Consider the following 72,089-nt stretch of genomic DNA (forward strand, 5'->3'; position numbering starts at 1 on the left):
ACTGCATGTCATGAACTTACTTTTCTTCATTTTTGTAATCACTTTTTGAAATGAACAATTAAAAACAAGATTTATTTTATCCTCAATTCAACATTGCCTTTACTTTTGATTCTCAACCGTGCAAGAAGATATATATATATATATTTTTCTACAGTCTGCATATAGCCACGATGGCCATCCACATTGGACGCGTGTGCCCACGCGAGAATCTTAGGCCGCAAGCGAGGAGGAACAAAAGTCTCGCCGACCGACTCATAATCTGACCATTGCGGGGCGCTGTCTTCCTGGGAAGCAGCGTGTAGATAGCAACAACCGCATATGGACTCTTGAGCCGGACGTGTCTCAAAATTGGCGCGAGACACCTCCATGGGCTCTGGGGGTAGAACCTCTGGCTCGGGCAGCTCCAGAGGCTGAAAAAGTTGGGAGCCGGAGTACCTCTCTGTTTGGAGTGAGCACGCTCCATACCGCGCTCCAAAAAACGGAGGTCAATACGGGAGGAGATGGATATTAACTCCTCCAGAGTGGTAGGGGTCACTCTAGTAGAGAGAGCATCCTTGACGTGCTCCGCTAAACCTGTCCAAAATACAAGGATCAGTGCCTTGTCGGACCACTCCAGTTCGGACGCCAGTGCCCGAAAACGGACGCCGTACTGGCTAACCGAAAGAGATCCCTGGGACAAGGCAAGCAACTGTAGAGAGGTATCGTGGGTGACCCGTGGACCGAGGAAAACTTGCCTAATGGCTGTTAGCAAGTGGGCAGTGGTTCGAATTTCAGGGTCACCACGCTCCCATAACAGCGTAGCCCATTCCAGCGCCTTGCCCGACAGTAGGGAAATAATAAAGGCCACCTTGGCCCGTTCTGTAGGGAATTGCGCAGCCAGCAGCTCCAGATGGATTGAGCACTGGCTGATGAAACCCCTGCAGGAGGCGCCACCCACCGAATATTTATTGGGCAACGGGAGGCGGGTAACTGTCGGTGCAAGGGAGGACACGGACATACGTCCTACCGCGTCTGTGAGTGCCTGTACAGCAGCATCAATGGCTTGCGCAGCTGCATGAGCCCTCTCAAGGGTAGTCAAGCGACCCTCGAGCTGTCGCAAACACTGCAGAAGTTGCTGCTGTTCTGCCATCACTAGTCACACCCTGGCGCTAGTATAATGTTAGGAGTGGCGGAAGGCACTAAATAAAAAATATAAAGTGCCTTCGCCACACGGGGTCCACTGTGCTGTAGATGGAGAAACCGCAGCTAGATGAGGACAGAGCACAATGGCGGTAGTGTGCACGGGATTTGACGTCACCCAGGTGCACAGGGAAAGCTCTGTTAAATCACAGAGCTATAACACAAAGCATAAACACAATAACTCTGAGCCTGTTAGAGTCACAGGTACTCAGAGTAACTAACACGGTATTGCAGTCACAGGAGTAGCCCCAAATGGCAGGACTACGTCCGTCTTGACTTACCATAGTTAGTAGTGTATAGAGCGTTGCAACCGCAAACGCAACAAATAAGCTGCTACTGCAGCGCGGCGTGGATAATGCCGCAAAGTGACACCGCTGGAAAACGCAGGTGCGATGACAGACGCTAGCAAGTGTGCCTGGAGCAATGGCGCGCTGGCGCTGGTACTGACTCTAACTCAATCCCTAACACATTCGTAGTATCAAAGGAATGGGGTTTCAAATGAGTCATTCCCCGGTTAATGCATCCATCAACATACACACTGCAGCAAGTATGACTATACTAGCGCATGGCAGAACAGCCATGCGCGCTTTTTATAGCAAACGGGACTTCCAAAGGCTTCCAGATCTCTGAGCTGAGCCAATGGAATCTGGAGCAGGACCTGGTGAGGAGGATTCCCGGCTCCTTCCCTGCTGTCAGGACTGTGCGGTGTCAGTGCCGCCTCCCTCCTCGTCTTTCTGTGCTGCCTTCAGGGCTTCCCTCCTGCACACGGCAGCTCCTGGCCGGAGACATGACAGAAACAATGACATCAAGAAAGTGAAAAAATTGACTTGAAGTGTAGGATATTCGAAGAAGCCAAAAAAATCGAAGAAGTGTTTTTCACTTCGAAACGTGTTGGGATTAAATGGAAATAAAAGATTGATCTTTCAATATAACTGGATTGTCTATTATGTCAAGAAGCGCATGAAAGTCCAGAAAACTAAGTTCCATTAGAAGATGAAAACACAAACGCAGGCAGAAAGATAGACTGAGCAAATGATGGGGCCCACACTGACTAGACAGGACAGGAAAGACACTGTCTGCAATAACGCAAAAAAACCTGCAAAAGTCCAACATGTCTGATGCACAAAAAACACTGAAATCGCAAGACTTCACCCCCACTATATCAGCACTCTGTTATATTCTGAAAGCAAAACAAAGATCCTTTTGGATAAAGTATTTATCTCAGGCTTACTGTGCGCTGCTTGACCAGGATAAAATTACTACCACATGAGAAGTTTAACCATTTATTTTCCCAACGCGTTTCAAAGTGTGAACCACTTCTTCCTCAGGGGATGACATGTAGTGAACAGATACAGCCTTATCTGGTTAAATACATACAGTGTTTGAATTTAGGCGCCAAAAACACATGTGATGGAAGGACAGATGTCAAAGTTCAAGGGTTAATAGTGCGCTAAGGTGCATTTACAATTATTCTTATTGATTCTCATTTTAACCCTTTTGTATTCCTGTTACAGATAGTGTATTAGAAGGAAAGAAAAAAAGAAAAGAAAAAGAAAAAACTTCCAATGTACCGAAAAAAAGATTACACGGAAGGTGAAACGAACCCACTGACAAAAAGTGTCATAGACAAGAGTCATTACCACTAGGCTGGAGAAGATTTCGTTTGGAAGAGGAAGATATATCTCTGGGAAAGAATAATTTATTAAAAATATATATTTAATTGAAACTATTTAAAATGTAAAAAATATATATATATTATAAAAAATCACATTTATTGAAAAATCGATTTTATATAATAAATAATAAAAAAAATTATTAAAATATGTGTGAATAAAAATTATTATGCGAGGTTGAGTCTGTAAAAACAACAAAATGATTTGTGGTACACCGCAGAGAGAAAGGACTCACGAAAACACCAAACCACTTCATAAGAACGAGATCGCACCCAGAAACTGAGGCTACATTTAGTATTAGCAATTTTTTAGAGGAAATAAAATGAAGGATATAATGAGAATCCCTACATTATTAAGGATTACCTTATACTGATAAATCATTATTTCAATGAGAACGCTCTACTAAAAAGAAGGAGAAATATAAAAAACATTCAGTCAGAGTATACCCCAAAAAATTGTTAAAGAGAAAATATACCATTAAAAAATACAATTATAAAAAAACTTCCGTGATTTTGTTGAGTCCGTTAGGTTTCAGTGTATTCAATCTATAGATCCAGAAAACCTCTTTGCGATTTAGTTGTCCAATTCTATCAGGGTAATCACTGGGTATATGTTCAATAGGGGTAATTTTGAATCCATTATAGTTTTTTTCATGTTTTAAAGCAAAGTGTCTAGAAAGACATTACTATAATGGATTCACTATCTTCACAGACGGCGACACAGGTCCCATTACTAATCTAATCAGAATTCTGAGATTCCACTATAGATCTCTCACACAGATAAATGCCCTTGACAAAGGCCGATGTGGTCGAAACGTTGGTTTTCTGTGTGACTGATACCTAGTGAATAAATTGCATTATTTGAAAACTCATTTTGCCTCAGGTTTACTATAAGACTATTTATTTATCTTTCCTGTAGGCTTGGTTGTTTTTCCCCCTTTATATTATATAATATTTGAAAATTTCGTCATGCCGTTTGGTCTTACCAACGCCCCCGCCATATTTCAGAATTTCATCAATGTGGTATTCTCAGATCTCATTGGTCGTTTTGTCGATATCTATTTAGATGATATTTTGATATACTCCACCGACAAGCATTCTCATTTGGAACATGTACGAACTGTTCTCCAAAGACTGCGAGAAAATCATCTGTATGCCAAATTGGAGAAATGTGTATTCTGTGTTCAAGAATTGTCTTTTTTGGGGGTTAATTGTGTCCGGGGAGGGTTTTCGCATGGACCCAGGAAGGTGCAGGCCATTGCGGATTGGGTGAAACCCCGAGATCTTAAGGGTCTTCAGTGCTTCTTGGGGTTCGCCAATTATTATCGCAAATTTATCCGGGGGTTTTCGCAAGTGGTCAAACCTCTCACGGATCTAACATGCAAAGGTGCGGATGTGAGAAATTGGTCCTCACTCGCAAAAGAGGCCTTTGCGACGCTGAAAAAATGTTTTATGTCTGCTCCTGTCTTGGTACAGCCATATCTTTCCCAACCTTTTGTGGTGGAGGTGGATGCCTCCGTGGTGGGGGTGGGGGCAGTGTTATCCCAAGGGTCTGCCACTCTAACCAACCTCAGGCCATGTGCTTTCTTTTCCAGGAAGTTCTCTGCTGCTGAAAGAAATTATGATGTAGGCAATAGAGAGCTTCTTGCGGTTAAGTTGGCGTTTGAGGAATGGAGGCACTTTTTGGAGGGGGCCAGTCACCCGGTCACTGTGATCACTGATTACAAAAATTTGTCTTACATCGAGTCTGCTAAAAGATTAACGCCCAGACAGGCCCGTTGGTCACTTTTTTTTTCTCGTTTCCAGTTTACGATTAGATTCCGTCCAGGGTCAAAGAATGTCAAGGCTGACGCCTTATCTCGTAGTTTTCACCCTGTGTCTGTCCCTGAGCCACCGTCATCCATTCTGCAACCTGGGGTGGTATTAGCTGGGATCTCGTCTGAATTGGAACGGGAAATTGAAGGGGCCCAGTCGCTGGCTCCTGCGGCCAAGCCAGGGGGCAAGTTGTTTGTCCCAGAGCAACTTTGCCTTAAACTCTTGCAAAAGTTCCACGAATCCAAGTTGTGAGCTCACCCTGGTATATCAGCCACGTGACTGGCGGTGGCTAGGATCTTCTGGTGGCCTACTCTGGGTTCTGATATTAAGAAATTCATTTCTGGTTGTGGGGTCTGCGCTCGTTCTAAAAGCTCCCATAGCCTCTAACACTCTAACAAGCATCTCTATTCTTCCGACAGGTATGTCCATCCACCCAGCTCTCCTGCTCTCCGGCTGTCTGTCTATGAAGGGCACACAGTGCATCACCCAGCTTTGCACATAGACTTGCCTCTGCACCTAGCATTCACATGGTATGTCCATCCACCCAGCTCTCCTGCTGTCTGTCTATGAAGGGCACACAGTGCATCACCCAGCTTTGCACATAGACTTGCCTCTGCACCTAGCATTCACATGGTATGTCCATCCACCCAGCTCTCCTGCTGTCTGTCTATGAAGGGCACACAGTGCATCACCCAGCTTTGCACATAGACTTGCCTCTGCACCTAGCATTCACATGGTATGTCCATCCACCCAGCTCTCCTGCTGTCTGTCTATGAAGGGCACACAGTGCATCACCCAGCTTTGCACATAGACTTGCCTCTGCACCTAGCATTCACATGGTATGCCTCTCAGCTAACCCCAGCTTACCCCAGTGTTATTTATGACCTTGTTTACTCTGGCTTGATCATATACATCTGGTCCACTCTTAATTGTCTGGCCAAGATGAGCAGAGACCACTCCTCTCTGCTTCACACCTGACTGCACTTAGTTGTACATATATTGCAGAGCACAAGTCTGCATAAAGACTTCAGTCTGCAGTGTGATTTCCTATAAGTGTGTTCTAGAAGTGTGAAGATTAATTTAAGAATTAAAACCAGAATGGAACTGAAGGTAACTGTACAGTCACTGTAAACAATGTTTCTGTTTGTTTTCATTTTCACCCCAATAATCCTTCACTTTCTGCTAATTCCCCTAATCCCTACTCCTAGTAAGGAACTGTTCATCTCTTCTTCAATCCTCCCCATCCACCTCACCTCCGCCTCAAAACTGTTCCTTAACATACAATCCTCTGTCTCCAAACACAGACAGCCCCCTCATGCCCTCTCCTGCTCCCACCTGCTAACACTTTCTCTGCTCCTTCTCACTGCTGGTGATATCTCTCCAAATCCTGGTCCTCCTCACCACATTCCCACAGTCATTTCTACCTCCCATCCACGCTCTATCACAACCTTCCGTAACCTCTCCAACCTTATACCCATTCACCCAGCCCCCGCTTCCCCAGTCCCACTAACAGGAGCTCTATGGAACGGTCGCTCTGTCTGCAACAAGCTTTCCTACATCCATGATCTTTTTGTCACTACCAAACCTTCCTTCCTCGCCATCACCGAAACCTGGCTCACCCCTTCTGACACAGCCTCTCCTGCTGCACTTTCGTATGGCGGCTTCCACCTTTCTCACACCCCCCGCCCCAGCAGCAAACATGGCGGAGGAGTTGGTTTTCTCCTGTCAGATACCTGCTCCTTCACCCCAATCCCACTGCCACCCTCTGTTACCCTCTCTTCCTTTGAGGTGCACTCTGTGCGCATCTACTGCCCCTCCAACCTCCAACTGGCTGTCATCTACCGCCCCCCAGGGCCAGCCACCACCTTCTTTGACCACTTCACCACCTGGTTACTTAATTTCCTTTCCGCGGACATCCCTACTATCATCATGGGCGACTTCAACATCCCCATTGACACTTCCCTCTCAGCTGCCACTAAACTTCTATCTCTCACTTCCTCCTTCGGCCTCACTCAATGGTCTTCTACATCCACCCATAAAGATGGCCACACACTGGACCTCATCTTCACCCGCCTCTGCTCCCTATCTAACTCACCTCTTCCTCTCTCTGACCACAACCTGCTCACATTCTCTTCCCTCTTCACTCCATGTCTACAATCCCCACCCCACAAACTTTCACACCCTCGCAGGAATCTTAAACACCTTGACCTACACTCATTCTCTGAATCCCTCCTCCCTCTCACAGATATAAGTTCCTTACACAATGCAGATGACACTGCTGCTCTATATAACACCACAATAGCTGTAGCTTTGGAATCCGCTGCCCCACTTACACATACCAAAACTCGCAAAATCAACAGACAGCCCTGGCACACCAGCCTGACCAAAGAGCTGAGGCGAGCTTCCAGGGCTGCTGAGCGCAGATGGAAAAGATCCCACTCCAACGAGCACTTCATCGCATTCAAACAGTCCCTCACTACTTTCAAGACCACACTCGCCACAGCTAAACAAACCTACTTCTCATCTCTCATATCCTCCCTGTCTCACAACCCTAAACAGTTATTCAACACCTTCAATTCTCTCCTCCGCCCCCCAGCACCTCCTCCCTCCCCACTCATCTCAGGTGAAGACTTTGCCTCAGTTTTCAAGCAGAAAATTGATAACATCAGGGACAGTTTTGGTCAACAACCCCCAGAGCCCTTCCTCCTGACTTCCCAGCCCTCCACCTTTAAAACCAACTTCTCCACCATTACAGAAGATCGACTCTCCACTCTACTCTCAAGATCACATCTCACCACCTGTGCACTCGACCCAATCCCATCCCACTTCATACCAAACCTCACTACAGTCTTCATCCCAACCCTAACCCATCTCTTCAACCTATCACTAACAACTGGTGTTTTCCCCTCAAGCTTTAAACATGCCTCCATCACACCTATCCTCAAAAAGCCCTCCCTTGACCCATCCTCTGTATCTAGCTATCGCCCTATACCACTTCTCCCCTACGCCTCCAAGCTACTGGAACAACACGTCTACCTTGAACTGTCCTCCCATCTCTCTTCTTGCTCCCTCTTCGACCGCTTACAATCTGGCTTCCGGTCACACTCCACTGAAACTGCCCTTACTAAGGTCACCAATGACCTCTTAACCGCCAAGAGCAAGCGACACTACTCTGTCCTCCTCCTCCTGGACCTGTCGGCTGCCTTTGACACAGTGGACCATTCCCTATTATTACAGACCCTCTCATCCCTCGGCATCACAGACTTGGCCCTATCCTGGATCTCATCATACCTAACAGACCGGACATTCAGCGTCTCCCACTCACACACCACCTCCTCACCTCGCCCCCTATCTGTCGGAGTCCCACAAGGTTCAGTCCTTGGGCCCCTGCTGTTCTCTATTTACACCTTTGGCCTGGGACAGCTCATAGAATCTCATGGCTTTCAGTATCATCTTTACGCTGATGACACACAGATCTACATCTCTGGACCAGATATCACCTCCCTACTAAACAGAATCCCTCAATGTCTGTCCACTATTTCATCCTTCTTCTCCGCTAGATTTCTGAAACTCAACATGGACAAAACAGAATTCATCATCTTTCCCCCATCTCACGTGACCCCCCTACGAACCTATCAATTACAGTAAATGACTGCCCACTCTCCCCAGTCCCACAAGCTCGCTGCCTCGGAGTAATCCTTGACGCTGATCTCTCCTTCAAACCACATATCCAAGCCCTTTCCACTTCCTGCTGACTTCAACTCAAAAATATTTCACGAATCCGTTCATTCCTCACCCAAGAATCTGCAAAAACCCTAGTCCATGCCCTCATCATCTCTCGCCTTGACTACTGCAACCTCATGCTCTGTGGCCTCCCCTCAAACACTCTCGCACCCCTCCAATCTATTCTAAACTCTACTGCCCGACTAATCCACCTGTCCCCCCGCTATTCCCCAGCTTCTCCCCTCTGTCAATCCCTTCACTGGCTCCCAATTGCCCAGAGACTCCATTACAAAACCCTAACCATGACATACAAAGCCATCCACAACCTGTCTCCTCCATACATCTGTGACCTCGTCTCCCGGTACTTTCCCGCACGCAACCTCCGATCCTCACAAGATCTCCTTCTCTACTCCCCTCTTATTTCCTCTTCCCACAATCGCATACAAGATTTCTCTCGCGCATCACCCCTACTCTGGAACTCTCTACCACAACATATCAGACTCTCACCTACCATCGAAACCTTCAAAAAGAGCCTGAAGACCCACCTCTTCCGACAAGCCTACAACCTGCAGTAACCACCGATCGACCAAACCGCTGCACGACCAGCTCTACCCTCGCCTACTGTATTATCACCCATCCCTTGAAGATTGTGAGCCCTCGCGGGCAGGGTCCTCTCTCCTCCTGTACCAGTTATGACTTGTATTGTTTAAGATTATTGTACTTGTTTTTATGTATACTCCTCCTTACATGTAAAGCGCCATGGAATAAATGGCGCTATAACAATAAATAATAATAGTAATAATAATAATAATAGCCGGTCGGCGGGGGAGCTGATGCCCTTGGAAGTTCCCGAAAGACCGTGGACCCATCTGTCCATGGATTTTATTACCAATCTTCCCTCTTCCAGGGGTAATACGGTGGTATGGGTAGTGGTGGACAGATTTTAAAAGCAGGCTCATTTTGTACCCCTGTCCGCATTACTTTCTGCTGAGATCTTATCCAGATTGTTTGTGCAGCATGTGGTCCGCTTGCATGGGGTACCCCTGAATGTGGTGTCTGATCGTGGTGTGCAGTTTGTGGCTAAGTTTTGGCGTGCTTTCTGCAAAAAATTAGGGATATCTCTGTCCTTTTCTTCTCCATACCATCCTGAGAGTAATGGTCAGACGGAACGCACTAATCAGTCTTTGGAACAGATCCTCGGATGTCTGACTTCTGCTAGACAGAATGACTGGTGTGAAATACTGACGTTGGCTGAATTTGCCTTCAATAGTCGGGTGAGTCAATCCACTGGTATGTCCCCTTTCTTGATCAACTATGGGTTCAGTCCTCATTTTGGTGAGTTTTCTCGTCTGGATTCGGGGTGCCCCGGGTCTGAGGACTCTGTTCAGCGGTTAAAAGATACATGGGCAGAAGTCCAGCGGCGTATATCTAGGTCTCAAGGCAGGTATAAGTTTTTCGCAGACAGGAAACGAACACCTGGTCCCATGTTTAAGGTGGGAGAGAAAGTTTGGCTCTCCACGCGAAACATTAAGTTAAAGATTCCATCAGCCAAGTTGGGCCCCAAATTCATTGGCCCGTACAAGATTGTGGAAAAGATAAACTCGGTAGCGTACAGGCTGTGCCTTCCACCCTCTTTCAAGATCCCTAACGTCTTCCATAGATCTCTACTGAAGCCGTTTGAAGCAGTCAGGGGAGAATCCGAGTCCGCTGCTCCCCCGGGTTTGGTTGAGGGACATGTGGAATATGAGATTGGTCACATTGTAGATTCTAGGTTGGTACGGCGGTCAGTACAGTACCTAGTTCATTGGAAGGGGTATGGGCCGGAGGACAGGTCCTGGGTGCCGGCCCGGTTGATGCATGCGGATCGTCTGGCTCGGGCTTTCCATGCTAGGTACCCGGGCAAGCCTGGGGGTCCAGAGGCCCCCCGTTGAGAGGGGGGTACTGTCATGATACCAGTGCTGGGTGACCGGCACTTCTGGGGTTAATGTTCTGATCGCAGTGCAGACTCTCACCTGCACACCTGGGACCTATTAGGGTGGCCTCTCATTGGTTCTGGGGAGGCTTCTTATAGCCTCAGGAAGCTCCCATCCCCCGTCAGTTATACTTTCGCCCTTGGCATTGTGTGGTGACCCCTGAGTGTGTTAGTGCTGTGTTCTGGTTGCTTGATAATCTGTGTACGACTCGGTCTGTTCTCTGGATATCGCTTTGGATTCTGCCTGGTACCTTCTATGTCTGTTTGGTTTTTGATCTCTGCTTGGCCCTAACTGTCCGTTCTGTCTCATCCCTGGTACTGTATTGATATCTTGTGTATGACCTTTGGCTTTGTCTGACCTTCCGTCTGTTTATCTCTCCTGTACCTCGCTTGCCTGTATTGTGCCTGACTTCTGCTTTGCCCGACTCTGAGTTTTTTTCCTCCTCTGAAAGCAGGATGCTAAGCCCCGCCCCCTTGCAGTCAAATGACCGTAGGTCCTGTGCCTGCTTTCTAAACTTCTACATTCAGGTCCCGTGCATCGTTATTGTCTGGCTGTTCTTGTCCCCAGGAGTCCCTATGGTGCGGGTGAGTCCCTGCTTAGCACAGGCTGTATGCCGGCGATGTCAGGACCCTGACAGCTGGAAGGACAAGCAGTTATGCTTTTCCTGTGGTAAAACGGGACATTGGAAAAGGGAGTGTCTTGAATGCCCGTCTTCGACCCGGTTGGCGAGAAACAACTAGGTCTGGGTAGTCAGCGGGGAGACTACTCAGACCCTCTGGTACCCTTTTCCTCATTTTCTAAAGTGTTACTTCATGTGGAACTGTTTGTGGACGGTTGTTCTTTTCCCTCTACAGCCTTTGTGGATTCCAGATCATCGATTAATCTCATTGACTCCCAATTGGTCACACGCTGCAAGATAGGGACAGTTAGGCTCAAGGTTCCGATCAAGGTGGTGGCCATTGACTCCTCTCCCCTCACTAAGGAGGGAATTCTCTTTATGTCTGACTCGTTTTTGCTCAAAGTGGGCGCTACTCATGTGGAAAAACTAAGTTGTTTGGTTCTGGACAAACTACCTGCAGGGTTGGTGTTGGGCATGCCCTGGTTACAATGCCATAAACCAGTTATTAACTGGAAAACGGGGGAGATTGTGCAATGGGGGTTTAATGATACGATGTTGTGATAAATCCGCATTGCTGGTTGAACCTGTTAAATCTGTGTCTGTATCATCTGTCGAGCTGGAAGGTATTCCGGAATGCCTGAAGGACTTCGAAGATGTATTCTCCGAAAGCGAGGCCGAGACGTTACCGCCACATAGACCCTTTGACTGCGCTATCGAGCTGGTCCCGGGGGCTAAATTACCTAAAGCTCGTCTGTTTAATTTATCCGGCCCTGATCGCTTGGTCATGAAGGAGTACATTGCTGAAAGTCTGCGCAAGGGACACATACGTCCTTCAGTCTCACCTGTGGCGGTAGGTTTCTTTTTTGTAAAGAAAAAAGATGGCGGGTTACGTCCCTGTCTCGATTTTCGGGAGCTTAATCAGATTACTGTACGGAATACATACCCCCTTCCGTTGATTCCCGATTTGTGTAACCAACTACCAGGGGAAAAGTGGTTTTCTAAACTGGATCTTCGGGGGGCATATAATTTGATAAGGGTCCAAGAGGGGGATGAATGGAAAACTGCGTTCCTCACGTCCGAGGGACTGTTTGAAAATTTAGTCATGCCATTTGGTCTTACCAATGCCCCCGCCATATTTCAAAATTTCATCAACGTAGTATTCTCGGATCTCATTGGTCGTTTTGTCGTTATCTACTTAGAAGATATTTTGATATACTCCTCCGACAGGCATTCTCATCTGGAACAAGTACGAACTATTCTCCAAAGACTGAGAGAAAATCATCTGTATGCCAAATTGGAGAAATGTGTATTCTGTGTTCAAGAATTATCTTTTTTGGGATTAATTGTATCCTATGAGGGTTTTCGCATGGACCCCAAGAAGGTGCAGGCCATTGCAGATTGGGTGCAACCCCGAGACCTTAAGGGTCTTCAGCGCTTCTTGGGGTTCGCCAATTACTGCAAATTTATCTGGGGGTTTTCGCAGGTGGTCAAACCTCTCACGGATCTAACATGCAAAGGTGCGGATGTGAGAAACTGGTCCTCGCTCGCAAAAGAGGCCTTTGCGACTCTGAAAAAATGTTTTATGTCTGCTCCTGTGTTGGTACAGCCAGATCCGTCCAAACCATTTGTGGTGGAGGTGAATGCCTCCGAGGTGGGGGTGGGGGCAGTGTTGTCCCAAGGGCCTGCCACTCTTACCAACCTCAGGCCATGTGCTTTCTTTTCCAGGAAGTTCTCTGCTGCTGAAAGAAATTATGATTTAGGCAATAGAGAGCTTCTTGCGGTCAAGTTGGCGTTTGAGGAGTGGAGGCACTTTTTGGAGGGGGCCAGTCACCCGGTGACTGTGATCATTGATCACAAAAATTTTTCCAGTTTACTATTACATTCCGTCAAGGGTCAAAGAATTTCAAGCCTGACGCCTTATCTCGTAGTTTTCACCCTGTGCCGGCCCCTGAGCCACCGTCCTCCATTCTGCACCCTGGGGTGGTGTTAGCAGGGATCTCGTCTGAATTGGAACGGGAAATTGAGGGGGCCCAGTCGCTGGCTCCTGCGGCCAAGCCAGGGGGCAAGTTGTTTGTCCCAGAGCAACTTCGCCTTAAACTCTTGCAAGAGTTCCACGAATCCAAGTTGTGTGCTCACCCTGATATATCAGCCATGCATCTGGCGGTGGCTAGGATCTTCTGGTGGCCTACCCTTGGTTCTGATATAAAGAAATTAATTGCTGGTTGTGGGGTCTGCGCTCATTCTAAGAGCTCTCACTTTTTGGAGGGGGCCAGTCACCCGGTGACTGTGATCATTGATCACAAAAATTTTTCCAGTTTACTATTACATTCCGTCAAGGGTCAAAGAATGTCAAGCCTGACGCCTTATCTCGTAGTTTTCACCCTGTGAAAACCAGGGGGCAAGTTGTTTGTCCCAGAGCAACTTCGCCTTAAACTCTTGCAAGAGTTCCACGAATCCAAGTTGTGTGCTCACCCTGATATATCAGCCATGCAACTGGCGGTGGCTAGGATCTTCTGGTGGCCTACCCTTGGTTCTGATATAAAGAAATTAATTGCTGGTTGTGGGGTCTGCGCTCATTCTAAGAGCTCTCATAGCCAGCCGGCGAGGGAGCTGATGCCCTTGGCAGTTCCCGAAAGACCATGGACCCACCTGTCCATGGATTTTATTACCAATCTCCCCTCTTCCAGTGGTAATACTGTGGTATGGGTAGTGGAGGACAGATTTTCAAAGCAGGCTCATTTTGTACCCCTGTCCGCATTACCTTCTGCTGAGACCTTATCGAGATTGTTTGTTTGTGCAGCATGTGGTCCGCTTGCACGGGGTACCCCTGAATGTGGTGTCTGATCGTGGTGTGCAGTTTGTGGCTAAGTTTTGGCGTACTAAAAAATTAGGGATATCTCTGTCCTTTTCGTCTGCATACCATCCCGAGAGTAATGGTCAGACGGAACGCACTAATCAGTCTCTGGAACAGATCCTCAGATGTCTGACTTCTGCTAGACAGAATGACTGGTGTGATATACTGACGTTGGCTGAATTTGCCTTCAATAGTCGGGTGAGTCAATCCACTGGTATGTCCCCTTTCTTGGTCAACTATGGGTTCAGTCCTCATTTTGGTGAGTTTTCCCATCTGGATTCGGGGTGCCCCGGGGCTGAGGACTCTGTTCAGCGGTTAAAAGATACATGGGCAGAAGTCCAGCGGCGTATATCTAGGTCTCAAGGCAGGTATAAGTTTTTCGTAGACAGGAAACGAACACCTGGTCCCATGTTTCAGGTTGGAGAGAAAGTTTGGCTCTCCATGCAAAACATTAAGTTAAAGATTCCGTCAGCCAAGTTGGGCCCCAAACTTATTGGCCCGTACAAGATTGTGGAAAAAATAAACCCAGTGGCGTACAGGCTGCGCCTTCCACCCTCTTTCAAGATCCCTAACGTCTTGCATAGATCTCTACTGAAGTCTTTTGAAGCAGTCCGGGAAGAATCCACGTCCGCTGCTCCTCTGGTTTCGGTTGAGGGACATGTGGAATATGAGATTGGTCACATCGTAGATTCCAGGTTGGTACGGCGGTCAGTACAGTACCTAGTGCATTGAAAGGGGTATGGGCCGGAGGACAGGTCCTGGGTGCCGGCCCGGTTGATGCATGCGGATCGCCTGTTTCGGGCTTTCCATGCTAGGTACCCGGGCAAGCCTGGGGGTCCAGAGGCCCCCCGTTGAGAGAGGCGTACTGTCATGATACCAGTGCTGGTGGACCGGCACTTCTGGAGTTAATGTTTTTATCTCAGTGCAGACTCTACCTGCACACCTGGGACCTATTATGGTGGCCTCTCATTGATTCTGGGAAAGCTTCTTATAGCCGCAGGAAGCTCCCATCCCCCGTCAGTTACACTCTTGCCCTCGGCATAGTGTCGTGACCCCTGAGTGTGCTTGTGCTGTGTTCTGGTTGCTTGATAATCTGTGTACGACTCGGTCTGTTCTCTGGATATTGCTTTGGATTCTGCTTGGTACCTTCTATGTCTGTTTGGTTTTGACTTCTGCTTGGCCCTGACTATCCGTTCTGTCTAATCCCTGGTACGTTACTGCTATCTCTGTGCATGACCTCCGTTTTGCCTGACTCTTAGTAATTCTGTATAGTGTCTTGCCATCTCACTAAGCAGGATGCTAAGCCCCGCCCCCTTGCAGTCACATGACCGTAGGTCCTGTGTCTGCTTGCTAAACTTCAGCGTCCACAGGTCCTGTGTATCTGTACTTTCCGGCTGTACCTGACCCCGGTACCCCTACAGTGCGGGTGAGTCCCTGCTCAGCAGAGGCCGCACGCCGGCGCTGACAGGATCCTGACAGCTGCACCTGTGTAGGCGCCATCTTTATTTGGATCCACTGCACCCTGATAGTGCATTTATTTTGAGGCCTATGCAGGTATTTGTGGCGCACCCAGGAGTATGGTCGCCACAGTGGCATTACCTTCCTCCTAGGGAGTGTGATGTCATGCCTGGAAGCAATGAAGGGTCTCTCTAGCAGTTAATCCATACACACAACACAGTTCCCACTCCAGGCCAGCAGAGGGAGCTCTGAACCAAAACTGGGGGAAGAGCTGCTCTCTGGGGGCCAGGAAGGGGAAATTTAGTCAGTTCTGTGAGGAGGGCGAAGTGTGTGGACATGAGGAGAAGAGCGGGGAGATTGAGAAGAGAGTTGAGGCTCATTCCCAGCTAGAGTGCATGAACTGGAGCCTGGTCTCCAAAGTTGAATGGATACTGATGGTCCTGCAACAGAAGCCAGAGGAATAGGAAGCTGTAAATGCTCTTTTCCCATCTAAGACTCGGAGGCACCACAGCGACGTGTGAGCCAAATTAGATAGAAGGCTACAGCTGTCTGCCATACGAGGGAGTTCTAAAGAGAATAAGCAAGTGGAACTATAGTGTAATACAATGCAAGTACCTAAAAATAAGCGCTAGAGAGGAGACCACACAACCCGTCTGACAGAGATTCCTAAGTTGCTTCCAGGCTAATCAGCTCCTGTGCCATCTGTAATCTGGACCCTGGACTGCACTTACAAAGTAAAGGTAAAGAAACTACATTCTGCTGTGTCCTTGCCTTCTTTCTGCAACTTCTTCAGCACTGCTACATCTCTGTGCCAGACACAGCACCCTCTTCCTCAACACCTATTCTCTTCATCTACTCTGCCCTGGGACTGCAGCCCTGCCTGTGGAGGGCTATAATATCACTGCTGCACCCCACCATCTGTCCCAGAGGATCTGTCTGCAGCGTCGGCTTAACACTTCCCTTGCCGAACACCACAGGTGGCGTCACGAATCACTCATAAACTTTATTCCATCACTCAACCCCTTTTACATGGGCGCCCAGGGCCACAGACTGGGTCACCGCTGCTGTGACACCTCCCTCTGAGAGACCGGCCCGGTACCGAGTACCCCACAGCCCTGGGAGGGCGACCCTTAATCATCTCTGCCTTTTTCCTGGTGTCTTTGCTATAGATTTTTGGAGGATTTTCATGTCCTCTTTTTGTGTTTTTTGCTGTCAGATAAGCATCTCTGCCTTTTTTCTGTGATTTTTAAAACCTCAAACAGGTCAAGTCAATGGATCATTAACAAGTTTTAACTTTTTAAAGAACTCTAAAGTATTCGACACACTCAAAATGCTCACAAAATAATGGCTGCTGGAATCAGATGGTGAGTATTTTCAGACACAACTTACCTACTTTTAAACAGGATTTAGAATTGTACCACTTTCTTAAAAAATAATTTTATATCCTAATTAGTGATGAGTAGGGATGAGCGAGTACTGAAGTATTAGGACTCGCTATACTCGTACCGAGTATACCTTAATACTCGGGTATTCGGTACGAAGAGTGAGTCCAATGATAGTCAATGGAAAATGCGAGTAATTGTCTGCTGGACCTTACAAAGCGGTCTGGGGGCTGAGGAAAAGGCTAAAAAAAGTATGCTGTAAACAAATATATATAACATGGTGGCACCTGGTCAGGGGCTGCACGATTGTTTTTACACCACTGCTTCACTAGAATGTACAAACACTATTTGAAGTCCTGTGGTTTTTTGCCGGAAGAGCGGGACTCGTACACCACTTATGCAGTGCCAGTGATATATCAGAAGTGCCGTAAGAGCGAGTGATGATGGAGGCGATCTTCTGACAGCTAAGTGTGTAAGTGGTGTAAGGAGAGCAATCTGCCCTAGGGGCTGTGTTATGGTTAACGCAGGAAGAAGCCACCCATCATCATCATCATCATCACAAGGGATTCACAATTATAAAGCTTGGACTACTGTCCTTGTTGTGCCACTGCCCAATGTGTAGGCATAGATATAGTGTCTTCAAAACATTAGCCATAGGGGCTGTATCATGGTTGATAAAGGAAGCAAGGCAGGTCTGATTGGTCAAGTATGATAAAGCCAGGACTACTAGCATAGAGGTGGCCGTGCCAAGTGTCCAGGCATAGCCATAGTGTCTCCAAAAATTAGCCCAAGGGGCTGTATCATAGATGATGAAGGAAGCAAGACAGGTCTGAAGGGCCAGACAATTATGATGAAGCTAGGACTGCTAGCATAGAGATGGCAGTGCCCAGTGTCCAGGCATAGCCATAGTGTCTCCAAAAATTAGCCCAAGGGGCGTGATACCATGGTTGATGAAGGAAGCAAGGCAGGTCTGAAGGGCCAAACAATTATGATGAAGCCAGGACTACTAGCATAGAGGTGCCCGTGCCCAGGCATAGCCATAGTGTCTCCAAAAATTAGCCCAAGGGGCTGTATCATAGATGATGAAGGAAGCAAGACAGGTCTGAAAGGCCAAACAATTATGATGAAGCTAGGACTACTAGCATAGAGGTGGCAGTGCCCAGTGTCCAGGCATAGCCATAGTGTCTCCAAAAATTAGCCCAAGGGGCATGATATCATGGTTGATTAAGGAAGAAGGGTCTCACTCTCATCACAAGTGCCTCCGATGGGAAATATTAATTAACGTAACATTGTTTTTAGCTTATTGACCATGAGGTACATGTGTCAGAAGCAGGTTTTGAAAAAATGTGTAAGAAGAAGAAAAGGGGTTTGTATGGGAAGGGATGGATGTGATCACCAATTTAAAAAAAAAAAAACGTGTTGGGTGACTTTAGGTTGGGATACTGTCATCTGGAGGGCTTAACTACTGTTGCGAAATCCAGTCCTTGTTAAATTTTATCAGTCAGCCTGTCTGCATTCTCTGTTGTCAACCGTGTGCGTGTATCTGTGATGATTGCCCCAGCGGCACTAAAAACACGCTCTGACATCACACTAGCAGCAGGGCAGGCCAGCACCTCCAAGGCATAGAAGGAGAGGTCTGGCCAACTATGCAGCTTGGATACCCAGTAATTAAACGGTACAGAAGCGTCAGGAAGGACGCAGGTATGGTCACTTAGATAGTCATTGACCATCTTGTTCAACTTCTCCCTCCTTGACATTGCTACCTAACATTCATCCCCTTAATTAGGATAAAATAAAAAAAAATGTTTTTTCTCGGTTGGGGTTAGGATTGGGCTAGAGCTAGTGTTAAGGTTGGGGCTAAGGTTAGGGTTGTGGTGTTGGGGTTAGAGAGCTGTGTTAGGGTTGGAGTTAGAATAGGAGGGGTTTCCACTGTTTAGGTACATCAGGGGGTCTCAAAACGCGACATGGCACCCACCATTGATTCCAGATAATTTTGCATTCAAAAAGTCTAACAGTGCTCTCTCCCTTCTGAGCCCTGCCATGTGCCTAAACAGTGGCTTTCCCCCCAAATATGGAGTAATGGAGTACTCGGGAGAAATTGCACAACAAATTTTGTGGTCTATTTTCAACTGATACCCTTGTGGAAATATAAACGTTTTGTCCCAAAGTAAATTTTTGGTGAAAAAAGTAAAATGTTCATTTTTCCCTCCACATTGCTTTAGTTCTCCTGAAGCACCTGAATGGGTTAATAAACTTCTTGAATGTCGTTCTGCGCCCCTTGAGGGGTGCAGCTTTTCGAAGAGTGTCACTTTTGGGTATTTTGTTATATTGACTCCCCAAACTCACTTGAAATGTGAGGTGATGGCTAAAAAAAAATGGTTTTGTAAATTTTGTAGGAAAAATGAGAAATCGCTGTTCAACTTTTAACCCTTCTAACTTCCTACCCTTAAAAAAAAGTATCCAAAATTGTGCTGATGTAAAGCAGACATGTGGGAAATGTTATTTCTTAACTTTTTTGTGCGATATGACTCTCCGATTTAAGGGCACAAAAAATAAAAGTTTGAAAATTGCAAAAATTTTCAAAATTTTTTGCCAAATTTTTGTGTTTTCATACATAAATGCAAGTCACATTGAACAAATTTTACCACTAACGTGAAGTACAAAATGTCAAAAGCGATCAGTGGGATCAGCAGAAGCGTTCCAGAGCTATAACTTCATAAAGTGACAGTGGTCAGAATTGTAAAAATTAGCTCTGTCACTAAGGGGTTAAGGATTTCTGCAACACATTTACAAATAAGGGGATTTTCCATCTGCATCTGCTTTTTGCATCAGTTTTGATGTTCGATTAACCCAATTTCTTGAGGAATCTTCCTTTTCTAACAAAAAGGTTTATGTACTGGAAAACTTCATAGAGCATATGAAAAGTGATCAAAGGTTTTGTGCTAGAATTATGGTTCATGTCCGTTTTGCAAGAAATGTATACGGTATTTTTATTTTAGCTCTTTTTTCTTTATCAAAAAATAGAGAGAGAGAGATTTCATTTGGTAGCGCACTAACAGCCAGATTTATAAAGATGTGTGATTCACATTTAACGGGTTTTTAAGCTATCTTTCAACCCTAAAAAGAAGCCAACATAAAATGTCAGCAAGAGAAAAAGCCGTAACCTGTAGCATCCTAGACCAAGGATTCATGAAAGTCACAAAAGGACCACACAAAAAAGCTGTAAAATGTTTAGCCTTTATGTGTGAAACCGTACTAAGGGTATGTGGTGCAAAACGTGGCTTTTGGCAAAAAAGTGCGTGTTTTTGCTACGTTTTTTATGCATTTTTCTCATGCATTGAAAAGGGTGAAAATTGCTGCAGAACGGTTAAAAGGATTGACGTGTAGATTTTAAATTGCTTCAAATCAGCAAGGAAAATATCAGCAATGTTTCCACACTGAATGTTTCATTCCAAAAATTCAAAGTTTTAGAGCGGAATTTGGAGCGTTTCAACTCCGTTTATGCTCCAAAAACTCCTTGAAAAAAAAATCAGTGTGAGTAAATATGATGAATAGATCAAAGAAAAGAGGTAACAAATCTCCATTATATTATCACAGCAGGACCGTACATAAATCTCCAGCAGCTGGCAGCGCATTTACGCTGCACATTTACCTTCTGGAGAGGCACTGCCATTTTAGCCCTGCCAGGTGCTTGTTGTAAACTGGATTTTACACTTCATGCAAAATGTCATATTCCTTGCTCCTCTTGGCCCCAGAATATAAATATTCACTACACCTAGATTTGTTAAATAGGTATCAAGGTCTGTTCCATTTATTTATGGAATTGATATACTGTACACGATAAGCTATGTGTATAGAGACGTTTTTGAAGCAAATCCAAACAGTATTTTATGTGGAAACAGCCGCAGGGAATGCTGTCTTCTTTCCATCAAGCGTCATTTTGCAGCCTTTTGATTTGCCATCAGAATCATTATCCTGATTATTAGCCTTTTTTTGCCGTTTTCCTAAACCTTTTAGGCCATGTTGCTACTGTGAGGGCTGGCAGAACGCATCAAATAATAGAAAGATGGTAATAAGGTGCGTTCGCAGCCCGGGGTTCACCGTGCAGAAATGTTAACTGCTGCTCGGTAAGGGCAGACACTATGTGGCGGTATCGCTCTGGACACACGTGGGTTAAACGCCACTCAGTATGTACGAGCGACAGGCTGTTGCTTCACAGAGCCACGGTACCACATAACACAGGTGCCGGTCCCTGTTGACTGTCACAGCTGAATCAACGCTAGAGTACGGTCACAAGACTCTGCCCCAAGGACGCAGGGTTAGAGCCTCTCTAGACCCACGGCTTGGCTACTGCGAACGCCACTAATAGTCGCTGGCTACTGTGGAGTGCAAAGTGCACAGTGGCGTACAGGCAAGCGCTGAAGCTAGGTCCTGACTCTGCCTCCTACCTGCACTATCAGTCTAGGCACTAACTGGCAAGCCTGAACAACACATGCGTACCAAGGGTAGGGGTTTCATAATGAGTCAGTCACCAGAGACATTCATACGTGCATACAACACTCACTCCATTGTCTACACTAGCGCATGGCCATGCAATCCTTTTATAACTGCAGCCTTCCAGGACCTTCCTGATGGCCCAATCCAAGCTACTTGAGGACCTGAGCATGTGACTTCCAACCACCAATGAGCGGTCGTCTTATGGGCATGCTCAGATGGAGAAAAGCAGGACTTAGTCCCAGGGGCGTCTGCTTGCCGCTGACTAATGCTGAATGCTATAGCTGAACCTGGGATAACAGCAGCAACCAGACACATAGCATTAGCCTGAGCAAGATGCTGGGCCTGACATCCCTGCGGAGCAGGAACCGCTGTGGAAGAATGGGAGACCGCAGAGGACATGGCGGCTTGAGGTTTCCCCTGTGCAGTGGTGGGAACTTGATGTCTAACAGCTACATATAAAAACACTGCTTTTTTTTCTAGTTATCTGTTCCAAAATCTTCTGCTATAAGTATTGCATCTTTCCTCTTTTCCTGTGTTTTTGGTGCGGGTAGGGCAGTTTCATTTTTACTGCGTTTTCTTAGTAAACAATCACTGGAATTCTGCACCTACAAACACTATGGCTCTTTTTACAAGAGCTGTTCCAGGCTCCCAATAGAACCCTACACGGGAAAAAACAACAGTTCAGCAATGTCTTTAGTGCCCAGTGAGCGCGAGCTGTCACAAAATCCCACTAGTTTAGCATGGACTCAAATGCTGATTTTCTGCACAAAAATAAATCGGTGGATAAAACGCCATTATTTGTTACATGTGAACATGGCATTAAAGCGATTGCCCAGGTCAGCAGCCATGCCACAGCGACATCCAGTCTCATTTCCTGGGCGGGGAGGGGCGAGCCTGTGTAGACGCTGATTGGTGGATTCCTCTAGCACTACTGCGCATATGTGAAAGTTTCTGAGCCGTAACCCGGAAGTGAATCGCAGGGTTGTTTTAGTTTGACACGTAGTAACGGGAGTGTGCTGCGGCAATAGCGGCCCGGGAGGTGAGTGTGTCTGGCTACCGGGCGACTGTGCGTGCGGTTTATAGCCTCTTCTGTCGCTATGAGCTCAGCACTCAGCTGTGGTGTAGACGAATGTCGCCGTAAGGATAGTGTTAGAATGGCTTTCTCCTGAGGTACCTCACGGGGTTTCCTGTGCAATGGATAGACTGCTGTGTGCAGTCTTATTTAGTCTGAAATGGATTCCGGTGGGTTGTATACGGCTGGCAGCCACTGCACTGTCTGTGGGGACCACCACCCGGAATTCCATCTCCCCTGGGTGGCCCCTCGCACCCCTTCTCCCCTGGGTGGCCTCTCGTGCCCCCTTCTCCCCTGGGTGGCCTCTCGTGCCCCCTTCTCCCCTGGGTGGCCTCTCGTGCCCCCTTCTCCCCTGGGTGGCCCCTGGCGCCCCCTTCTCCCCTGGGTGGCCCCTGGCGCCCCCTTCTCCCCTGGGTGGCCCCTGGCGCCCCCTTCTCCCCTGGGTGGCTCCTGGCGGCCCCTTCTCCCCAGGGTATAGGAACAAAAACCGTTGGCACAACCCTGACGGTTAAAGGTGGTGCCCAAGTAGGATCCCAATCCGTGAATCTGATATATGTAAGAACTTGGCACACACCAGGAGCTCTGATGCAGAAAGGTGATTTTTAAGAGATAACAGTACATACATACACAGACGTTTCGGTCTAGGACCTTCATCAATGTACGATATATTGCACTGTGAGATTCTTAGTGACTGGGCTTTGTGAAATGGATCAGTCCTATGAGGAGGCACATGTAGCCGTCCCACGTGGTAGTATGCAGAGTGTGGACGCGGTATCCGCTGCGAATCCAAGGCGCTGTGTGTGAATCACCTTTCTGCATCAGAGCTCCAGGTGTGTGCCAAGTTCTTACATATACCTTCTCCCCTGGGTGGCCCCTGGCGCCCCTTCTCCCCTGGGTGGCCCCTTGCGCCCCTTCTCCCCAGGGTATAGGAACAAAAACCGTTGGCACAACCCTGAAGGTTAAAGGTGGTGCCCAAGTAGGATCCCAATCCGTGAATCTGATATATGTAAGAACTTGGCACACACCAGGAGCTCTGATGCAGAAAGGTGATTTTTAATAGATAACAGTACATACATACACAGACGTTTCGGTCTAGGACCTTCATCAATGTACGATATATTGGTGCTAATCCATTGTGTTTTCAACGGTGGTATCAGAAATTCTAGTGGAACGTGCTGTGCTCCCTTGCTATTTACTTGCACAAGACACAAGTTGTCACTTATTTTTGACTCTGTTGTGGATTCCATCTGTGCTGTCCTGGACATTTAAAGGGATTGTCCACTACTTGTCTATGTGAGTATGTGTGAAAACATCTTCTCGCCGAACCACATGCACCAGTGACCCATTTCCGTCACATCTACTCCAGTCCCTTTCCCCTGCTGTCACCCCTCACCTAACTAAATTATTTAACCTCTCTCTCTCTTCTGGTATTTTCCCTTCTCATTTAAGCATGCCATCATACATCCACTACTTAAAAACCATCCCTCGACCAAAACTGTGCCGCTAATTATAGACCTGTCTCTAATCTTCCCTTCATCTCTAAACTCCTGGAACGCCTGGTCCGCTCTCTCTCAGAAAACTCTCTTCTCGACCCTCTCCAATCCGGTTTCCGCTCTTTACATTCTACTGAAACTGCCCTCACTAAAGTCTCTAATGACCTACTAACAGCTAAATCAAAGGGTCATTACTCCATGCTAATTCTCTTGGATCTCTCTGCAGCATTCGACACTGTGGATCATCAGCTCCTCCTCACTATGCTCCGTTCCATTGGCCTCAAGGACACCCTTCTCTCCTGGTTCTCCTCCTATCTCTCCGACCGCTCCTTTACTGTATCTTTTGCTGGCTCCTCCTCCTCTCATCTTCCCCTTACTGTTGGGGTTCCTCAAGGATCAGTCCTAGGCCCCCTCCTCTTCTCTTTGTATACTGCCCCTATTGGTCAAACAATCAGTAGATTTGGTTTCCAGTACCATCTCTATGCTGACGACACCCAATTATACGCTTCTTCTCCTGACATCACGCCAGCCTTTCTAGAAAACACCGGCAATTGTCTAAACGCTGTGTCTAACATCATGTCCTCACTATATCTGAAACTGAACCTGTCAAAGACTGAACTCCTTGTGTTTCCTCCCGCTACTAATGTACCTATACCCGACATTACGATTTCCGTGTGTGGTTCTACTATTACTTCCCAGCAACATGCCCGCTGTCTTGGGATCATACTTGACTCTGAGCTTTCCTTTGTCCCCCACATCCGATCACTGGCTCGCTCTTGTTATCTGCACCTCAAAAACATTTCTAGAATTCGACCTTCTCTTACTTTTGACTCCGCAAAAACTCTTACTGTTTCTCTTATTCATTCTCGTCTCTACTATTGTAACTCCCTTCTAATCGGTCTCCCTCTTACCAATCTCTCCCCCCTCCAATCTGTCTTGAACACAGCTGCCAGGATCATATTCCTCACCAATCGTTACACCGATGCCTCTACCTTGTGCCAGTCATTACACTGGCTACCCATCCACTCCAGAATCCAGTACAAACTTATTACCCTCACCCACAAAGCTCTTCATGGCTCAGCACCACGCTACATCTCCTCCCTTGTTTCAGTATACCACCCTACCCGCGCCCTCCACTCTGCTGATGACCTGAGGTTAGCATCCTCAATAATCAGAACCTCCCACTCCCGTCTTCAAGACTATACACGTGCTGCGCCAATTCTTTGGAATGCACTTCCCAGGTCAATACGATTAGTCCCCAATCCCCACAATTTTAAGCGTGCCCTGAAAACGCATTTATTCAGACTGGCCTATCGCCTCAACATATTAACCTAATCTATCCCTGTGTGGCACAGCCATAAGTTTTTTACCATAACCAGGTTCCCCGCATCATGTTCCCACATGCTTTATGCATCCATTAGCCCTCTGCATTCGTACTGTTACACACTTAACATTTTGGCTGGTTCATACAATCAGGGCAACTGTTACCACCCACCTTTCGTGTCTCCCCTTTTTTTCCTCATAGATTGTAAGCATGCGAGCAGGGCCCTCATTCCTCTTGGTATCTGTTATGATCTATGTGATTATTGTTATGCTGTAATGTCTATTGTATGTACAAGTCTCTGAAATGTAAAGTGCTGCGGAATATGTCAGCGCTATAGAAATAACATTTATTATTATTATAAAACTGTCACCACACCTACTGGAGACCCGGGCGTGTGAAAGAGGCCTTATCCATTCAGTCAAGGACAACTCTTGGTCATTCTAAGGGTACATGCACACGCTGCGGATTGCAGTGCGGATTTGGCCGCGCAGATTTTTTAAAATCCGCAGGTAAATCTGCAGGTCAAAAGAACTGCGGATTGGCCTGCGGTTCTGCCCTGCGGTTTTTCAGCTCCACAATGGAGGAGATGGCAAACCGCAGCGGAATCCGCAGTGTGTGCACACACCCTTACAATCATCCATCCCACACTGCTGCTTTCAGTTTACCATCATTACCAATGTTGCCTTTTATGGTGTCGATCCAGTAAGTTCTTGGCCTATGCATAGCCAATACCATTTAATTTCCATAAGTTGTATCCTGTAATATTATGCTGCTCAGAAATTCTTTTTCTTATGTTTCAGAGCTGCTGCCATGTCAAACTTTGATAACTTCAATCAAGACTTCTACCAAACAAGCTATAGTATTGATGATCAAGCTCAGGGCTACAATTACAATGCACAAGGTGGAGCACAGTATGACAAGTGAGATAAGTGTTTCTATCATATTTCCTGTCAATAGAAAAATCATTGACTTTCTATCGATATTTTTGTAGTCTGACTCAATACCTCCACGCGTCACATGTCGTTTTTGCAGAAAGACCCTACTCTTCTGCTGCTTCTCCTTCAGCAGCTGTACAACTGTTTTTGAAAACTGCAGCATGTCAATTCTTCCAGCGGTTTTTCATCATAGAAATCAATGAGTGTAAAAAACGTCACATGCATGTTTGCTGCCTTTTTTGCTGAATAAATCTAACTTACCGTAATTAAACATGTACTGTAGACAAGTGACAGTTTCTCTACTGCCAAGAGAAAAGATTTGGCTGCAGATAAAAAAAAAAAAAAAAAAAAAAAAAAAAACAACGCGAACATAGACTCCTTAGTCTATGTTCGCGCTTTTTTTTTTTAATATGTCATATGTTTCCACGCAGCGTATTGCCAGCGCTTTGGACGCTGCAGAAACCCCGCTCCACCCAAAGTGCCGCCCCCCTTTCTACATGCGGCAATATCGCTTGTGTTCATTGAACACATGCATTATATACATAGAATGAGTTATTTATCTTGCGTAGACTGAGCATCTCCGCAAGATAAATAGACATACTGCGGTCTAAAAAGACACGCCGCATGTCTGTAACTTCGGGTGTGTCACCTGCGTCCCTGCACACATTGTGGAGATGGGATTTCATAAAATCCCCTCCACTACGCTGTAACATCTGGACGCTGCAGATCGGATGCTGCGGCTGTACGCAGCGTTCAATCCGCAGCAAATCCAGATGAATTACGCTCTTATCTTTTTTTACATTTCTGCCCCAAGACTTCGATGTGAATTAGGCGTGACTCACGTGAGTTTATGTAAAAGAAAAAACATTTTTGGTTTTGTGAATTTGTAAGCTGGCCTTAATGTGATGTGTAATCCGGTTTCACTTCTGTTGTGAAATATGTGCTGTCAATAGGTAGAACAGAAATGTAGACTTTTACTGAACAGCTTTTCAGATAAATTGACAATGCTGTGTTTTTATGGGGGAAAACCTGATGACTTTTTAATGATATTGTCCTATGAATTTAAAAACATACTAACGTGATTGACGTCTACAATTCACTTGTATTTTTCAGACAATACCAATATGACTATAACCAACAAAGTGGCTTTATGCCTCCAAACATGATGGCTCAACAGCAGCCTTACACAGGGCAGATCTACCAACCAATGCACACATACACTCCGACTTCTCCAGATTCTGTGTATGGAAGCAGTTTCGATGATGAGCCACCTTTGTTAGAAGGTAAGTCATGAATCAAAAGAATGAGTGATGGCTGAGTTCCCCAAGTTAGGTCTCCTACCAAACACAAGAACAGTGGTCCAGTGTTCCTATCTGAATGAAGCGGCTATTAAGCATTTGCACTGCTGCTCCATTTAAAGACTATTGTACTTGCCTTTGAGAGCCAAGCTCTGTAGATGGCTGTCTTCATCATTTCTGTAGACTTTAGCCCCTTACCGACATATGACATCTTTCTCAGCAGATGATGGCTGTGCCATTCAACTATTATCTGCTTCTAATAGATGCGAATGGAGCAGTGCTCCTCCTGCGGTTGTTAATTTGTTAAAAGCCACCGTCAATCTGACAGTAACATTTATAGCACATGTCCCCAGAGGGTGCACTGCCCTGCTCTGATGGCTATGGGTCTGCTTAACACCCACTTGCCTGTCATGATGATACTCTATGAAACTCAGCCCTTAGCTTGCATTCATAGTAGACTGATTATTTTTTTTTTTTTCCTATATACAGCAATACTTTAGTATTGCAATATATAGTATGAGATCTGATCGTAGGTCCATGTCCACAAGGGGAACTAAACATAAAGTGAAAAGTCTTTAAAAACATGAAAACCTTTAAAGGTTCAAGGCGCCCGCTCTCTCCATCATTAAAAATAAGAAAACAAAATGAAAATATACATGGTATCCCAACATCTGTAAAAGTCTGAATAAAAAAAGTTTTTTCAATTGGTAAATGTATTCAGAAATAATCAAAATGCCAAAATTGCAGTTTTTGCCTCCAATACAACACCGAAAAAAAGTAATAAGAAGCAATCAAAATACCACAACCCATAATTGTGTCAATAAAAATATATATATATATATTTTTAAAATTTCCACTTTTTTTTTTTTTTTTTTGCATTGCATAAATAAAAGTTAGTTGGCATCACAATTGTGCTGCCTTGGAGGATAATATTGCAACGTCATTTTATTTTTACCGTATATTGAATACGGTAAAAAAGAAAAAAAACACACCAATTGCAAAATTGTCCTTTTTTTAAAAAAAAATTTTTATTTTCCCGCTTCACAATTTTGCCATTCTTGAAATTTTGTCCCTGCTTTCTAGTACATCATTTGTTAAAAATGTATGGTATCTTTCAAAAGTACAACTCATACTGCAATAAAACATGGCCTCGTACGTCTGTCGAAGAAAAAAACCAAAACATGGCTCTTGGAAGAAGGGGAGAATAAAACGAAAGCACAGCAAAAAAAAAATAGAAAGTTGCCCTGTCCGGAAGGGGTTAGATTGAGTGTTTATAGTTCAGCATCAACCATCTTACCATTTTAATTGGAATTTGAGACCCCTTGTTCTCTTGAACTATTTTGGTCACTGCTTAGCTGGATATTCACAAGAATGTTACAGATAATACGAAAATCTGAAATGTAGTGTGCTAAGGGAAAAACAATAGTTAAGCACATTAGTCCATATATCCAGTTATCATATATGCATGCCTTCTCTGCAGAGCTTGGAATCAATTTTGACCACATTTGGCAGAAGACGTTAACCGTGCTACATCCTCTGAAGGTAGCCGATGGCAGCATCATGAACGAAACGGATCTGACTGGACCAATGGTTTTTTGTCTTGCCTTTGGTGCCACTTTGTTGCTGGTATTTATCATTTTTTGTTAATTTCTTGTTTAAATCTGATTGTTAGGTGTTTGTTACAGCACCTGAAATAAGTGTTCACTCCCATGACAAGTTTCATTCCTCCATCTTGATATTACTCATTTAAGGAAATGTCCAATACTAAATTATAATTAAGCAAATTAAATGTATGAAATAAATGGAACTTTTGCTTGCTGTTCGCTGCTATTTGTTACAGTGGTGACAACAGGACACATGACTGCGGTAGCCAATCACTGGGCTCAGTTGATGTAGTCAACAAACTGCTGAGCTCGGTGATTGGTTGCAGCACTGTCAACATGACGTCAGTGTTGCATCCTATGCACAATCACCAGAGCAGCCCCAGGGAAGGTAAGTATTAAACAGTTTGGGTTTTTTTCTTCTTTACAATGAACTGAGCCACCTGGCAAGTTTCTGAAATGCTGCATCAGCATTAGTCTGTGACTAAACATATAAAGTGTATTTTTGTAGAGATCCGATGTGTCAGTCATGAGAAATCTATCAGAGAAGTCCTATGCAAATCACCGGATCTCTGCAAAAAGTATTATATATGTTGGAGGAGAGGCACCTATACAGTTACCCCACTGCTTCTGTAACAAAGAAAACATCCGGCAAATTTTCTAGAAATAGAAATTCATTTTCCCACACATTGATTCAAAACACACAGTGAGAGCAAGTAAAAGTGTACATAAAGAAAGCGTGTCCATTGTACATCTTTATTTTGTAATTCTTTTATTGTAATTTAATTTTTTTTCTTTTTTTTTTATCTTTGCTGCCAGGCTGGGAAAATTCAGTTTGGCTATGTCTATGGGATCAGTGCAATCGGCTGTCTAGGCATGTTCTGCCTTCTTAACTTGATGAGTATGACCGGAGTTTCATTTGGCTGCGTTTCCAGTGTATTGGGCTATTGTCTTCTTCCAATGATTATCCTGTCTGGATTTGCGGTGGTTTTTTCTTTGCAGTAAGTCTGTTTTTTCTTTTATCTAAATAATTCAACAGGAGCATAACCCATTACCCCATGGGTAGGACAGGTTCTCTTGTAGTTTTGAATTGCAACCCTTGTCAGTTGTTAATTCCCATTAATACATACACAATTTCCCCCTTCCCTGTGGTTTCGAAACATACATTTTCCTCTTAAAGGAGTTGTCCAGGCAAAATAAAACTTTACCCAGGATATGTTAAGAAGAAGAAGAAAAAAAAACAAAAAAACCCAGTAATACTCTCCTACTGGGACCCATCTGGATTCAGCACAGGCCGCTGCATCTTATTATGCACTGCTGTAGTCACCTGATTGCTGCTGGTGGAGCAGTGATGTCTCCTCTTCCTGTAACAGCCCATGAATCCTGGATCCATGTGGGTGGAGGTAGGTGAGTATCAAAATAGACAACTATCACAAACTTTATCCTACATGTTAAAAGGTCCTTGTTCCTCAGCGCCACCTTGTTATGGCACAAAAAAAAGTTTTTTTTGTCATAATTTGGTCTTTCTACCCCCCTAAGGAAGTGACTAAGGCCTGTTTCACACTTCCGTTTGTTGCCATCAGTCAAAATCCGCCGTTTTGCAAAAAAAAAAACGGATCCGCCATTTTTTTGACGGATCCGTTTTTTTTCCCATTGACTTGCATTAGCGGCGGATTTTGACGGATGGTCATCCGTTAGATCCGTTTTTTGACGGATCAGCCATAATTTTGGCGTCCGCTGTCTTGAGTTGATGGACAATGAAACTTTTTTGTTTGCGTCAAAACAGCGAATAGCAACGGATCCGCCGCCATTCGTTATAATGGGAGCTTATGGGCGGCTGATCCGTTGCCAACCGTTAATTGACGCAATCCGGCAACGTATCCGCGTTTTTCCACTGAGCATGGCCGGAAGAATTTCCTTGGCCGAAATTTAACCCCAAATGCTGTTCTGGCGGCGGAAAATTCTCTCTCGCACGCTCTCTCTCGACTCGTTTTCCTTTCAATTTCAGTCACTACATGCTAAAGCGGATCCGACAAAAAAAACGGATCCGGTGGCATCCGTTTGTGTCACAACTAGTGTTGAGCGATACCTTCCGATATCGTGAAATTTTGGATCGGATTGGATCGGACCGATACCCAAAAAGTATCGGATATCGCACATTCCGATACAGGAGACTAATTTAGCAAGTCAATGGGACAGAAATATCGTAATTAAAATAAAGGTAGGTTAATTCTACATGAAGGAAAACAACTAAGAATAATGTAGAATGTATTGGAGCTGGAGGTGACATTAGAGGCATAGAAGTTTAGCCCAATCAAATGGAAGATCAGGAATTTTTATTTTATTTTTTTTTATGACGTTCGGAGTTACAAAGATATTGACTATGTTAACCTTTGTTATATTTTGTCAGATATGTATGTTTCAGTACTTCCATGCGCTTCACCTTCTGTTTTACTTCTCCCACACTTTTTCCTTCATGATCCTCAGCAGCATCTTTTTCATCAACTTCTTCACCTTATTCATCTTCTTCACCTTCTTCCTTTTTTTTTTTTTTTTTTTTTTTTACATTCTTCATATTCTTCTTAATCAATCATCTTCTTCCTATTCTTCTTCATCATATTCTTATTTGTGACAGGCATTCCTGTAGTTATCTATAAAAGTTTGAAGATTACACCTTCCGTTCTGCCTGTCACAAAAGATTTACAACAGGATTTGTCCACGTTCAGTTTGACATGCAGCAGCAGGCATTTTCGAGGGGCACCACGAGGAGGAACGGACTCGCCCCCATACACTGCTTAGCTTTTCTGCTTATAATTTAGATAATATCTTTTGCTCTGATTTTTAGTCTTGTGCTTAACCCCTTAAGCCCCAAGGGTGGTTTGCACGTTCATGACCAGGCCAATTTTTACAATTCTGACCACTGTCCCTTTATGAGGTAATAGCTCTGAAACGCTTCCATGGATCCCGGTGATTCTGACATTGTTTTCTCGTTACATATTGTACTTCATGTTAGTGGTAAAATTTCATTCAAATAATTTGCGTTTATTTGTGAAAAAAAAACGGAAATTTGGCGAAAATTTTGCAATTTTCCAACTTTTAATTTTTATGCCCTTAAATCACAGAGATGCAGCACACAAAAAAAACCTTGATAAGTAACATTTCCCACATGTTTACTTTACATCAGCACAATTTTGGAACCAAAATTTTTTTTTTGTTAGGAAGTTATAAGGGTTAAAAATAGAAATCGCTGGTCAAATTTTTGCAACACCATTTTATTTTTACGGACCACATCACATTTGAAGCTACTTTGGGGGGTCTATATGATAGAAAATACCCAAAAGTGACACCATTCTAAAAACTGCACCCCTTAAGGTGCTCAAAACCACATTCAAGAAGTTTATTTACCCTTTAGGTGCGTCACAGGAATTTTTTGAATATTTAAAAAAAAAAATGAACATTTAACTTTTTCACAAAAAAAATACTTCAAGTTGAATTTTTTGGGTGACAGGACCCTAAAAGTTATTGTACAATTTGTCCTGAGTACGCTGATACCCCATGTGTGGGGGTAAACCACTATTTAGGCGCATGGCAGAGCTCGGAAGGGAAGCAGTGCCATTTGACTTTTTTGGCTGGAATTGAGATCGGACACCATGTCGCGATTGGAAAACCCCTGATGTACTAAAACAATGGAAAGCCCCCACAAATGACACCATTTTGGAAACTAGACCCCCCAAGGAACTTATCTAGATGTGTGGTGAGAACTTTGAACCCCCCCAGTGCTTCACAGAAGTTTATAATGCGTGGGCGTGAAAATAAAAAATCATATTTTTTCCACAAACATGATCTTAGTCACCAATCTTTTTACCAAGGGTACCAGGAGAAATTGGACCCCAAAAGTTGTTGTCCAATTTCTCCTGAGTATGCTGATACCTCACATGTGGGAGAAAACTACTGTATGGGTACACGTCAGGGCACGGAAGGGAAGTAGTGACGTTTTGGAATGCAGACTTTGATGGAATGGTCTGCGGGTGTCATGTTGCTTTTGGAGAGCCCCTGATGTACCTAAACTATTGAAACTCCCCACAAGTGACCCCATTTTGGACACTAGACCCCCCACGGAACTTATCTAAATGTGTGGTGAGCACTTTGAACCCCCAAGTAATTTACAGAAGTTTATAACGCACAGGCGTTAAAATAAAGAAATCATAATTTTTTTTCCACAAAAATATTTTTGCCCCCAATTTTTTATTTTCCTAAGGGTAACAGGAGAAATTGGACCCCAAAAGTTGTTTTGCAATTTGTCCTGAGTAGGCTGATACCCTTTATGTGGGGGTAAAACACTGTTTGGGCGCATGGCAGAGCTTGGAAGGGAAGGAGCACCATTTGACTTTTTCAACGCAGAATTGGCTGGAATTGAGGTCAGACGCCATGTTGCATTTGGAGAGCACCTGATGTGCCCAAACAGTGGAAACCCCCAATTATAACTCCAACCCTAACCCCAACACACCCCTAACCCTAATCTCAGCCCTAACCCTAATGGGAAAATGGAAATAAATACATTTTCTTTTAATTTTATTTTTCCCTAACTAATGGGTTGATAACGGGGGGCTTGATTTAACCCCTTCCTGACATCCGACGTACTATCCCGTCCACGGTACCCGGGCCCGTATGACCGTGGACGGGATAGTACGTCTACCGCGATCAGCGGCGCCCACGTGGTGAGCGCCGCTGATCGCGGCCGGGTGTCAGCTGATTATCACAGCTGACCCCCGACACGTTAACCCCTTGCACACCGCGATCAAACATCGCGGTGTACCGGGGGTTAAAGGGAAGTACCGGGGGTTAAAGGGAAGCATCGGCAGGGAGGGGGCTGGGACTATTTAATAAAGTTAAAAAAAAAAATAAAAAAAAGTGTTAAAATAATTAAAAAAAAATCGCCAAATAAATTAGAGAAAAAAAAAAAAATATTCCCCCAATAAATCCATTTTTTGGAAATAAAAAAAACAAAACAATAAAAGTACACATATTGGGTATCGCCGCGTCCGTAATGACCCGCCCTATAAAACTGTCCCATTAGCTAACCCCTTTAGCGAACCTCTTAAAAAATAAAAATAAAAAACGAAGCAAAAAATAATGATTTATTATCATACCGCCAAACAAAAAGTGTAGTAACGCGCGATCAAAAAGACGCATATAAATATCCATGGTACCGCTGAAAACGTCATCTTGTCCCGCAAAAAACGAGCCGCCACACAGCATCATCAGCGAAAAAATAAAGTTATAGCTCGCAGAATAAAGCGATGCAAAAATAATTATTTTTTATAGAAAATAGTTTTCATTGCATAAAACCGACAAAAACATTAAAAAATGACATAAATGAGGTATCGCTGTAACCGTACTGACCCGAAGAATAAAACCGCTTTATCAATTTTACCGCACGCGGAACGGTGTAAACGCACCCCCCAAAAGAAATTTATGAAACGCTGGTTTTTGTTCATTCTGCGTCCCAAAAATAGGAATAAAAAGCGATCAAAAAATGTCACGTGCCCGAAAATGGTACCAATAAAAACGTCAACTCGTCCCGCAAAAAATAAGACCTCACATGACTCGGTGGGTCAAAATACGGAAAAATTATAGCTCTCAATATGTGGTGATGCAAAAACTATTTTTACAATAAAAAGCGTCTTTTAGCGTGCGACAGCTGCCAAATATAAAAACAGCCATAAATAGTAAATCAAACCCCCCGTCATCACCCCCTTAGATAGGGAAAAATAATAAAATTAAAAAAAAAAGTATTTATCTCCATTTTCCCGTTAGGGTTAGGGCTAGGGTTAGGGCTCAGATTAGGGTTAGGGGTGTGTTGGGGTTGGAGTTATAATTGGGGGGTTTCCACTGTTTGGGCACATCAGGGGCTCTCCAAATGCAACATGGCGTCTGATCTCAATTCCAGCCAATTCTGAGTTGAAAAAGTCAAATGGTGCTCCTTCCCTTCCAAGCTCTGCCATGCGCCCAAACAGTGTTTTACCCCACATGTAGGGTATCAACCTACTCAGGACAAATTGCAAAACAATTTTTGGGGTCCAATTTCTCCTGTTACCCTTAGGAAAATAAAAAATTGGGGGCAAAAATATCATTTTTGTGGAAAAAAATGATTTTTTTATTTTCACGTCCGAGTGTTATAAACTTCTGTGAAGCACTTGGGGGTTCAAAGTGCTCACCTCACATCTAGATAAGTTCCTTAGTGGGTCTAGTTTTCAAAATGGGGTCATTTGTGGGGGGTTTCCACTGTTTAGGTACATTAGGGGCTCTCCAAAGGCAACATGACACCCGCAGACCATTCCATCAAAGTCTGCATTCCAAAACGTCACTACTTCCCTTCCGAGCCCCGACGTGTGCCCATACAGTAGTTTTCTCCCACATATGGGGTATCAGCATACTCAGGACAAATTGGACAACAACTTTTGGCGTCCAATTTCTCCTGGTACCCTTGGGAAAATAAAAAAATGGTGACTAAAAGATCATGTTTGTGGAAAAAATACAAATTTTTTATTTTCACGCCCGGGCATTATAAACTTCTGTGAAGCACTGGGGGGGTCAAAGTGCTCACCACACATCTAGATAAGTTCCTTAGGGTGTCTAGTTTCCAAAATGGTGTCATTTGAGGGGGGTTTCCACTGTTTTGGTACATCAGGAGTTTTCCAAACGCGACATGGTGTCCGATCTCAATTCCAGCCAAAAACGTCAAATGGCGCTGCTTCCCTTCCGAGCTCTCCCATGCGCCCAAATAGTGGTTTACCCCCACATGTGGGGTATCAGCGTACTTAGGACAAATTGCACAATAACTTTTACGGTCCTGTTACCCTTGGAAAAATAAGAATTGAGGGTGAAAAGATGTTACCCTTGGAAAAATAAGAATTGAGGGTGAAAAGATCATTTTTGTGGAAAAAATATGATTTTTTAATTGTACCGCTGTACGTTATAAACTTCTGTAAAGCCCTTGTGGGTTCAAAGTTCTCACCACGTATCTAGATAAGTTCCTTGGGGGGTCTAGTTTCCAAAATGGGGTCACTTGTAGGGGGTTTCCACTGTTTAGGTACATCAGGGACTCTCCAAACGTGACATGGCGTCCAATCTGAATTCCAGCCAATTTTGCATTGAAAAAGTCAAACGGCGCTCCTTCCATTCTGAGCTCTGCCATGCACCGAAACAGTGGTTCCCCCCCACATATCAGGTATCTGCGTACTCAGGACAAATTGCACAATAACTTTTAGCAGTCCAATTTCTCCTGTTACCCTTGGTAAAATAAAAAAAAATTGAACCTGAAGTATTTTTTTTTATGAAAGTTAAATGTTCATTTTTTTTTTTTTTTAAATACTCAAAAAAATTCCTGTGACGCACCTAAAGGGTTAATAAACTTCTTGAATGTGGTTTTGAGCACTTTAAGGGGTGCAGTTTTTAGAATGGTGTCACTTTTGGGTATTTTCTATCATATAGACCCCTCAAAGTGGCTTCAAATGTGATGTGGTCCTAAAAATAAAATGGTGTTGTAAAAATGAGAAATCGCTGGTCAACTTTTAACCCTTATAACTTCCTAACAAAAAAAAATTTTGGTTCCAAAATTGTGCTGATGTAAAGTAAACATGTGGGAAATGTTTGTTATCAAGTTTTTTGTCCGTATCTCTGTGATTTAAGGGCATAAAAATTCAAAGTTGGAAAATTGCGAAATTTTCAAAATTTTCGCCAAATTTCCGTTTTTCTCACAAATAAACGCAAGTTATATGAATGAAATTTTACCACTAACATGAAGTACAATATGTCACGAGAAAACAATGTCAGAATCACCGGCATCCATGGAAGCGTTCCAGAGTTATGACCTCATAAAGGTACAGTGGTCAGAATTGTAAAAATTGGCCCGGTCATGAACGTGCAAACCACCCTTGGGGGTGAAGGGGTTAATATTTATAGCGGGTTTTTATTTTTGGCAGCTGTCACCCTAAAAGACGCTTTTTATTGTAAAAATACTTTTTGCATCACCACATTTTGAAAGCTATAATTTTTCTATATTTTGACCCACTGCGTTATGTGCGGTCTTATTTTCTGTGGGACGAGTTGACGTTTTTATTGGTACCATTTACGGACACGTGACTTTTATCGCTTTTTATTCCGATTTTTGTGACGCAGAATGAACAAAAACCATCATTTCATGAATTTCTTTTGGGGGGGGTGCGTTTACACCGTTGCGCGTGCGGTAAAATTGATAAAGCGCTTTTATTCTTCGGGTCAGTACGGTTACAGCGATACCTCATTTATGTCTTTATTTTATGTTTTGATGGTTTTATGCAATGAAAACTATTTTATATAAAAAATAATTATTTTTGCATCGCTTTATTCTGCGAGCTAAAACTTTTATATTTTTCTCTGATGCTGTATGGCGGCTCGTTTTTTGCGGGACAAAATGATGTTTTCAGCGGTACCGTGGATATTCATATGCGTCTTTTTGATCTCGCGTTATTGCACTTTTTGTTCAGCGGTATGATAAATCATTATTTTTTGCTTCGTTTTTTATTTTTTAAGGGGTTCGCTAAACGGCTTAACTAATGGGACAGTTTTATAGGGCAGGTCGTTACGGACGCGGCGATACGAAATGTGTACTTTTATTGGTTTTTTTTTTTGTGTTTTTTTTTTCTTTTCCTTTTTATTTCTAAAAAATGATTTTATTGGGGAAATTTTTTTCTAATTTATTTAGCGATTTATTTTTACACTTTTTTTATTTTTTAACTTTATTAGGTTGTCCCAGGGGGGACATCACTGTCCTGTGACAGATCGCTGATCTGTCACATCACAGATCACTGTGACAGATCAGCGATCTGTCACAGGCATAGACGCAGACTTCCTCATGCCTGCACTTTGCAGGCACTGAGGAAGTCGGCTCCCTACAGGCCCCCGAAGGTCCCCGTCGCCATCTTGGATCCGGGGACTTGTAGGGAAAGAGACCCACGCAGCAGCGCTGCACATTGCCCTGCTGTGGGGGGCTCAGGGAAGCACGGAGGGAGCCCCCTCCCTGCCGATGCTTCCCTTTAACCCCCGGTACACCGCGATTGTCTTTGATCACGGTGTGCAAGGGGTTAACGTGTCGGGGGTGGTCTGTGACTGCCCCTGACACATTGTGCCGGGTGTCAGCTGTGATTAACTGACACCCGGCCGCGATCAGCGGCGCTCACCATGTGGGCGCCGCTGATCGCTGTGACGTACTATCTCGTCCCTGGGAATTAAGTCCCAGGGCACATGGACGGGATAGTACGTCACATGGGATTAAGGGGTTAATGTTCTGCTTTTTGTTCTTCTGCTTCTTGGTCTTCTGTCTCTTGTGCTGTATCTTGGTGGTTGTCTTCATGTTCTTTGTCCTCTTTGTCATCTTTTTGGTCTTCTCTGGGGTGGATTTTAGGGTCTTCGTCAGGGAGACCCAGATTGATTACCAAAAACCATTTCAAAAAGTTTGAACTTGGAATTGTAGCAGAAGGAACAAGAGCCAATGGAACAACCGAGGACCAGCTGATGGTACTGGAACCCGGTTACTAAGCAGGAGGTACCTGTGCCAGAAAGCACTACCAAGGACCAATAGATGTTGCTGGAACTCGGATACCGAGATGGAGGCACCTAAGCCAAAGGCACTGCCGAGAACCAGCTGACGGTGCTGGAACCCGGAGGGGCAGCAGAAGGAACAAGAGCCAATGGAACTACAGAGGACCAGCTGATGGTGCTGGAACCCAGAGGGGCAGCAGAAGGGACAAGAGCCAATGGCACTACCGAGGACCAGCTGACGGTACTGGAACCCGGTTACTAAGCAGGAGGTACCTGTGCTAGAAAGCACTACCAAGGACCAGCAGACGTTGCTGGAACTCGGATACTGAGATGGAGGCACCTAAGCCAAAGGCACTGCCGAGAACCAGCTGACGGTGCTGGAACCCAGATGGGTAGCAGAAGGTACCCATGAAAAACAAAGTTGCAAGGCCGCGAGTCGGCCGCAGTTACCGAAACCCACAGTCCTACAGGGGGTGCTTGTCCTATTTGCACTACGGAACCAGCCTTTATTGCCAGATCCCGCAGCCCACATAGGAAGCACCTAAACTGCAGGCACCATAGAGTCGGCTAACCTGACCGCAACACAACAGGACAACGTATTGGTGACAAAGTGACGTTGACACTTCCCGGAAAAAGCTGGCGTGCTGGAACCAGGCTGGGCAGGAGGGAATACCTGTGCCAAAGACACTTCTGAGCAGCAACTGGCATTGTTGGAGCCCAGGGATTACAGTACAAACAGAGTGGAGGCAGAGTCCTAATTGGAGCAAGTTTTAGATCTGTAGTAGTGTGAATGTGGACAGAGCAGGCGAAATTGCCGGACACACGGCAGGGGATCAGCTGACGTTACTTAACCCCAATAACACTGGAGCATATGTTGACTGTGCAAACGGCACTTCTGAGCAGCAACTGGCGGTGTTGGAGCCCAGGGTCAATAATGAAGTAGGCTGAGGCCTAATTGTAGCAAGTTTAATATGTAATGTTGAGATGAATGTGGAGGCAGCAGGAGATATTGCCGGACACACAGCAGGGGAGCAGCTGACGTTACTGAACCCCAATAACACAGAAGCAAGTGTTGACTGTGCAGACGGCACTTCTGAGCAGCAACTGGCATGTTGAAGCCCAGGGATTACAGTTCAGGTGGTAGAAACATGAACACAACAGGAGACCTGGATACTGTTGCCAACCAATTATTTAATCTGGAAGAGGACTGGCAAATTCCGGCGAGATCCAGGCCTTGCTCATTTTCAGAAAAGTAAGCCGGTCAGCATTATCGTTACTTATAACCACCTGCGGCACTAAAGACGCGTTCCGGTAATACACTGGCAGCTGGGCAAGCCAGCACCTCCAATGCATTCTGGCTAAGCTCTGACCATGTATCCAGCTTAGAGACCCAAAACTTGAACGGGGAAGTGCCGTCTGGGAGTACACTGACAGGGCAAGACATGTAGTCTGTCACCATTTGACGGAAACGTTGCCTCCTGCTGACTGGAGCCGTCTGATGGTGTAGACATTTGTGGCGGGCACACAAAACTTTGCCACATTTGTGCCATACTGGTCTTGCCTTGTACTGAGGCGCTGCCTCTGCTCCCTCTTTGCGCAGAGCTTCCTCCACTGCCTCGACGCACAGAGCTGCTTTGTAAAGCACTAGCAGCACTGCTCTCGGGTGGAATGGAGAACATGATGGAATGCACCAGTGTGTCTTGGTACTCCCGCATTTTACGCTCCCGGTTCAACGGTGTTATGAGGCTTTGTAAGTTGTCCAGGTAGCAAGGATCTAGGAGGGTGTACACCCAATAATCAGCCATGTTGAGAATGTGGGCGATGTGGCGGCCGTTTCTCAGGCACTGCGGCATGAAATCAACCATGTGCTGCAGACTCCCAACTGCCCAAGAAACGCTGTCCCCTGCTTGAGGTGTTATCTCTGGCTGCTCTGCATCACCCCTTCCTCGCTCTACATTCTGACTACTAGAGCATTGTGTACCTCCCGACAGATGTCAGCCTCCTCCATTGACTCCTCCTCAGTGTTCCCTGCCTAGGCCTTTTTGAGGAACCACATTGCGCAGACTGTCCAGAAGCAGATGGCATTTGTGACTCCTCATCCTCCACCTCTTCCAAAACCTCCTCCCTTAGTGCTTGCAGTGTTTTTTTGAAGTAGGCAGATAAGGGGGACAGTCCATCCGCATGGAATCATTGAAGGCACGCAAAACGTGGCAGATGTCCTTCATGGAGGCTCACTCAGTGGTGGTGAAGTGTGAAAGGCGCGCAATACGACTTGTTTGCGCCTGATGCAGCTGGTACTCCATTACTGCTGCCTGCTGCTCACACAACCGCTCCAACATATGTAACGTTGAATTCCACCTGATGGGTAGGTCACATATGATGTGATGTTCCGGAAGGCGGAATCGGCGCTGCAGAGCTGCAATGCGCGATCTTGCCATGCTGGAACGCCGCAAGTGAGCGCACTCTATGCGGACCTTGTACAGCAGTGCATCAAGATCCGGATAGTCCCTCAAAAACCTCTGCACGACCAAGTTGCGCACATGTGCCAGACATGGGATGTGAGTGAGGTTGCCTAGGCCCAGAGCTGCCACCAGATTTCGGCCATTGCCACACATTACCAAGCCTAGCTGGAGATTCACTGGCACAAACCACACGTCGCTCTCCTGCTTGATGGCATTTCAGAGCTCCTACGCTGTGTGGCTTCGATTCCCCAAAGAAATTAATTTCAGTACAGCCTGTTGACTTTTGGCCACGGCTGTGCTTATATCGGTTGTAACAGGTAAGCGTTCACGGGTCCATGTGGAGGTAGACCGTGACGGCTCCTGCAGCGCTGATTCTGAGGAACTGGAGTATGAGGAGGAGTCAATGTGTACAGACTGGATTCCTGCAATCCTTGGAGTTGGCACAACATGTACAGCGCCACTCTCAAGATCTGTACCCGGCTCCACATTTACCCAATGGGCAGTGAGTGAAAGGTATCATCCCTGTCCATGGTTACTGGTCCACGCATCGGTGGTCAGGTGGACCTTGCTACTGACGGCGTTTAGTATCGCATGTTTAATTTTTTCCTCCACTTGCTTTTGCAGGGCAGGGACGGCTTGCCTGCTGAAATAAAAGTGGCTGGGCACATTGTATTGTGGGACTGCCAATTCCATGAAGTTATGTAAGGTGTCAGTCTCCACCAGCCTGAATGAGAGCATTTCAAGGGCCAGTAGTTTTACAATGCCAGCATTCAGAGTCTGTGCTCGGGGATGGTTTGCCGAGTATGGCCGCCTTTTCTCCCATGCCTGTGCTACCGATGGCTGTCGAGTGGCCTGGGAGTGTGAGGATGACAGGGAACGTGGTGCTGTTGGTGTAATTACTCTGGGTCTCTGGACAACAGTGCCAAAGGTTCTTCCATGGCGATCCTGCGAGGAAACCGAACCAGCTGGGTGTGAGCTGGAGGAAGAGGCTACAACACGAGCTGAAGAGGTGGTAGGTGGTGCTGTAGGTTGGCCTACGTCTTCAGTGTGTCTTTGTAACTCCATCACCTGCTTGGTCCGCACATGTTTCCACATATTTGTGGTATTGAGGTTGCTGACACTCTTCCCTCTTTTTACTTTCTGATTACACAGCTTGCATTTGACAAAGCAAATGTCATCTGCAACTGTGTCAAAAAAGGACCATGCACTGCAAGTTCTGGGAGCGCCCGTTTTGGAAGAGGAATGCTCCTAATGGGTGCCGAAGTGGAGGCTACAGGCAACCAAGTCTGCCCCCTCCCTCTCCCTCCTGTCTTAGCCGTTCGGGGAATCTCTTCCTCAGAACTGCTCCCACCACCTTCCTGTTCCTCACGCCATGATGGGTCAAGGACCTCATCATCTACACTACCCTCTTCAAACACCTGCTTCTCCTGGGTAGTCTCGCCAGCACAGTATGCACCAGAAAATGACACCTGAGTCTCATCATCAGATCTGTACTGAGGTGTGCTGACCATAGGCACTGGCCCACCCGCCTCTTCAGATTCAGAGAGACAAAGCTGTTGCGCATCACTGCATACTCCCTCTTCACATCCTAGAATGCCGCTTGGCTGGCCCCCTCTTTCCAAGCCAAGAGGTTCAGAGAACAGAAGTAGAGAATGAGATGGCTCCTGTCCAGGGCTCGCTGACTGCCTGGGCTATTTGGCAGGTGGTGAAGAGACATATGGTTGCTCTTCAGTGCTCTGGCCCTGAGAGGATGTGGAAGTAATTGAAGTCGATGCGTTAGCTGCCATCCATCCAACAACGGCTTCAATTTGTTCCTCCCGCAGCAGTGGGGTACGGCGATCTCCTACAAAGCTGCGCATAAAGGACTGTTCCCTGTTAAAACTGGGGGATGCTGAGTCACTGGTGCCCGCAGCAGGCACAGAATCCCCACGTCCTCTCCCTGCTGAAACTCCACAACCACGTGCCTTACTCCCTGCCGCCTTCATCTTGGTAGACTGATAAAGATAGGCAGAAAAGTACTAAGGGCTTAGTGTGCTTATTCCTGAACAGCTGCTAACAGTTATAAGAAACACTAATTTTATAAAGTGTGGACTAGACTTTAATATGAGTATGAGCTAATGTGGCCTACACAACTGTCAAGTGGAGTGTTTGGTGAACTTTATTTACGTGTTACTTTGTTTTTTTTGAAGAAAAAAAAAAAAAAAAAAAATGTGACCAAAGATGTTAAAGCGATAGTATCACAAACTTTTTGGCGCTATTACAATGCAGGAAGGTAACCTACTATGCAATAGATGAGGCTCCAAAAAATAGGCTAATACTAATCTGGCTGGGGCTGCAAGGCATAAGCCAGCAAAAAGGCTCCTCTATCTACTCCTATATAGTGTTTGCAACCAGTCTAGCTGGATACGGATGGAAGCACACTAACAGAAATTCAGGAAAAATCAGCAGCACTACAGCAAAAAAGGACAATGTATGAGGCAGTGACGCACGCTGAGCGGACTACAACCAGAGGTGGCTGCAGAACACACTACAGCATGAGCTGCACTCACAGACAGCCGTGAACAGTGCGGAGAACTGCACTAGTACTGAAAGGCTGCAGAAAGGCTCCGCTATCTACTCCTATATAGTGTTTGCAACCAATGTAGATGGATACGGATGGATGGACACTAATAGGACACTAATAGGCAGTGACGCACGCTGAGCGGCCTACAGCTAGAGGTGGCTGCAGAACACACTACAGCGTGAGCTGCTCTCACACACACAGACCTTGCAGACAGCTGTGAACAGCACTGCAAGGCAAAAGAAAGCTTCACACAGGGGTTGCTAAAGTAGCCTGGGTAAAGCACAATATAGCAAATCGCTAGCTCTAACTGTTCCTCAGTCAGAAGAGCAGCGTCCTGTCCCTAACTGAATTCACAGCAGAGTGAACCCAAAATGGCGGCGGCTTTTATAGTGCATCATGACATGATTTCAGCAGTCAATCACAGCCATGCCATTGGTTAACATGCCTACATGGCTAACAGGATGTGCCCACACTTCTTAGCATTCCTCATTGGCTGAATCAAATCAAACTGGCTCATAGCATTATGGGAACTTCAGATTCCGGTATTCGATATGCTAAAATTATCGGAACTCCGTATAGGAATTCCGATACCGCGAATATCGGCCAATACCCGATATTTGCAGTATCGGAATGCTCAACACTAGAGTTGAGCGAAACAGGTCGAAAAATTTCAAAAGTCGCCGACTTTTGTCAAAGTCGGGTTTCATGAAACGAAACCCGACCCTAGGATGAGGTCGGCCACGAGGTCGGCGACTTACGCGCCAAAGTCGCGTTTCAAAAGTTTGTTTTGCGCTCTTTTTCAGCCAATCAGGATCCACAGACACTGTGGGCAACGTGATGACATAGGCAGGGGTCACCACCATCTTTCAGAAGGGCATGCAAGTGATTGGCTTGCTTTGGTGGGCGTCACAGGGGCTATAAAAGGGCGTGCACGCCGACCGCCATCTTACTTCTGCCGATCTCAGTATAGGGAGAGGTTGCTGCTGATTCTGTAGGGAGAGCGTTAGGCAGGGAAGAAGACAAAAAAACTGCTTCTGCTGCTAGCGATTTGGCCTGCACAACACACAAGTCACTGTGTGTGCAGTGCAAGGGGAGGATATATTGTGGTGTATCAGTGGTGTTGGTTGTTGGGCTGCCTTTTTTAAGGCTTCCTGACAGGCTGGCATTGCTGTTTACCCACTGCTCCGCAAACTGCTTTTTTAAAAGCAATCCAATCTCCCTTATCCTCTAGTCACTTTGGTCACAGCTGTGCCATCGAGCCTGTCACATAGCGCTCAGATATTCATTGGGCCTCACACAATCCACAAGTGTCCAGTGTCCAAAAGTGTGTGCAGAGATTCAAAATCTCCCTTATCCTCTCGTCACTTTGGTCATAGCTGTGCCATCGAGCCTGTCAGATAGCGCTCAGATATTCATTGGGCCTCACACAATCCACAAGTGTCCAGTGTCCAAAAGTGTGTGCAGAGATTCAAAATCTCCCTTATCCTCTCGTCACTTTGGTCACAGCTGTGCCATCGAGCCTGTCACATAGCGCTCAGATATTCATTGGGCCTCACACAATCCACAAGTGTCCAGTGTCCAAAAGTGTGTGCAGAGATTCAAAATCTCCCTTATCCTCTCGTCACTTTGGTCACAGCTGTGCCATCGAGCCTGTCACATAGCGCTCAGATATTCATTGGGCCTCACACAATCCAAAAGTGTCCAGTGTCCACAGTGTTTTTGCTCTTTGTTTTCTCTGGTTAATGGTCATGTGTTAATATGCACTTACATTGTGCATACACATTAACTTACTTTTCTCAGTTCAGATTTGTTTTTTATTCATTTCATTGTGCATTCAGTGCATATATGGGTGTGACCGCCCTCTTTCTGAGCTGGGAAAGCCATCCAGTCTGGCCTAAGCTGTTACTAGTGGTTCAGTCGCTCGACCCTTATTCACATTCATGCCACTTGGCAAGTGAAAAGGTTTTAAATACTAGAGTAGGGACTGTCCCACAAGGGTTGCCGTGACGTGGCGGGATGGCTTGTACATTATTTTGATCAAAATTATGTTTACTAAATACCCTTATTATTATCATTACTTTTATGCATTATTTGCAGTATATTTTTTACTTTTTAGTTATATTTGTTTTTTTGCTCTTTGTTTTCTCTGGTTAATGGTCATGTGTTAATATGCACTTACATTGTGCATACACATTAACTTACTTTTCTCAGTTCAGATTTGTTTTTTATTCAGTGTCCACAAGTGTCTGCAGAAATTCAAAATCTCCCCTGTCCTATAGACACCTTGTACCTTGTTTTACATTACTATATAGTTTGTTGGATTTTGTCTACATTTCTACCAAAAATGAGGAAGGCTGGTGGAAGAGGCCGTGGAATTGGGCGGGGGTTGGCAGCTGGTAATGATGGTGTTGGTGGTGGATCTGATGGTAGTGGCAAGAGCAAAATAGGACCGAATGCAGGAGGTGTTGAGCCTGCGTCATCGTCTGGCTACATAAGGCCTCGAACCCTTAGTTTTCTAGGAGTTGGCAAACCGCTTTTAAAGCCAGAGCATCAGGAAAAAGTTTTGTCTTACATTGCTGACTCAGCCTCCAGCTCTATCGCCTCCTCTTCTTCAGTTGTAAAAAGTAAAAGCACTGAGTCGTCATTGGAGGCTCATGTTCATGAACCTCACCTTTCCTTGTGTCCTTCACCCCAACCAAGATTGAAGGATGACGCAGGCCATACTACTGATTACTCCATGGAGCTGTTTTCACATACCATGCCTGGATTATCAAGTGAAATGGTGAATTACCCAGGCCAAGATGAATCTGACATGGAGTGCACTGATGCACAGCCGCTGATGGATGATTCTGCTGGTACATTCACTCAGAGCACTACATTGTCCTCGCAGTGTACAGAGCCAGATTCTGACCCTGATGAGACTCAGGTGCCCCTTCCCGCACACTATACCACCATACACGGTGACACAGAGGAAGGTGCACATGACATAGAAGAGGAGGTGATGGATGACCCAGTTGTTGACCCAGATTGGCATCCATTGGGGGAAGAGGGTGCTGCTTCCAATAGCTCAGATGAGGAGCATCCACAGCAGACATCGACATCGCAACAGCTGTTATCTGGCAGGCCCGGAGCACTCCAAAGACAGGTTCCAAACATCAAAAGAGTTGCTGGACAGCTTGTCCAGAGGGTCAAAAGATCACAGCGTGCTAGGCCGCAAAATGTCTGCCAAAGTAGGAAGAGTGCAGTGTGGCACTTTTTTGAACAAAATCCTCATGATCAGGCCAAGGTTATCTGTAAGAAGTGCGCAAAGACCTTTAGCCGAGGGAAAAATCTGAAAAATTTGAATACCAGTTGCATGCTTAGACATTTAACCAGCATGCACTTGCAAGCGTGGACACAACACCAAACCTCAAGTGCCACATGTGCAACTGATCACAACGAAGGTAGTCAGCAACGCTACATTGTTTCCCCCACTGTAAGCCCACCGGTTAGCACAGCAGCAAATGTTGAGGTGTCGTTGCAAGGCCACAGCAGTCAGGGAATCCCACTGTTATATCAACGAAAGACTGATTCTAGGCCATCAGAAAGAACTCCATCACCATCATCAACCCTCTCTGTCTGTCCTGTCCACCGTTACTTCCACCATATGCAGCTCTCAAGTCCAGCTCACCCTCCCAGACACTATGAGTAGGTCAAGAAAGTACTCAGTCTCTCATCCACGTACACTGGGTTTGAACGCCCACATTGCCAAACTAATCTCGTTTGAGATGATGCCCTTTCGGTTGGTGGAAAGCGCAGCTTTCCGCGAACTCATGGCCTATGCAGTACCACGCTATGACCTACCCAGTCGCCACTTCTCTCGCAAAGCCATCCCAGCCCTCCACCATCATGTGAAAGACCGCATTGTCCATGCACTCAAGCAGTCAGTGAGCGGAAAGGTGCACCTCACAACTGATGCATGGTCCAGTCGGCATGGCCAGGGCCGTTACGTGTCCATCACTGCGCACTGGGTTAATGTGGTGGATGCAGGGTCCACGGGACAGCGGTGGTGGGACAGTGCTGCCTAGCCCACGGTATAGGAAACAGTTGGCTGTAGGCGTTCGACCCTCCGCCTCCTCCTCCTCCAGAAGCGAAAGCTCGTCCACAGAGCGCAGTCGTACGAGCACTCCATCTGCAGCTGCCACTGTTGCACACGATGTGTCCCCCTATCGAGCAGCTAGTGGAAAGCGTCAGCAGGCTGTGTTGCAGATGATGTGTTTGGGCGACAGACACACCGCCGAGGTGCTGGCCGAGTACTTGAAGCGACAAACTGAGTCATGGCTGGGCAGTGTACATCTTGAGGCAGGCAAGGTAGTTAGTGATAACGGCCGTAATTTTGTGGCAGCCATAGCCCTTTCAAAACTCAGCCACATACCTTGCTTGGCTCACACATTTGAACCTGGTGGTGCAGTGCTTCCTCAAAAATTATCCGGAGTTAACAGCCCTGCTCCAGAAGGTGCGAAGACTGTGCGCGCACATCCGCCGGTCGCCTGTACACTCCGTTCGTATGCAGAAGCTGCAGCGATTGCTCCACCTTCCCAACCACCGCCTCATTATCGACATTGCAACAAGGTGGAACTCCACCCTGCACATGGTGGAGCGGCTGTGCGAGCAGAGGCAGGCCATAATGCATTTGTGGGAGGATACACGGCCAGGCACTTTGAGAGCAGACATGGAGTTGACAGGTGTGCAGTGGTCGAAGCTAAAAGACCTCTGTAAAGTCCTTCAGTGTTTTGAGGAATGCACACAGCTGGTAAGCGCAGACGACGCCATCCTAAGCATGAGCATCCCACTTATGCGTCTGCTCATGCAAACTTTGACGCACCTTAAGGAGCAGGCGTATGCAGCCAATGTTGATGAGGAGGACCTCTCCTGGACGAGGTGGAGGAAGAGGAGGATGATGATGGGGATGATTACTTAGGGGAGGAGGATGCATCTCGTGGGGCAAGTGAAAATGTTGGCGTGGCAAGGTCTGGTACAGGGTTTGTGCGTGACTGGAGGGATGTGGATTTGCCAGAAAGTGCTCCTCCACCCAGCACTCGCAGTGCATCATTGACACCGGGAACATTGGCCCACATGTCAGATTATGCCTTGCAGATCCTAAAAAGGGACCCCGCATTGCCAAAATGATGAACGATGACGACTACTGGTTGGCCAGCATCCTGGATCCACGCTATAAAGGCAAATTACAAAACATCATGCCACAGGAGAACCTTGACCTAATATTGGCTAATAAACAAGCAACTCTGGTAAATCGGTTGCTTGAGGCATTCCCAGCACACAGCAGCGGTGATGGTTCTCACACGAGCCGTACGGGCCGGGGGCAGCTTGGCAGAGGTGTTCGTGGTGCACACAGCAGAAGTGGCGTTGGAGACAGGGGTTTCATGACAATGTTGTGGACTGATTTTTCAAATACCGCTCACACAACTGGTAATACTGCATCGATGGAAAGTGACAGGAGACAGCAGTTGTCAACTATGGTTACAAACTACTTTTCCTCCCATATCGATGTTCTCCCACACAGGTCATTCCCCTTTGACTATGGGGCCGCTAAACTGGACACCTGGCCTGAATTGGCCCAATATGCCTTAGAGGAGCTCGCTTGCCCAGCTGCAAGTGTGCTATCGGAAAGAGTCTTCAGTGCAGCTGGATCAATCCTGACAGAAAAAAGGACCCGTCTGTCAACCCAAAATGTGGATGATCTAACCTTCATTAAAATGAACCATGCATGGGTTTCCAAGGATTTTGTCCCACCTTCCCCTGATGACACATAGGGTGACAGAAAAATGGTTTGCTTTGGTCCACCTCTTCCTGGGACTTCACCTATTTCGCCTTTTGCATCAGCTGAATGTCCAACATCAACATATGCCACTTTCTAAAACTCCCTAACTGTGCTGCCTCCCCCCCCCCACCCCCCCCCCCCCCATGGCCGGGGGTCACCACCTAGCGCACGACACCGTGCGAGTGCCGTTGCCCTGGACAGGTGGGTAGGCCGACTCTTGGGCGCGGGCACTGGCACAGGGTCCCTCATAGTGCAATCAAGTGTCTCTGACGGTGGTGGTGCACACCCGCCGTCAGACACACCGCTGTACTATGAGGGGCCCAGTGCCAGTACCGACGCCCACGAGTGGGCCCCCCTTGCTTGGGCAGGGCCCCAGCATTTGCAAACTTTACCTCTCCCTGCTCCTCCGCTGTGTAATCTGGGCCGTCAAATCCATACTGTGCCTGACACCGTCTGAGCCTGCCTCCTGAGACATATATTTTGAATGTGTACGCTATCCATACATGTTATCCGGGGATACGGTACCCTTTCTAACCTTTGTGCAATCACGTGCAATCCATACTGGGCCTAACACCGTCTGAGCCTGCCTCCTGAGACATATATTTTGAATGTGTACGCTATCCATACATGTTATCTGGGGATACGGTACCCTTTCTAACCTTTGTGCAATCACGTGCAATCCATACTGGGCCTAACACCGTCTGAGCCTGCCTCCTGAGACATATATTTTGAATGTGTACGCTATCCATACATGTTATCTGGGGATACGGTACCCTTTCTAACCTTTGTGCAATCACGTGCAATCCATACTGGGCCTAACACCGTCTGAGAATGATAGATGGGGCCCACCATACACTGGAACATTCCAAAGGTGGACATCAGACACTGGAGCAGCATTTACAGGGCCCATTATACACTAGAGCATTAGAAATGGGGCGCATTATGTTTGGAGCATTATTTGGGCCCATAAGACAGTAGAGCTTCATCCATGGGGACCAACATATACTGTAGCATTATGTGGAGCTCATCATATACTGTTTCAAACATTATATGGGACCAATGATTCTGTATGGAGAAATAGATGGGCCTCGTCATGAGATGTAAAAAGTGAGGTATTTTTCATTGTACTATACCGCTATTTCTCTGCCGTATCGGAGCATGAAGAGTTGTGGTATGTGTTAAAGGGGCGCTCTTTCGCCCAGGGCACATGAAAACCTGCAGCCAGCCCTCCCCCCCCCCCCACAACTTTAGCCAAATAACCCCCATTTTTCAGTGCGTAACTTGTATTATGAAGTTAATTAAGGTTGACAAGCTTAAGTAAGAAGAATTGATGCTTTTGGCATTCAAATGGGCACTGTAGGTGTGTTTCCTGTCCTCCTCTCACTGCCTACTTTTATTCCCCATTGACTTACATTGGGTTTCGTGTTTCGGGACGACCCCGACTTTTCCCTATAATCGGACGATCTTGCTCGACCCGACTTTTAGAAAAGTCGGGTTTCACGAAATGAAACGCGACCCTAAAAAAACAAAAGTCGCTCAACTCTACTCAACACTAGTCACAATGTTGACGGATCCGTTTTTTCACAACCTGGCTGATTTTGACTGATGTCAAATAACTGAAATGTGAAACAGGCCTTAGTGGGTGGTTGCACATGGTGCTCATCCTTATTTTTTCCTTATCCATTAGACAGCATGATATTAATCTTCATTGTAACTATGGTTTTGTGTTCAGTGCTTCTTTTACTATTATGTATTACACCATTATCCATGGGCAGTTATCTTAAGATAATTATTTATTGCAAATATTGGCCATGGAATCACACTGGGCATTGGTATACAGTATTATACTACCTCTCATTTTTCTTTAACTGGTTTCCACCGGTGATTTGGGGGAGGAGGTGTCTCATTATTATTGCATTTCTCAGATTTGTTTAGTATTGACATTAGTAACAGCATTTAGTATTTATGCAAAGAGAAAGATTGAGTAACTAGGTGAATATAATAAAAATACGTCTTTATTAGTTAACATATATATCACTTAGTACAAAAATACAGAGATTAAAATGACACCACAGGATGAAGAAACAGAATAACCCGGGAGAAGCACCCAGCCACAGGATATCAAGTAATGCAGCAGTATATATAGAAAATAACCACATCTATGTAGATAACCGGTATCTGCTGATTACCCATCTCCCCATTTGGAGATCACTGTGCCACATTATGAATCCATTATGATCACCCAGTGAGCATAGATAAATTTAGCGTGGCCAGTTTGAGGAGATATCTTACCCTTGAGAAAGCATGCTTGTAGTCACGCGAAACGCGCGTCGGGCGTTTTCCTCACCTGGTCCTGGGCTCACCCAGCTTCCATGTATATCTGGTAAGATATCTCCTCAAACTGTGATCTCCAAATGGGGAGATGGGTAATCAGCAGATACCGGTTATCTACATAGATGTGGTTATTTTCTATATACACTGCTGCATTACTTGATATCCTGTGGCTGGGTGCTTCTCCCGGGTTATTCTGTTTCTTCATCCTGTGGTGTCATTTTAATCTTTGTATTTTTGTACTAAGTGATATATATGTTAACTAATAAAGACGTATTTTTATTATATTCACCTAGTTACTCAATCTTTCTCTTTGCATGTATACCTATTGGAGTGGGTGTTTCAGGTGTTTTTCCTGATTAGGGTGGCTACTTATAGCCTTAAACCCTATTCTCTGACATAGTGATAATGTCACTGAGGTTTTTGCATTTAGCATTTATTATTTGTAATAAAATGATAACTATACGAGGTATTTACTGATTCCATTTGGTAGCTATTGATGGGCAGATAATGCTAGGCAATTGCTTTATTTTAGCATGCCTGTACGAAAATGTTTACAGCTCTTTTGGTTTTTTAAATGTTTTGAAGTGTTCTTTCTGATGTATAATAAAATTGATAAGGTGGTCCCAATTGTCTTTAAAAACACGCTTTTTTTTCGTTCGTTTTTTGTTTTTACTCATTTATATAGCGCCATTAATTCCACAGCGCTTTACAGACTTTGTGACTGTCTCTGATGGGGCTCAAAATCTAAATTCCCTATCAGTATGTCTTTGAAATTTGCGAGGAAATCAGAGGAAACCCACACAAACACGGGGAGAACATTCAAAACGCCTTGCAGATGTTGTCCTTGGTGGTATTTATTTGAAAACAATTCGCTTATACTATGTGTTTGGATGATCCCACTAATATTTAGTGGTGCCCTTAGTATTTCTTCTCTAACAGCTACGTATACGGAACTGCTGAACAGGAGAGCCCACTTAAAAATGACGTGATGCATGTCTCCAGAACAACAAATTGGGCACTGAGATGGCATATTTACAAGGGATGTGGAAACTGAGTAGGGGGAAGGGCTAACGCGTGCAGTGTCCGCGTAGGGGGAAAGGCTAACGCGTGCAGTGTCTGCGTAGGGGTGAAGGGCTAACGTGTGCAGTGGCCAGTCAATCTCCGTTCAGCTGCTTACTTTAAATTAGCACTGCAGAGTAATGAAGAGTGTCACGATGTTTTAAGCCATATGCAGTCTGCAATCAGTTAAGCCACAGCTACAAACTTCTCCACTTTTGGTCTCCCCATTATTTTGATCTATCTTGATGTATGTGAAATAGATGTTTGCATATCCATGTCTTGTATTTTCTATTAATAATATAGTAATTTGTGGCTTTGTGTTTTTTACAGAGGGATTGTTGGTGTTCTCCTCACAGCATTAATAATCGGCTGGTGCAGCTTCTCTGCCTCTAAGATCTTCATTTCTGCTTTGGCCATGGAAGGACAGCAGCTCCTCGTCGCATATCCGTGTGCTTTACTATATGGTGTATTCGCTCTGATTTCTGTGTTTTGAACTGTTCATTAAAGTTGGATTACCATGGGCCAAACATGTTGAAGATGGATCTAATCTGCTGTTGTGGATCACTAAGCCGTCATTACCTTGCACACCTTTGGGATCAAGTGATGTACATCTTACGTTCATGTTTTATATATGACTTTTAAATACTGAAGTTACTCAGAATATTATAAAGTGCTAACGTTTTATAGCATTTACTGGCTGATGCATCGAGCAGTTGTTTCATAAAGAAGCAAAATTTGAAAGTAATAAAGAAGATTCTGAGTTCAAGATGTGTTCTATTTTATAAAGGAAGCTAATGAATTTCTCAGTGTTCGACCCTATGTTCAATGCTATTTCACAGTTTACATTTAGATAACAAATTCAGTACGTTTACAATTTTTAATGTGGTCCTAGCCTTTATTATAGCCCAGAGCTGCAGTCATAATTCTGTTTGTTATCCTTTGATACATAAAAGCTTGTTGACAGATACTTTTCTGGCAATGTTGAGCTTTTAAATGAGTTTCGGGTTTTCCTTTCATCAGATTACTGAATGATGCATATGTTTTTAACAGGCAATGAATGCTGACAGCGTTCAGCTCTACTGTACGCAGAATTGTGAATGCAGGTCTAAACTAAGGCTGCAATGCAGGATCAGTACAAGAAAAGTAATGTATTTCTAAACTTGGGACTATGAAATGAATAAAAGTGAACTTCCAAGTCATGTGTTAAGCTACTTTTGATCATGGCTTATAAAAATAATTCTTATTTAGGTGATATTTTCCCTGATACTACAACAATAAAGATGACTTGTAAATTTTTTTTGTTTAACTTTTGTGATTCAAACACCGTTTTTAATCCTTGTGTTCCCCAATAATTAACAAGTCTGACACAATATTGTTGTCACATAATCACTGCTGCAGCCGGTAATCAGCCACTGATTTGAGGTAATCACATTACAACAATGTTACTTGATTGCTCGAACATCAGTGGACCGTTGCTGGTTCGGGATTTCGTTAATCCAGTTATGGAGAGCTACTTCATGACCCAGTTGTCCGTCATTGGGCTATATTTTGTTCATCCTGGTCACTGCATACCAGGAATACACCCACATGAGTTGCCCATTTTCTGGTCTCCGTGGCAGTTGTCCAACCATCATAATGATAAGGTAACAAAAAAGAAAGAACCTAGTTCCATCATAATAAGGTACCAAAAAAGAGAGAACCCAGTTAGTCTTGTAGTTCAAAGTCTTTGGATGCATTTTGCAAGTATTTATAGCAAGTGCAAGTAATGAAAACAGTCACTTGCTTGGGTGTCATATATAACTCCTGGGCCCATGGTGTGTGGCTCACAGCTGTCTGTGAGCTAATTTTATTAAAATCAGGTCTAGCAATCGAGTATGAAATTAGTTTATACTTATGGTGACTTTTGTGAATATCCCTGTACAGCACGTCTAGATGTACTTATACTGGAGGGGAATTGGGAAAGGAGTGTAGACGTAGCTCACGAGATAGCAAAAGGTTTGGGACCACTGCTATAAAGTATGCTTTAGTGTGCACAATCGCAAATTATATTACAATGAGCAGGTTTCTGAAAATTGAGATGTCCTTGGACTTAAAGGGAATCTGTCAGAAGGATCTAGACTCTTACGAAGTGTATATGCACTGCAGGTCATGGGAAGCTGAATAAAATGATACGTTGATATTTGCAATCCAGTGTCTTATTCCAGGGAACTCCACGTTTTTGTTATATGTAAATGAGCTGTTAAGAACAATGAGCCGGACAAATACAAGGGGGCGTTAATAAATGTGAACCAAGTAATGGTAATCTCACTGCTGTGTATGATTATAACTTACAGTTCTGCAGGTGTTTCAGCTTCCATCTCACAGGCAGACGGTTGCAATTAAGCAAAGCTGTGACAGCTGCAGCAAATGTGTTTGTAAGGAATCAAAGATCAGTACTCCTGTTCTGTGTTAGTTATTTGTCTTACAATGGTAAATGCCCCTTTCATCTAAAACCAGGTTGCAGATTAGATTTTTACTGAATCCCTGGCAAATTCCCGACGACCGTAATGCTCGGGCCTGTGGACCCGTTTTGCTGGTCATCAGCCATCTAATTTCTCGGTGCACGCACATGCAGCGTTCACTATTAAACACGCTGCATTCATACACTGAAGGATTACATCATGACCCTTTTCAGTTTCCGCATCAGGACATTCTTTGTGGGCAAAGTTATCATGCGATGCACTCCCGTCTCACAGAGACAACAACGGCAGCCCATGTGTCTCCTGTGATGTATCTGCTCCAGCACATCCTGTCATGCATCTGCTCCAGCGTCTCCTTTGATATATCTGCTCCAGCTCGACCCGTCTCCCATGTGATTTATACAGCAGTTTCGATGTCTCCTTTGTTATGTACAGTGGTGTGAAAGAGTGTGACCCCTTCCTGATTTCCTCTTTTTCATTTTTGTCACACTTAAATGTTTCAGATCACCTAGCAAACTTTAATATTAGACCGAGATAACACGAACACAAAATGCAGTTTTTAAATGAAGGTCTTTATCATTAGGGCATAAGAAACCCAAACCTACAGGACCATGTGTCAGAAAGTGATTGCCCCCTAAACCTATTAACTGGTTGGACCACCCTTAGCAGCAACAACTGCAATCAAGCGTTTGCAATAACTGGCAATGAGTCTTTTACAATGATATGGATGAATTTTGGCCCACTAATCTTTTTCAAAATTGTTATTCAGCCACTTTGGAGGGTTCCCGAGCATGAACTGCCTTTTTAAGGTCATGCCACAGCATCTCAATCGGATTAAAGTTAGGACTTTGACTAGGCTTCAAAGTCTTAATTTTGTTTTACCTAAGCCATTCAGAAGTGGACTTGTTGCTCTGTTCTGGTATCATTGTCCTGCTACATAACCCAAGTGCACTTCTGCTTGAGGTCACAAACAGATGGCTGGACATTCTCCTTTAGAATTTTTGGTACCAGAATTCATGGTTCCATTTACTACAGCAAGTCTTCCAGGTCCTGAAACAGCAAAACAACCCCAGACTATCACAATCACATTTTACTGGTGGTTTGATATTCCTTTTCTGAAATGTTACTTCTACGCTAGATGTAATGGGCTATACACCTTCCAAAAAGTTGTCTCATCAGTCTGCAGAGTATTCTCCCAAAAGTATTGGGGATCATCTAGATGTTTTCTGGCAAAACTGAGATGAGCCTTTATGTTCTTATTGCTCAGCTGGGTTTTTCATCTCTTATGGTGGAGTCATGAACACTGACCGTAACTGAGGCCTGCAGTTCTTTGGATGTTGTTGTGGGGATTTTTATAACATCTTGGAAGAGTCATCACAGCGCTCTTGGGTAATTTTGGTTGGCTGGTGACTCCTGGGAATGTTCACCACTGTTCCATGTTTTCGCCATTTGTGGATAATGGCTCTCACTGTGTTTCGCTGGAGTCCCAAAGCTTTAGAAATGGCTTTATAACCTTTTCCAGACTGATAGATTTCAATTACCTTGTTTCTCATCTGTTCCAGAATTTCTTTGGATCGCAAGATGATGTCTAGCTTTTGAGGAACGTTTGCTCTACATCATTTTGTCAGGCAGATCCTATTTAACTGATTTCTTGATTGAGATCAGGTGTGGCAGTTATCAGGCCTGGGTTTGGCTAAGGAGTTTGAACTCCGCTTCCCAAAGATGTGATAAACCACAGTTAACTTATGTTTTAACCCATTTACCCCCCAAAGTGGTTTGCACGTTAATGATCATTCCAATTTATACAATTCTGTCCAGAGTCATTTTATGAGTGTTAGGGCTGGCGGAACGCACCAAATAATAAAAAGATGGTTATAAGGTGCATTCGCAGGCAGGGGTCCACCGTGCAGAGATGGTAAACTGCTGCCCGGTAATGGCGGACGCTATATGGCGGTATAAATGAACACACACGGGTTAACATCACCCGGTGTGTACAGGGGCGAACTGTGTTACCTCACAGAGCTGCACTACTGCGAAACAAATGCCGGAGCCTGTTTAAAATCAGCTCGGCAAAGGGAACGCTCAATAAATGGTCACAGAACTCAGCCCCAATAACATGGAGTCAGAGTCCCTCTAGACCTACTAAGCGTGCGGCGTCGCACCTGCAGACGCCACTAATAGATGCTGGCTACCGTGGCGTAAAGAAAAGCCACCAATTGGCGCTGATGTCAGTCTCTTGACTCTGCCTCCTACCTGCACCTCAGCCTGGACGCTTAACAGGCTAGGCTGCACAACACATGCGTACCAAGGGTAGGGGTTTCACAATGAGTCATTCACCTGAGACATACATACGTGCATGCAATACTCACTCCACATAGGTACACATAAATTTCCACTTAATGGCACAAAAAGTCTTTTTTTCTAACTCTATTAACCTAAGACAACACACAAACCATCCACTAATGCCACATTTAGGCAAAGAAAGGGAGGTTGAGTTATTTTATGCATAAATAACTTTATTAATTAAGTAAAGTTGCAAAATCAAACAAAGAATACCGCTTACTAAGCAGGTAAAAGGGGAAAATTTAATCACAAATATTATAACCAAACTTCCAAAAATATGTCAAAGAAATCTATTTCTGGACAAGAAAGGGGTATTTGTGCCTAGAAATTTCAGAATAAAGTGCAAATGCTATATAAATTCAAATGCTAACAGCCTAGAAAAAATGTGATAATAAATACATAAAGTGACAGTGCTCAAAAAACTATGCTGAAGGCAATGAAAGTGCTGTTTAGTGCATACAGCATTAGCAGATACCCTCAAAAATGCCCTAGTCCATGCAACTAAAGTATCAGTGTACAATGATTTTAATCTAATTCGGACCGCATATGAGCATCTATGGTGTCCGCAAGGCAAATAAATAATCCAAGAAGTAAAGGGCATAAATCTATAATCGAGTAACTTACATGTGGATGAAAATAGACCCCCACCTGCCGCCTCAACGCTCGTTTGGCCGTTCTTCATCAGGAGAGGTGGCTTAGAATAAACATGTATCTATTTAAATAGTGGGGACTGACCATATTAATTAAGTGATGGCGTCAGCCGATAGGCGGCGCATACATTGGTGCAACTGCACCACGTGGGGTATTACAGACACTCTCTGACAGGCCAATAAGTAAAGTCTACTGTGATGTTGGCTGATAGGCAGCACATACGCAGGTGCCTACACACCAAATAGGACTCTAGCTTCAGCACTCCCAGAACGCAAGCAATCCACCGCTACTAAGCAGCAGGGATCACGTGCGGACCACGTGAGCGCTTCAGGAAGGTCCTGGTGTAGCAGGACCCGGGTATGCGCTCCAGCCATATAAATGCATGTAAAAGGTCCTAATGTAACTAGGCAACAGAGATCACATGAGACCACGTGAATGCGTCAGGAAGATCCTGATGTAACAGGAACCGGACAAGCGCTCCAGCCATATAAGTTCATGTAAAAGGTCTTAATATAACAAAGCCCTGACAACAGCATGTAGCCCATTAAAAGAATTTTTGGCACAAAATAGAAGATTAGATAAAATTCTGTCCGCAAAAGGCATTTGTGTTATAAGTTTAAATGGACCATAAACATATTCTCAAGAAATATAAAATACAGTAATATTATAATATATAGGGTTAAACAAATATAAATATTATTACAGTATAAATTATACAATTATGTGGAAAAAATTGAATAATTATATCAATAAATAATATAAAAAAAAAGAAAGAATATAAAAAAATAATAAATATCAAATATGATACAGTGAAGTACATAAATAAATATGACTTGTAGTTATAAAAAGTGACTAAAAGAATAATAATAAGAAATAAAAATAAACTAAATACAAGAAACATGTATAATTAGTCCATTAGTCCATTGAAATTTGCGGAATCAGCATAAAAAATTTTTTTTTCTCTCCCAAACTTCCGTCATGTTTTCCATATCAAGAAGTGCAGCTGGTAAATGTTCAATTTTTTCTCCTTCCACAAAATTTAGATAAAGTAGAGGGCACAAAGAGGTCCAATCCAATGAGGTTCCCTGAATAAACAGGAGCCACACAAGAAATGGGCAGTCCACACTATATAAAAAAATAGAAAGAAAAACAATGACAAAAATAAATAAAAATACAATAGAGAATAATAACAGTAAATGTTAGACGGATACAGTAAAAATATATAAAAATATATAAAAACCCAGAAAAAGACTAACATTTACAGAAAGGACCCAAATCCATGGTTTTCATTTAAACCTAAAGGCACCAAGGTATTAAGCTTAAAAATCCAACGGCTTTCTACCTGGGACAGGACCTTAAATAAATTCCCTCCCCTTATACCCAAGGTTACCTGGTCAATGGCAACAACCTGGAGACCACTAGCATCAGATCCATGTACTGCCTTAAAATGTCTAGGGAGAGTCTTGAGTTGTTCCCCTTCTTTTATTTCTTTCGACTTTTCAATGTCTCACACATGTTCCCGTATTCTCTGGTCGTCATCCCTATATATATATTTTATTACAGGGGCATCGGGCAAGATAAATTTCCCCTTGGGAGGAGCACGTTAGATATTTCCTGATTGAAAAGGTCCTTGTGCCTTCAGAATTACAGAATTCTCTAGCTTTGATGGTATTAGACCAAGCTTTACATTTCTTACAAGGAAAAAAGCCTTGAATTTCTCCAAAGAGACTAGTCTGAGTTTTCTTCTAAGGGCAATAGTGACTTCTGACTAGTAGGTCAGATAAATTTCTAGATCTTCGGGCTGTAATAAGTGGTTTAGGAGTGAGAGTTCTACTTAAAATAGGGTCCACCAGTAAAACATTCCAACGATTCTGGATGATTTTAGTCAATTCATTCCTTTGGCTGTTGAAAGACGTAATAAATCTCACTTTTGACATATCAGTAGTTCGCTTTTTATTGAAATTGGAATAAAGTAGTTGATTTCTAGACACAGTTTGAACTCTCTTATAGGCATTTCTAATTGGTTTATGTCCATAGCCTCTTTCTCGGAACCTAGAATATAGATCATGTGCTTGATGTTGATAGGCTTCTTCAGTCGAGCAAATTCTCTTGACCCTCAAATACTGACTAACCAGGATGGATCTTATCGTAGACAGCAAATGTGAGGACCCAGCATGTAAAATAGGATTGGTTGCCGTAGGTTTTCTATATATAGTCATAAAATTAGATCCATCTGTATTGACCGAAGTGTCAATATCTAAGAAAGTGACTTTTCGTCCATAGGTGTAAGTGAAATAGATATTCAGCTCATTGTCATTCAATTGTGACATCAGAGTGTTAAGCTCATCCAACAGTGCCCTCCCATACAAACATAACATCATCAATATATCTTATCCAGTTGTGTATTTTATCCACACCCTGGATGGAGGAACACTGAAAAATGTCACGTTCCCAAAAGCCTAAAAACAAATTGGCATATGAGAGGGCACAAGCCGCCCCCATAGCCTTGCCCTGTAATTGAAGAAAAATCTGGTCCTTAAAGGTAAACCAATTGTGAGTTAAAACAAATTCCAAAAGAGCTAAAAGGAGTGTGATTAAGGTGCTATCAATGTTACTGTTATTTAAAAACCTTGAAACTGCTGTCAAACCCTGAGCATGCCGTATTGATGTATAAAGAGACTCAACATCAGCTGTGACTAAAATCATGTTATCATCCAAATGAAGCTGGTCCAATCTCTTTAAAGCAGCTGTTGTATCCTGCATATGGGATGGAAGAGTCGTTACGATGGGCTTTAAATAGTAGTCAATAAATTTACAAATCAATTCATTGAGGCCCTCGTTCCCGGATGCAATAGGTCAGCCCGGTGGATCTATAAAATTTTTATGTAGCTTAGAGCGAAGATAAAATGTGGGTAATTTAGATTGTAAAGTTTCAATAGTTTCAAGAATTTTTTTGGGGATAATTGCTCCCGTATAAGCTTCCATTAGAATATCAATAAGTTCTTTATGATATTGTGAGAGGGGAATATAAGTTAATTTCTTGTAGCACTTTTCATCCAAAAGTAACTTGAAGGTCTGTTCCTTGAATAACTCATTATGCCATATTACTAAGTTACCCCACTTATCTGCCATCTTAAACGTCACATCCTTCCAACTCTGTAGTTCTCTGATAACCTGTCTATCTCTCACATCAGATGGTCCAAAATAATACTTATGACTCATATCCTCTAGGTCTTTGGTGACCAATTTGACAAACATTTCAACCTCAGAACATGTACTGATATTAGAGAATTTTATTGATTTCTTAAAAAGAAATGTTGGAAAAGTGCTCACCGTCTCAGAGGGATTACTCTCCTCTGCTAATGACTCCAAGATAGCCAGAGCTTCACAATCAATCCTCTTTGGTATTCAATGTCAATCCCATATTAGTTTTTTCATGGAATATCTTTAACCCCTTTACCCCCAAGGGTGGTTTGCATGTTAATGACCGGGCCAATTTTTACAATTCTGACCACTGTCCATTTATGAGGTAATAACTCAGAAACGCTTCCATGGATCCCACTGATTCTGACAAGGTTTTCTCAGGACATATTGTACTTCATGATAGTGGTAAAATTTCATTCAATTAACTTGCGTTTATTTGTGAAAAAATCGGAAATTTGGTGAAAATTTTGAAAATTTTCCAACTTTGAATTTTTATTCCCTTAAATTACAGAGATATGGAGCAAAAAAAACTTAATAAGTAACATTACACATATGTTTACTTTACATCAGCACAATTTTTGAACCAATATTTTTTTGTTAGCAAGTTATAAGGGTTAAAAGTTGACCAGCGATTTCTCATTTTTGCAACACCATTTTATTTTTACGGACCACATCACATTTGAAGTCACTTTGAGGGGTCTATATGATAGAAAATACCCAAAAGTGACACCATTCTAAAAACTGCACCCCTCAAGGTGCTCAAAACCACATTCAAGAAGTTTATTAACCCTTCAGGTGCTTCACAGGAATTTTTTGAATGTTTAAAAAAAAAAATGAACATTTAACTTTTTTTCACAAAAAAATTACTTCAGGTCCAATTTTTTTTTTTTTTACCAAAGGTAAAATGAGATCTTGGACTGCAAAAGTTATTGTGCAATTTGTCGTGAGTACGCTGATACCTGATATGTGGGGGGAACCACTGTTTCGGTGCATGGCAGAGCTCAGAAGGGAAGGAGCGCCGTTTGACTTTTTCAATGCAAAATTGGCTGGAATTGAGATCGGACGCATGTCACATTGGAAAGCCCCTGATGTGCCCTAAGGAACTTATCTAGATGTGTGGTGAGCACTTTGAACCCCTCAGTGCTTCACAGAAGTTTATAACGCCCAGGCGTGAAAATAAAAAAATCATATTTTTTCCACAAACATGATCTTTTAGTCCCCAATTTTTTTATTTTCCAAAGGGTAACAAGAGAAATTGGACCCAAAAAATTGTTGTCCAATTTGTCCTGAGTATGCTGATACCCGATATGTGGGAGAAAACTACTGTATGGGCACACATCGGGGCTCGGAAGGGAAGTAGTGACGTTTTGGAATGCAGACTTTGATTGAATGGTCTGCAGGTGTCATGTTGCATTTGGAGAGCCCCTGATATACCTAAACAGTGGAAACCCCCCAGAAGTTACCCCATTTTGGAAACTAGACCGCCTAAAGAACTTATTTAGATGTGTGGTGAGCACTTTGAACTCCCCAGTGCTTCACAGAAGTTTATAACGCCCGGGCGTGAAAATGAAAAAATCATATTTTTTCCACAAACTTGAGCTTTTAGTCCCCAATTTTTTTATTTTCCCAAGGGTAACAGGAGAAATTGGACCCCAAAAGTTGTTGCTCAATTTGTCCTGAGTACGCTATTACCCCATATGTGGGAGAAAACTACTGTATCGGGACACGTCGGGGCTCGGAAGGGAAGTAGTGACGTTTTGGAATGCAGACTTTGATGGAATGGTCTGCGGGTGTCATGTCGCATTTGGAGAGCCTCTGATGTGCCTAAACTGTTGAAACTCCCCACAAGTGACCGCATTTTGGAAACTAGACCCCCCAAGGAAATTATCTAGATGTGTGGTGAGCACTTTGAATCCCCAAGTGCTTCACAGAAGTTTATAATGCCCGGGCATGAAAATAAAAAAAATCATATTTTTTTCCACAAAAATGATATTTTTGCCCTCAATTTTTTATTTTTCTAAGGGTAACAGGAGAAATTGGACCCCAAAAGTTGTTTTGCAATTTGTCCTGAGTAGGCTGATATCCTATATGTGGGGGTAAAACACTGTTTGGGCGCATGGCAGAGCTTGCAAGGGAAGGAGCACCATTTGACTTTTTCAGCGCAGAATTGGCTGGAATTGAGATCAGACGCCATGTTGCATTTGGAGAGCACCTGATGTGCCCAAACAGTGGAAATCCCCCAATTCTAACTCCAACCTTAACCCCAACACACCCATAACCCTAATCTCAGCCCTAACTCTTGCCCTAACCCTTGCCCTAACCCTAACCCTAATGTGAAAATGTAAATAAATACATTTTTTTAATTTTATTATTTTTCACTAAGGGGGTGATAACGGGGGGTTTGATTTACTACTTGTGGCGGGTTTTTATGTTTGGCAGCTGCAGCACGCTAAAAGACGCTTTTTATTGTAAAAATAGTTTTTGCATCACCACATTTTGAGAGCTATAATTTTTCCATATCTTGACCCACCGAGTCATGTGAGGTCTTATTTTTTGCGGGATGAGTTGACGTTTTTATTGGTACTATTTTCAGGCATGTGACATTTTTTGATCGCTTTTTATTCCGATTTTTGGGACGGGGAATGAACAAAAACCAGCGTTTCATGAATTTCTTTGGGGGGGGTGCGTCTACACCGTTCCGTGTGCAGTAAAATTGATAAGGTGGTTTTATTTTTTGGGTCAGTACGGTTATAGCGATACCTCATTTGTGTAATTTTTTTATATTTTGGCGCTTTTATTGAATGAAAACTATTTTATATAAAAAATAATTATTTTTGCATCATTTTATTCTGTGAGCTATAACTTTTTTATTTTTTTGCTAATGACGCTGTATGGCAGCTCGTTTTTTGCGGGACAAGATGACGTTTTCTGCAATACCATGGATATTTATATGCGTCTTTTTGATCACGCGGTATTTCATTTTTTGTTCGGCGGTATGATGAAGCGTTATTTTTTGCTTTGTTTTTTATCTTTATTTTTTAAGGGTTTTGCTAAAGGGCTTAACTAATGGGATAGTTTTTTAGGGCGGTTCGTTACGGATGCAGCGATACCAAATATGTGTACTTTTATTGTTTTTTTTCCAAAAAATGAATTTATTAGGGAATTTTTTCTTTTAATTTAGTTAGCGATTTTTTATAAATTATTTTTACCCTTTTTTTTTACTTTATTATACTGTCCCAGGGGGGACATCACTGTCATGTGACTGATCGCTGATCTTTCACATCATAGATTGCTGTGACAGTTCAGCCATCTGTCACATCGTGCTGCTGTAGTGGTCACAGGGAAGCACGGAGGGAGCCCCTCCCATTGCTTCCCTAAACCCCGGTACTCTGCGATCGTGTTTGATCACAGTGTGCCAGGGGTTAACGTGCCGGGGGCGGTCACGGACCGCCCCTGACACATAGTTCCGGGTGTCAGCTGTGATAATCCACGGGGGGGCGCCTCTGATCGCTTAGACCAGGGTTCCCCAACTCCAGTCCTCAAGGTCCATCAACAGATCATGTTTTCAGGATTTCCTTTGCATTGCACAGGTGTTACAATTATCACCTAAGCAATACTAAGGAAATCCTGAAAACATGATCTGTTGGTGGGCCTTGAGGACTGGAGTTGGGGGGAACCCTGGCTTAGACGGATAATCCCGTCCCCAGTCATAGGGGCCCGGGTACTATGGACGGGATAGTATGTCTAATGTCGGGAAGGGGTTAAAATAAGCTTCCTGGCAAAAAGATGAATATCTTTTATGGTCGTGAAAAGGTCTAAAGATTGAGGAGGAGAATAAGATGATGTTGTAATGAGTGATTCCCTACTAAAATTTAAGAAGGGACTGGATGCCTTTCTTGAAAAGTATAATATTACAGGGTATATACACTAGTTTCCTTAATATTGCGTTGATCCAGGGAGCTAGTCTGATTGCCGTATGTGGAGTCGGGAAGGAATTTTTTTCCCCAATGTGAAGCTTACTGTTTGCCACATGGGTTTTTTTTGCCTTCCTCTGGATCAACATGTTAGGGCAAGTTAGGATATGGGTTGAACTAGATGGACTTAAAATCTCCCTTCAACCTTAATAACTATGTTACTATGTTACTAAGTTAGACCCTTTTCAAGTAAAGACTAGAGTTGAGCGAAACGGGTCGAACAATTTCAAAAGTCGCCGACTTTTGGCAAAGTCGGGTTTCATGAAACGAAACCCGACCCTAGGATGAGGTCGGCCACGAGGTCGGCGACTTACGCGCCAAAGTCGCGTTTCAAAAGTTTGTTTAGCGCTCTTTTTCAGCCAATCAGGATCCACGGACACTGTGGGCAACGTGATGACATAGGCAGGGGTCACCACCATCTTTCAGAAGGGCATGCAAGTGATTGGCTTGCTTTGGTGGGCGTCACAGGGGTTATAAAAGGGCGTGCACGCCGACCGCCATCTTACTTCTGCCGATCTTAGCATAGGGAGAGGTTGCTGATTCTGTAGGGAGAGCGTTAGGCAGGGAAGAAGACAAAAAAACTGCTTCTGTTGCTAGCGATTTTGCCTGTGCAACACACCAGTCACTGAGTGTGCAGTGCAAGGGGAGGCTATATTGTGGTGGATCAGCGGTGTTGGTTGTTAGGCTGCCTTCTAAGGCTTCCTGACAGCTGCATTGCTGTTTCCCCACTGCTCTGCAAACTGCTTTTTTAAAAGCAATCCCAATTTTTTTTTTGTCCTGCTAAGGTACTGAGCGTGCATTTATTCACACCATACAGCGGTGTACGCTCCTCACACAGTACCGTGTAACGGCTGTTATCACAGCCACAGTGAAGATATCTGTGTGTCACTGTGGAAGGATAAGTGGAGGACTTGTTCCGTTCTTACAGACCTACACTCTAGGGAGATTCCTATTCTGCCCAATTCTACAATTCACTTTTTTCACACCTGTGCCATCGAGCCTGTGACATAGCGCTCTGATATTCAGTGGGCCTCACACAATCCAAAAGTGTCCAGTGTCCACAAGTGTCTGCAGAAATTCAAAATCTCCCTTATCCTGTAGTCACTTTTTTCACACCTGTGCCATCGAGCCTGTGACATAGCGCTGTGATATTCAGTGGGCCTCACACAATCCAAAAGTGTCCAGTGTCCACAAGTGCCTGCAAAAATTCAAAATCTCCCTTATCCTGTAGTCACTTTTTTCACACCTGCTGCATCGAGCCTGTGACATAGCGCTCTGATATTCATTGGGCCTCACACAATCCAAAAGTGTCCAGTGTCCACAAGTGTCTTCAGAAATTCAAAATCTCCCTTATCCTGTAGTCACTTTTTTCACACCTGTGCCATCGAGCCTGTGACATAGCGCTCTGATATTCAGTGGGCCTCACACAATCCAAGTGTCCAGTGTCCACAAGAGTCTGCAGAAATTCAAAATCTCCCTTATCCTGTAGTCACTTTTTTCACACCTGTGCCATCGAGCCTGTGACATAGCGCTCTGATATTCAGTGGGCCTCACACAATCCAAAAGTGTCCAGTGTCCACAAGTGTCTGCAGAAATTCAAAATCTCCCTTATCCTATAGTCACTTTATTCACACCTGCTGCATCGAGCCTGTGACATAGCGCTCTGATATTCAGTGGGCCTCACACAATCCAAGTGTCCAGTGTCCACAAGTGTCTGCAGAAATTCAAAATCTCCCTTATCCTGTAGTCACTTTTTTCACACCTGTGCCATCGAGCCTGTGACATAGCGCTGTGATATTCAGTGGGCCTCACACAATCCAAGTGTCCAGTGTCCACAAGTGTCTGCAGAAATTCAAAATCTCCCTTATCCTGTAGTCACTTTTTTCACACCTGTGCCATCGAGCCTGTGACATAGCGCTCTGATATTCAGTGGGCCTCACACAATCCAAAAGTGTCCAGTGTCCACAAGTGTCTGCAGAAATTCAAAATCTCCCTTATCCTGTAGTCACTTTTTTCACACCTGTGCCATCGAGCCTGTGACATAGCGCTCTGATATTCAGTGGGCCTCACACAATCCAAGTGTCCAGTGTCCACAAGTGTCTGCAGAAATTCAAAATCTCCCTTATCCTGTAGTCACTTTTTTCACACCTGTGCCATTGAGCCAGTGACATAGCGCTGTGATATTCAGTGGGCCTCACACAATCCAAGTGTCCAGTGTCCACAAGTGTCTGCAGAAATTCAAAATCTCCCTTATCCTGTAGTCACTTTTTTCACACCTGCTGCATCGAGCCTGTGACATAGCGCTCTGATATTCAGTGGGCCTCACACAATCCAAGTGTCCAGTGTCCACAAGTGTCTGCAGAAATTCAAAATCTCCCTTATCCTGTAGTCACTTTTTTCACACCTGTGCCATCGAGCCTGTGACATAGCGCTGTGATATTCAGTGGGCCTCACACAATCCAAGTGTCCAGTGTCCACAAGTGTCTGCAGAAATTCAAAAGCTCCCTTATCCTGTAGTCACTTTTTTCACACCTGCTGCATCGAGCCTGTGACATAGCGCTCTGATATTCAGTGGGCCTCACACAATCCAAGTGTCCAGTGTCCACAAGTGTCTGCAGAAATTCAAAATCTCCCTTATCCTGTAGTCACTTTTTTCACACCTGTGCCATCGAGCCTGTGACATAGCGCTGTGATATTCAGTGGGCCTCACACAATCCAAGTGTCCAGTGTCCACAAGTGTCTGCAGAAAATCTAAATCTCCCCTGTCCTATAGACACCTTGTACCTTGTTTTACATTACTATATAGTTTGTAGGATTTTGTCTACATTTCTACCAAAAATGAGGAAGGCTGGTGGAAGAGGCCGTGGAATTGGGCGGGGGTTGGCAGCTGGTAATGATGGTGTTGGTGGTGGATCTGATGGTAGTGGCAAAAGCAAAATAGGACCGAATGCAGGAGGTGTTGAGCCTGCATCATCGTCTGGCTCCATAAGGCTTCGAAGGCTTAGTTTTCTAGGAGTTGGCAAACCGCTTTTAACGCCAGAGCATCAGGAAAAAGTTTTGTCTTACATTGCTGACAGCCTCCAGCTCTATCGCCTCCTCTTCTGAAGTTGTAAAAAGTAAAAGCACTGAGTCGTCATTGGAGGCTCATGTTCATGAACCACACCTTTCCTTGTGTCCTTCACCCCAACCAAGATTGAAGGATGACGCAGGCCATACTACTGATTACTCCATGGAGCTGTTTTCACATACCATGCCTGGATTATCAAGTGAAATGGTGAATTACCCAGGCCAAGATGAATCTGACATGGAGTGCACTGATGTACAGCCGCTGATAGATGATTCTGCTGGTACATTCACTCAAAGCACTACATTGTCCTCGCAGTGTACAGAGCCAGATTCTGACCCTGATGAGACTCAGGTGCCCCTTCCCGCACACTATGCCACCATACACGGTGACACAGAGGAAGGTGCACATGACATTGAAGAGGAGGTGATGGATGACCCAGTTATTGACCCAGATTGTCATCCATTGGGGGAAGAGGGTGCTGCTTCCAATAGCTCAGATGAGGAGCATCCACAGCAGACATCAACATCGCAACAGCTGTTATCTGGCAGGCCCGGAGCACTCCAAAGACAGGTTCCAAAAATCAAAAGAGTTGCTGGACAGCTTGTCCAGAGGGTCAAAACATCACAGCGTGCTAGGCCGCAAAATGTCTGCCAAAGTAGGAAGAGTGCAGTGTGGCACTTTTTTGAACAAAATCCTCATGATCAGGCCAAGGTTATCTGTAAGAAGTGCGCAAAGACCTTTAGCCGAGGGAAAAATCTGAAAAATTTGAATACCAGTTGCATGCTTAGACATTTAACCAGCATGCACTTGCAAGCGTGGACACAACACCAAACCTCAAGTGCCACATGTGCAACTGATCACAAAGAAGGTAGTCAGCAACGCTACATTGTTTCCCCCACTGTAAGCCCACCGGCTAGCACAGCAGCAAATGTTGAGGTGTCGTTGCAAGGCCACAGCAGTCAGGGAATCCCACTGTTATATCAACGAAATACTGAATCTAGGCCATAAGAAAGAACACCAACTACATCACCATCATCAACCCTCTCTCAGTCCGCCCTGTCCACCGCTACTTCCACCATATGCAGCTCTCAAGTCCAGCTCACCCTCCCAGACACTATGAGTAGGTCAAGAAAGTACTCAGTCTCTCATCCGCATACACTGGGTTTGAACGCCCACATTGCCAAACTAATCTCGTTTGAGATGATGCCCTATCGGTTGGTGGAAAGCGCAGCTTTCCGCGAACTCATGGCCTATGCAGTACCACGCTATGACCTACCCAGTCGCCACTTCTTCTCTCGCAAAGCCATCCCAGCCCTCCACCATCATGTGAAAGACCGCATTGTCCATGCACTCAAGCAGTCAGTGAGTGGAAAGGTGCACCTCACAACTGAAGCATGGTCCAGTCGGCATGGCCAGGGACGTTACGTGTCCATCACTGCGCACTGGGTTAATGTGGTGGATGCAGGGTCCACAGGGGACAGCGGTGGTGGGATAGTGCTGCCTAGCCCACGGTATAGGAAACAGTTGGCTGTAGGCATTCCACCCTCCTCCTCCTCCTCCTCCTCCTCCACCAGAAGCGAAAGCTCGTCCACAGAGCGCAGTCGTACGAGCACACCATCTGCAGCTGCCACTGTTGCACATGAGGTGTCCCCCTATCGAGCAGCTAGTGGAAAGCGTCAGCAGGCTGTGTTGCAGATGATGTGTTTGGGCGACAGACACACCGCCGAGGTGCTGGCCGAGTACTTGAAGCGACAAACTGAGTCATGGCTGGGCAGTGTACATCTTGAGGCAGGCAAGGTAGTTAGTGATAACGGCTGTAATTTTGTGGCAGCCATAGCCCTTTCAAAACTCAGCCACATACCTTGCTTGGCTCACACCTTGAACCTGGTGGTGCAGTGCTTCCTCAAAAATTATCCGGAGTTAACAGCCCTGCTCCAGAAGGTGCGAAGACTGTGCGCGCACATCCGCCGGTCGCCTGTACACTCCGTTCGTATGCAGAAGCTGCAGCGATTGCTCCACCTTCCCAACCACCGCCTCATTATCGACATTGCAACAAGGTGGAACTCCACCCTGCACATGGTGGAACGGCTGTGCGAGCAGAGGCAGGCCATAATGCATTTGTGGGAGGATACACGGCCAGGCACTTTGAGAGCAGACATGGAGTTGACAGGTGTGCAGTGGTCGAAGCTGAAAGACCTCTGTAAAGTCCTTCAGTGTTTTGAGGAATGCACACGGCTGGTAAGCGCAGACGACGCCATCCTAAGCATGAGCATCCCACTTATGCGTCTGCTCATGCAAACTTTGACGCACCTTAAGGAGCAGGCGTCTGCAGCCAATGTTGACGAGGAGGAAGAGGTGGAGGGAATCCTTGATGACATTCAGCCATTGTCTGCTCAGGGACCTCTCCTGGACGAGTTGGAGGAAGAAGAGGAGGAGGAGGATGATGATGGGGATGATTACTTAGGGGAGGAGGATGCATCTCGTGGGGCAAGTGAAAATGTTGGCGTGGCAAGGTCTGGTACAGGGTTTGTGCGTGACTGGAGGGATGTGGATTTGCCAGAAAGTGCTCCTCCAACCAGCACTCGCAGTGCATCATTGACACCGGGAACATTGGCCCACATGTCAGATTATGCCTTGCGGATCCTAAAAAGGGACCCCCGCATTGCCAAAATGATGAACGATGACGACTACTGGTTGGCCAGCATCCTGGATCCACGCTATAAAGGCAAATTACAAAACATCATGCCACAGGAGAACCTTGACCTAATATTGGCTAATAAACAAGCAACTCTGGTAAATCGGTTGCTTGAGGCATTCCCAGCACACAGCAGCGGTGATGGTTCTCACACGAGCCGTACGGGCCGGGGGCAGCTTGGCAGAGGTGTTCATGGTGCACACAGCTGAAGTGGCGTTGGAGACAGGGGTTTCATGACAATGTTGTGGACTGATTTTTCAAGTACCGCTCACACAACTGGTAATACAGCATCGATGGAAAGTGACAGGAGACAGCAGTTGTCAACTATGGTTACAAACTACTTTTCCTCCCATATCGATGTTCTCCCACACAGGTCATTCCCCTTTGACTATTGGGCCGCTAAACTGGACACCTGGCCTGAATTGGCACAATATGCCTTACAGGAGCTCGCTTGCCCAGCTGCAAGTGTGCTATCGGAAAGAGTCTTCAGTGCAGCTGGATCAATCCTGACAGAAAAAAGGACCCGTCTGTCAACCCAAAATGTGGATGATCTAACCTTCATTAAAATGAACCATGCATGGGTTTCCAAGGATTTTGTCCCACCTTCCCCTGATGACACATAGGGTGACAGAAAAATGGCTTGCTTTGGTCCACCTCTTCCTGGGACTTGACCTATTTTGCCTTTTGCATCAGCTGAATGTCCAACATCAACATATGCCACTTTCTAAAAATCCCTAACTGTGCTGCCTCCCCCCCCCCATAGCCGGGGTCACCACCTAGCTCACGACACCGTGCGAGTGCCGTTGCCCTGGACAGGTGGGTAGGCCGACTCTTGGGCGCGGGCACTGGCACAGGGTCCCTCATAGTGCAATCAAGTGTCTCTGACGGTGGTGGTGCACACCCGCCGTCAGTCACACCGCCGTACTATGAGGGGCCCAGTGCCAGTACCGACGCCCACGAGTGGGCACCCCTTGCTTGGG

General features: G+C 44.8%; 2 protein-coding genes across 2 annotated transcripts in view; both read left to right on the forward strand.

Annotated features, from left to right (window-relative positions):
* LOC141088992 (uncharacterized) overlaps window positions 1-86 on the forward strand; it is a 9,481-nt gene extending 9,395 nt beyond the window's left edge. The window contains exon 2 of the mRNA XM_073575273.1: window positions 1-86. This exon is cut by the window's left edge and continues 3,292 nt beyond it. The gene's annotated coding sequence lies outside the window, so the exon portion shown is untranslated.
* A 21,971-nt stretch (window positions 87-22,057) lies between these two features.
* Window positions 22,058-54,011, forward strand: YIPF5 (Yip1 domain family member 5). The gene is made up of 6 exons (XM_073575274.1): window positions 22,058-22,211; window positions 25,862-25,981; window positions 27,110-27,279; window positions 28,775-28,920; window positions 29,715-29,896; window positions 53,047-54,011. The coding sequence occupies exons 2-6, from the start codon at window positions 25,872-25,874 to the stop codon at window positions 53,207-53,209; spliced, it is 771 nt and encodes a 256-aa protein (XP_073431375.1). The 5' UTR covers window positions 22,058-22,211; window positions 25,862-25,871; the 3' UTR covers window positions 53,210-54,011.
* Window positions 54,012-72,089: the final 18,078 nt, after the last annotated feature.

The sequence above is a fragment of the Dendrobates tinctorius genome, unplaced genomic scaffold (genome assembly GCF_039654945.1).
Source record: "Dendrobates tinctorius isolate UK_male_01 unplaced genomic scaffold, ASM3965494v1 ptg000043l, whole genome shotgun sequence".
In the NCBI taxonomy this organism is placed as follows: domain Eukaryota; kingdom Metazoa; phylum Chordata; class Amphibia; order Anura; family Dendrobatidae; genus Dendrobates; species Dendrobates tinctorius.

Coding starts and splice junctions, on each gene's coding strand:
- YIPF5 (XM_073575274.1), top strand. CDS start 25,872: ATGTCAAACTTTGATAACTTCAATCAAGACTTCTACCAAACAAGCTAT. Junction 25,982..27,109: donor GGTGGAGCACAGTATGACAA/GTGAGATAAGTG, acceptor TGTATTTTTCAG/ACAATACCAATATGACTATA. Junction 28,921..29,714: donor TTGGTGCCACTTTGTTGCTG/GTATTTATCATT, acceptor CTTTGCTGCCAG/GCTGGGAAAATTCAGTTTGG.